Raw genomic sequence first — 72,089 nt, forward strand, 5'->3', positions numbered from 1 at the left:
TCAAATATCTGCCACAAATATTAGATTATTAAATAAAAGATGTGGAAAACTGGTCTCCCATTCCCACTGATTTTGTTTGTGCGTATTCTGGATAGTGATAGTTATGGATTAGAGACTATGATGTGATGGAAAATAATTAACTAAAAAAACAAAGAATAATCACTCGGCTCTTAAATCAGATGTATGTAGCCCAAACATTTTAGAGATCTGGTATGCAGGCTCAGACTGCAAAATAACTTTCCAGAATCACTCAGCTAGCAAGTGTCAGAAACGAAGTAAGTTCTGCCTTTAGAACCAGGAGAGAGTAAGAGTGAATCTGTTCTCTGAAGAGACCAGGCATCCTATGAAGCCTCTTCACCTCTAAAACCTCACTAACAATGGGGTGAGGAAGAGCAAGAAGGCTTGATGTCAGACAGCCTGGCTTGAATCTGCACCCTTCCACTTCTGCGAGCCACATAACCTTCACAAATGACTTTGCTTCTTTGAGCCTCAGTTTCTCCAGATGTCAACTCTGCAATATGTTGACATAGGACTTGTGAATCCCACGTCATGAAGTTGTGTGAGACTCCTCTCTCAGCTCATGCAGGTGAAGCACTAATGCCAACCCCTATTGCTCACTCATGATTGACAGGTGATCTCATTATCTGCAGAGAAGCTGGAGTGTTAACCTCTTCCCTTCCTGACTCTGTCCTGATGCTCGGGCTCCAGGACGGTCTGTTCCACACCAGGACATGGCGTCTTTATGGGTGCTCACTCTTCCAATCTCTTCTCTCTCATAGAGTGCTCTTGCGTCTTCCACTGTCCCCAGATCCCTCCAGAGATGGTGGATGGGAAAGGAATTCTAAAGTGGACCAAGGCCACACATAGGAACTGGGATTAGATCTGTCCTTTCCAGGTGCTGGCTGACCAGAGGCACAATGCTTCACCTTTCTGAGCTTTACTTACCCAGGAGTCTAAAACTGGCTTTGCCTTTCTTGCTGGACTTTCATTTAAAAAAGAATAATCAAGGGAGTAAATTATATGAATAGATATGAAAATATTAAGCAAGTTCTAGAGCAGTGGTTCTCGAACTTGAGTGAACATCAGACTCCCCTGGAGGGCTTGCTACAACACAGGTGGCTGGTCCATCCCCAGAGTTTCAGCAGGCCTGGTGTGGGGCCTAAGGATTTGCATTTCTAACAAGTTTGCAGGTGCGGATGATGGAGCTGGGCCAGGGACCACACTTTCAGAATGCTGTAATAGAGCATTCTAAGATGGATGTCCTTAATTTTTCTGTGCGCTCTGAGATGTAGAGCACGGGAGAAAATGCTAAGGAGTGAGTCTGTGTGCTATGAGAGCAGCTTGAGGAGGAGGGGCGGAAATTGGAGAGTATAAAATCAGAGGCAACGTTTGCTACGCTGCAGGTCATCTGCAGGTAACTGGAGGCAATGAAAAATCTGGCAAGCTGGGTGCCCCTGGTGCTCTGTGTGTATGGGCTGAAAGCAGGTGAGCTCGCAAGGTGGGTGAGAGAGTGGTGAAGGAGTGGACAGAGGAGGAAGAGGAGACCTAGGAGGCAGTGGTTTTGGGAGAGACAGGCAGGAAACAGATTCTATCCATTGTCCATAATATCTTTCAAACACAGCATAATGGTTGGTGCAGAATAGAGGATTTGGAGAGTCCTGGCTTCAAAACCTACTTCTTCCTCTCACTGGTTGGGTGATCATGGGCAAGTAACTGCCTCTCTTTACGCCTCAGCCTTCTCATCTAGAGAATGGTAATAATAATCTTTAAGAAAGAGAAAGCTTGGAAATCCTGCCATATGCAACAACATGGATGAACCTTGGGGAAATTATTCCCAGTGAAGTAAGCCAGTCACAGAAGGACAAATACCACGTGATTCCACCCATATGAAGTATCTAAAGTAGTCAAACTCGTAGAAACAGAGTGTAGAATAGTGGTTGCCAAGGGCTGGGGGGAGGGGAAATGGGCAGTTGTGTTCAGTGGGCATAAAGTTTCAGTCATGCAAGATGAATACGTGGTAGGGACCTGCTGTACAACATAGTGCCTGTGGTTAGCAGTACCGTATCGTGCACTTAAAAATTTGTTAAGAAGGTAGATCTCATGTAAAGTATTCTTACCACAAAAAAAAAAAAAAAGAAAGAAAAGAAAGAGGAAGCTTATTATGTATTGTTTTGGAAAGTTCTCCAAGATCTTTTGTTAAGGGAGCAAGGTTAAAATAAACAGTATGGAGGTTATGCTATCCTTTGTGTAAAAAAAGGAGTAAAACATTATTAATACATGCACTCGAATATTCATCAACTATCTCTGCAGGTTTCACAAGAATTACAACATCGGTTACCTTTGGGGAGGGGAACGGGGGGCTGGGAAGACTTTTATCAGTTCCCTTTTATAACTTGTTTGAAGTGTGAACTGTATGAATTGCCTGCCAGAAAACAAATAAATTCAATAGGGAACAAGTGATCTCTATCTCTCATAGCTGTTGTAAGGATTAAAATAGAAAAGATAGGAAAAGCCCTTGGAGATTTCACTGCCCTCCATTCAGCCCAAGCCCACCAGGATCTCACACAGGAGTTGAACAAATTGGTTTTATCACTAAAATCAGCCAGGAAGACCACACACCCTGGGGTACCATGGGGCACCTTGGGGTTCTAAACAACAGGGTGTTAGAACCTATTCTAGGGTTTGGGTTCTGGTTGGGAGATTTTAGGGGGGCTAGGTTGAGGAAGCTGGAGTTCACTCATTTGAATACTGTCAGAAATTGGGGGCAACTCTATGCCTGGGTATCTCAATAAATCTTCTTTATAGGAAGGCTAACTAGAAGGACGAGGAAGATGTAATCAGTAAAGAAGCAGCAGTCACTCATTTCAGCCAAGGGGGAGGAGGTGTTTGGTAATTTGTGGCCCAGGGAACTTGTTTTTGCCTGTGCTTGCACAAAATGCTGGAGTGGTCTTGCCTTATCACTTTCTCATGGTCTCAGAGTAACCTTGTCTGAGGTCGTTATTTCTACGACATTGTTTATGTCAGTAGGAGAATGACATGGCTAGCCGTGAGTGCCAGGACGTGGGGTGTGGGGGGCTGCCTTTTGTTTTCTCTTTCTCAGAATACACTGGGCACACTGTAAGTCCTCCACTGAAGGTCATGGTGGTGTTTCTTCATCATCATTACCTAGAGATGGAGGAGAAGGATCAAATAGTAACAACGGTAATGTCTGGCCAGAGGTACAATACGATAATAACATAAATCTCAGTGACAGAGGATCTGTAAGAATTTGGCCGTGTTCAGCGATATTAGTAGATGAAATGGCCAAGGACCATTTCTGGGGGCACCAGGGTCTGAAAGAAATAGGTTATTCCCGGAACCAGACAGAGTTGGATGTGAGTCCAGGCTGCACTCATTTTTGACTATGTGGACAAGGTTTAAGTGCAAGTATCTTTCTGCTCTTTTGTCTGTAAAATAAAGAGAAGGCTGTGGGGATTCAAGACAGTAGAGATGAAAGGTTGTAAAGATTAGCTACTGTGACTGGACAAAGCAGAAACTTCAGCCAGTGACTGCTAGCCTTTATAATGAAATATAAGTACCCATGGTTTTATCCTAAAATGACCCTACCCTGCACATGGAGGAGGTTCAGCGTTGCGGCAGCATCTCCTGAAAGAGTTTTGAGGCCAGAAACAGTGCCCCCAGCGGCAGGATTATTTTGGAGGCTCAACTTCTGGAGCCAGAATACCTGAACTACTTAGTTCTGTGGCTTTGAACAAGTGGTTTCCCTCTCTAAAGCCTCCATCTCTGTACCTACAAAATGGAGATCATCATTAATAATATATAACCTATAAATATAATATATAACAATACCAACCTTACAGGGGTGTTGCAAGCATCAGTTTCTGTGAGATAATTAGAATAAGGTGCTAAGTACAGAGGCAGGCGCCTGTATAATAAATTATATATAAAATATATAAGATATGTAAAATAATAATTTATGTAACCATGACTTCAAAAACTTTGACATCTTGTTAGCTTTCTGAAGAGCAGGACTGCTCTCAGCTAACACGGATGCACAGTCACCACACAGTAGCCCCTGAGTTAGAGTCTCATGTGAACCTATGAATTAGCATCGTTATATCAAAGATAAAGAAAGGGAGGCAACTGGGTTAAGTCACTTGCACGAGTAGATGACAATTCCAAGGTAATATCTATACTGTGTTCAGAACCCAGTCTCCGAAGTCAGACTTCTTGAGTTTGAGCCTGGTTCCCACGCATCAGTGACATAGCTGCCAATCACTCTCTGTTGCCTTTTTGCTGGTATGTAAACCTTTGGGGGACAGGGAGGAGAAGAGAGTTCTACATGATAATTTCTCCTTCACAGGGCTATTGTGAAGATCAGCTGAGGACAATGACTGGAATATAAGAATGGCCAATTAGACATTAGCTAATTGTTGGGTTAACAGGTCTTTGCATTTCCTTTCTAGTCTTTAACCAGGTCTAACCTGGCTTTGATGGTGGTGGTGCTACCGAGACACTTACTCCCTGAAACAGGCTCAGGAATGACAAAAGAGCAAAATTTTCTAAGCAGAACAAAACAGAATCACCAAGGATACTGGGGGTATTCAGCCTCTAGCACTGAAGAAAAGGTTTTCCTGAAATGTTGATGTATAGGAAAAAGCTAAAATGTTCCCTCCAACCTTCAGACTTGTGGAATTTCAGCCAGTGAGTGGACACTGAGCGACACTGGATGGGATAGATTTACTCAAAGAGAGACCCTTGGCATGGTTGGAGCTCATACGTGAATTAATGGGCTTTCTTGGGTAGATGTGAGACTCTTCCAATTGGAAGTGATCATAAGTCACCCAAAATGGGATAGTGTAGGGTTTCCCGAAGCAAGAAAGTAGTTGGCTATATGAACGTCAAGGTACTTTTAACAGCCATTAATCTAGGAATGGAATATTTTAGGAAGTAGTCTAAATTTTACTCATTTTTTTTCTCTTTCAGAATTGATTTCCCATTTACACCCTCCGGTTCCAGGTGGGGAAATGTCTCTTCATTTGTTTGCATCTCAAATGTTAGCCCCAACTCATGAAACAATATTATATTCCTGAAAGTTCCTTGCATTTTTCTGACATTTTATTCTTTCCTTTGCTATCTTTCTGGCACAAAAGGCCCCCATGATCATGGCAGCCAAATCATATATTTGAAGATCCAGTTCAGTGAGCTTTCCAAGAGTTTCTCTCCTGCCCCTCCAGAAAAGTATTCTCTTCTCCATTGGGACTAACACTAGCAATTGTGGGTTTTCTTGTTTGTTAGTTACTTTTAACAGCCTTATATGGAGAAGTATAATCTACATACCATAAAATTCTCCCATTTAAAATATACCACTTGATGATTTTTAGTAAATTTACAGAGTGGTGTAGACATCACCACAATCCAATTCTAGAACATTTCCATCACCCCAAGAAGATCCCTTGTACCCATTTGCCATCACCCCCCAATTCCCATCCCCAGGCACAGGCAACAACTAGTCTACGTTCTGTCTCTAGTGGTTGGTCTTTTCTGGACTTTTCGTACAAACCGAATCATACATGTGATATTTTGCATCTGTTTTTTAAGTTAAAAAGTTAATCATGGAACTCATTAGGGCTCACTGTAGATAACTTTGCCTCGGTGTCTCAATTCTTGGAAGAGCTGAACCATAACCACATGTAGACAGCTGGTACTCAGTTTTAACCTATAGCTCTCCTGAAATTGGGAGTTTCAAGAGAGACATAAAGATGTGGGAACACTTTGTGTGGATAGTCAAGCCAGTGAAAGAGAGACTTTGGTTACCAAAATGTTGATTGTTTTTTAAACTATTTTAATCAGCAATTATTTATTTGGGGTTGAAACAACATAGCTTGGAGTACATAGTGGGAAAACGTGGCCCATCAGCCCTTTTGGTTTTGGGCTCAGAAGCAAGCTATTTTCAGAGCAGTGAATAGCAAAGTTTCTCTGTGTACAGAAATCACGTGCTCAGGACCAAAGCTGACCTTATGGGGGAGCCTAATGACAGTACCCAGTTCATTGGAATGAGGTAAAGATATCATTAGGTGTTAGTGTCTGTAAATTGTGCACAATATGTCCAGCACAGAGTAAGCTATATAAGAGCTTATTATATAAATAATAACTAATTAATAAACAATGAACATAGTCATAACTAATGCCAAGACACAAAAACTGTCAAATAATAATTTAAAATATTAAATCATAAAATATTATAATAACACAGTTAAATCATAAAATAATAAAAATGCTAACATAATTGTTAAAAAATAAGAACATTATTATTAAATAATAAATATTAATAATGTATATCAATAAATAATGAATAATCGCTAAATAGTAAAAATAAATGAATCTCGTGTCCAAATTATTTCAGGCTTATGAAGGGGCAACCAATATTTATTAAGTTTCCATTATGTACCAGTCTCTATCAGTTGCCACCATGGGTCTAGCATTAAACAGGATACATGTGGTCATTTCTGACAAATGAGACAGACTCTGAACAAATCATTACATGTTAAATAAATACAAGAAAAGGGAATTTGTAAGGAAGTTCAGGACAAGTGGATCTAGTGTAGTCTGGACGTTCAAGACAGTTCCACGGAGATTCACATTTAGGCTGAACTTAAGAAGAGGGTAAACAGGCCAAGGGGTGTGGCATTCCCACTAAGTGCAGAAGATCACATCTGTAAATCCCCAAGGCGAGAAAGATGCTGGAACACTCAAGACACCTTACAAGGCTTGAGCAGAGAGAGCACAAGGAAGGGTGGTCCAAGGTGAGGCTGGAGGTGTATTTGGGAACCAGGTCAGGTAACGTATCATAAGCCATTTACATGCTATTTCTTATCCTAAAAGCAATGGGATATTAACAGGTTAGTGGTAGGGTCGGGTTAGTATTTAAGAATGAAAGTTCTCAGGGCAAGCTTGGTGGTGGCATAGTGGTTAAGTTTGCATGCTCCGCTTTGGCGGCCTGGGGTTCACAGGTTCAGATCCGGGGGCGGGGGGTGGGGTGAGCGATGCACTGCTTGTCAAGCCATGCTGTGGCGGCATCCCATACAAAGTAGAGGAAGATGGGCATGGATGTTAGCCAAGGGCCAATCTTCCTCGGCAAAAACAGACGGGACAAATAGGTTGGAACCTTCCAGAAAAAATTATTGCCATAGTCAAGGCAAGACACGATGCTGGAGGGTAACAAAGAGTGTGTAGGGAAGTGGATAGCTTTGAGAGATAACTTAGGGACTAACTTTGGCAGGCTAAGAAAATTATTTTTCTAGGAGAGAGGGAGAAAGGAGACTATAAGAAAGACTCCAGAATTAAGACTCGGCTTCAGAGATCGAGTGTACAGTCGCTAGAGGACTTACATGAAAAAGAAGCCAGCAACTCCAGTCTGTTTGCAGCTCTGGGTTGAAATAAGGCTTCTTTTGATATACTGTTGTATTTTGTGCCATGCACAGGGAAGGCAGTTAGCGAGACCAGCCACATGTGGATGTGGGGGAAGTAGGTGAAGAAGCATGACATTGATAATTACGATGGACATGAGAAAGTCAATTCCCTTTGTAAGCTTGCCCCATATTCAGCAATTTGTTTTTTTCCAGAGTTGGTTTCCAGTTCTTGCGTCTTTCCATTTATGTATGGTGACGTAATCCACTACAACTGTATCTCCACCCACAGCGATTATGACTGGTGTTCTCTTGATAGGAAATTCCAAGGCAGGTGGAGGTACTGCACAGGGCAAGGTGAGCATTCCCATGATGGGCTGTCTTGGGTGCCTAGGGTCCAAGAAGCAATTTATAGCAGCTGGCTACATGATTTTTGGGGTCAGATAAACCTGAGTCCAAATCTTGACTTTTCTACGTGTTTTAACTACCGCTTGGAAAACAGTTTGGTATAATAGAAAAAGCACGTGCTGTTAGTTTAGCAATGGTTAATTGTAAGACCTTCTATGTTCATATTTCTCCTTCGGCTCCTCCCTTTCTCTGCAGATCCCCCCGTGTGTATCTTCCCTTTCTCCTTCAGAAATAAACTCTTTCGCAAATGCACCAAGGAAGGCTATATTTTGAATCGGAGTTGGTGTTCTTTGACAAACGATTATGACAAAGATAGAAAATGGAAGCAATGCTCTCCTCACGAGTAAGTTGACTGGCGAAGAATGGAGTGGGGGTCTTATAGATCTCTTAAAGTGGGGACCTCTGGTTTAATGGAAAGGGAAGCTTGGGGTTTGGATTATCGACTGATGGCTTAGGTCAGGGGTCAGCAAACGTTTCCTGTAAAGGGCCCAATAGTGAGTATTTTAGGCTTTGCAAGCTATATGGTCTCTTATATACTCAACTCTTCCTTGTAGCACAAAAACAGCCACAGGCATTTAAAAAAAAAACACCAAATGCATGTGGCTGTGTTCCAATAAAACTTTATTTATAGACCCTGAAATTTGAATCTAATATAATTTAATTTTAATTAATAATAATTTGATATAATTTCCAGGTGTTACAAAATATTAGTCACCTTTCGGATTTTGGTTTTTGTCAACCATTTAAAAAGGAAGAAACCGTTAGATACAAAAAAAGATGGTAGGTTGGATTTGGCTTCTGGACTCTGGTTTCCTGGCCCTTGGTTTGGGTGGATGGTTTTCCTTGACCCCCATTGGATGAAGAAATGAGATTAGTTTCCACTGAAAAGATGTGGGAAGGAGAAAAGCATAGTCAACAGACATTGGAGAGTTCACCCATCTCTATGCTCAAATTGTAGTGAGGATTTTATTGAGTGTGCAATAGTGTCTCATATAACCTTCACAATGACCTTGGAAAGGGATTATAAGTGTCGTTATGCCCATAGAGAAATGAGGAGAATAAGACTTGGGAGGTTAGGCCATGCCCGAACCCAGTGTCAAATCCCATCATCTTAATGAAGCTTCCTGCAGAGACCACTCACTAACCGCTTCCATCACATGAGCCCTGACTATAGGCTCTATTATTAGCTTTCCACTCATTATCTATCTTCCCAACAAAACTGCCATTTTATGGATGTGAAAATGGACATTGAGATCCTGGTTGTCTAAGCCAATCAGCTAGTAAGAAATGAAGCCCCAAACCTAGCCCAGACTTTGTAGTGGCTAAAGTCGGTATTCATTTCTACCCCATGGCTCTATGCATTTGTCAAAACTCATAAAACCATTAATTTGGAAATGCTTTTGGGGTCATTGCCCACAACATCAGTGATGCATAAAGACCCATGTGGAGCATTTCATTTGAATCTAGGCTGAGTAAATTGCTTTTTCCCTATCCACATTGTAACTCTTTCTTGTTGGGCTTCCAGAAGAGTCACAGCCGTATTTGCGACCCAGACATAGCAATTGTGTTGTTTTATACATGCAAGGGGGCCCATTTTTTCCCCTAACTGACCTTTATGATCCTTGAACCTTCTGTGGAGCTCAACCAGTAGTTATTAATTCCTAAGTTGATCTGCAGATTGATTCTTGGTGAAACACCGGGAAGGATATGTGGTTTCCACACTTGGCTTTCAATTGCCTGTTACTCACCTACAGCTTTTTATTACCTTATAATAGGGTATCAGTGATGCTTAGCTATAGTCATCCAATCCGTTGTTTGTATAGTTACTGTTTCTGAGACCTCTCAATTTCCTGAAACACTGAACTAGCTAGTGTATGCCCCTTCCCTGGGATACCATCCCAATTCAATTCTAGTGCGAGTTTTTTCTTTTTCTTTTTTTTTTTATTGCAGTAACATTGGTTTATAACATTGCAAAAATTTCAGGTGTACATCATTGTACTTCTATTTCTGCATGGACTACATCATGTTCACCACCAAAATACTAATTACAACCCATCACCACACACATGTACCGAATTATCCCTTTCACCCTCCACCCTCCCCCCTTCCCCTCTGGTAACCACCAATCCAATCTCTGTGTTTTAACAATTGGACCACCACCTTGCACCAGGGGCTGTGTGTTCTTTACCTACTACCAGTGGTCCGTCGTCCTTTCCATCACAGGTAGGGAGTGATCCAGCTCCAAATTCCCATCTTATGCCTGCTTTCCTGGACCACTCCAAGTCCTGTCATAGTTTGGGTTCTCAGAAAGAGATGTTCATCTCTGTCTCCTTTCTTCCCTCCTTCCTTTTTTTTTGACTGCCTTGGTCCAGAAAGTTTAAGACAGCTAATAAAAATAACTAGCTTTACTGTAATAAGATTAATAGATTAAAAATTAAGGAGTAATAGAGCAAGAGATAAAGTTAGCACTGTACAGGCTGTATGATCAGACTGTTCAATTGGAGCTGAGCTTCCTAGCAGCCAAGTAAATAAAATACATGTTTAGTTCCACAAATGACATTGTCCATAATATTGAAAACCTACTTTCAAGAGAAGACTCTCAGAGGGGTTTATCACTCCCCTTCACAAGAGATGTTCAGTTTTTATGTGTGAAAATAAACTTTCGCTTACCCTGTCTTCCTACACCCCTACTACCTTTCTGCTTTGAGAGGCCATACTGGGCAATAGCTTAAAAATATAACCTCTGGAGCCAAAGGGCTAGTTACTAAATCATCATTTACATCACCTCTATGATCCTGCTTTCTTATCTATAAAATGGGCATTTTATAGGTAACCATTCATCACCATTTATTGTGGTTAAGAAGATGGGCATGTTAATTGGACTTACCTCGTAGGGTGGTTGTGAAGATCAAATCCATTAGATTTTATAAAACACTCAGAAAAATGCCTAATACAGAGTAAGTAGAAGACTGTGTTTGCATTTAAGGTGGAGTCCATAGCCATGTAAAATAAAAGATAATATTAATTAGAAGTAAGTGAAAAATATGAAAGGATGTTTGGGATGTAGAATGGAGACTGCCCTAAGACAGAACACAGAGGCTTCACACCTGCTACAGATGAGCCAGGGTTTGGAAATCCTGAACTATCCCTCTCCATATATAGCCATGCCCTTTGACCTAGCAGTTTCCATTCTATGGATATATTCTAAAGAAAACACTGGACAACTGCACAAATATGTACGAAAAGCGATGGTCCTCACAGTGACCAAAAACAGTTAATATAGCCATCAGTTATAATCGAATGAGGATAGGCACGGTACAATACAGTACTAAAAATAGACGTGTAGGTTGATATTTAGTGACATGAAAAATGCTCAAGATATAACCTTATATTAGAAGGTAGACAACTTTAAGAACAAAATTTTTAAAACACTCGCAAATATTTATGTTATAAATCTAGAGAGAAGGCACTAGGTTGGTATGAGGAAACATTAACAATGGTCACATTTGCACTGGATTGTTGGCAAGTTCCACACTCTTAGTATATCTTTACATACTGTCTAATATTTGTAACTGTATGCATGCACTACTTTTATTTTTTAAATATTTATTTTGATTTACACAAGTAATATGTGAATAAATGCCCATTTAAACATTGAAGCAACACATGAGTAGAGGGAGTAAAATATTATTAGTCCTTCTTCCCTTTCTTTTCTCTTCCACGGCAGAAAACACAACTAACAGTTCAGCCTGTAGTCTTCCAGGTTTATTCTATGCATTTGTACAAATATAAATTTTTTAAAGTCTTTTTAAATAAAAATGAATTCTACTATCCTCTTCGTCCTCTGGCTTGATCTTCACTTAAATGTATACATTATAGACATTTTTCCATGTTAATGCATAAATCTACCTCACCTTTCTTCGTGCTTTTACCAAATTTCCAAATATGGATATACCATTCCGTTATTAAACTATAATTTGATTGTTTTTAATATTTTGATATTACCATGACTAAATGGATACCTTCTACATTGATTTTTGAGTAAGCATGTGAGGTTTCTTATTCGTATTATTAGAAGAGCTGAGTGAAATCACTGAGTTAAAGGTTATGTACATGTGAAGTGTGTGTGTATGTGTGTGTGTTAAATTTTAAGTGATTCAAATGATCCTCAGTCAACATTATGAGACTGCCTGTTTTTAACAACTTCGTTAGCACTGAAAATTATCAATTTAATAAATTTGTTCAAATAATGGACTACATAACTTATGTTAAAATAATCAAATAAATTAAAATAATCAATTAATAAAGTAATCAATCATGGCGTAGTGAATTTGAGAGTGAGCGAACGAGTTACACCTTCCTTAGGCCACTGATGGATCTCTGATGCTCCTTTATCGTTTTCCTGTTTCACTTACGCTATTTAGTTCTTAGGGGTGGACCAGATCTTCCATCAGGGAGGAAAAAGGATTATCCCATCATGGAGGGTGACACAGACTGTAATACTGATCCCAACCTCTGTTTTCCTTCCACAGTCTTTAGATATGTCTTGGTGTTCATGAAGGGACAGGAGTTATAGGATTCACCAGCTGCCTCTCAAAATATATCCTTCACCTGATCCTTCTGACCAATAAAGATTTGAGCTCTCTTCCACGTGGATGACTCCTTTTCTTGAAAAAAAGCACAGTCAAAGTTCAGTAGTGATCAATACAATGCTGACCATGGTGGGCTGGTGAACCAGTAGGTTACTTTGGGGGAAGAACTTGCATTCAAATCAAGATGCTGATGAATTGCTAACAGTATAACCTTTGGCAAGTTAACTAAATTCTCAGAAAAACTAGGGCTTCCCCTCTCACAATCTTTAAATTTTTAAACAAGAGTATAATATACACTTTAAAATTTTTTTTGAGGTAAAATTCATGACATACAATTAACTAAGCTAAAGTGAACAGTTCAGTAGCATTTAGTACAGTCACAATGTTGTGTAACCACGGCCTCTATTTAGTTCCAAAACATTTTCATCACCCCCAAAAGGAAACCTCGCACCCATTGATCAGTCATTCCCTAATCCTTCATCTTCCCGGCCCCTGGCAACCACTAATCTTCTTTCTATCTCTATGGATTGGCTTATTCTAGATATTTCATATAAGTGGAATCAGACAATATGTGACCTTTTGTGTCTGGCTTATTTCACTCAGCATAATGTTTTCGAGGTTCATGCGTGTGCCAGTGCTTCATTTCTTTTTCATGACTGAGTAATATTCCTTTGCACGACTACACGACATTTTGTTTATCCATTAATATGTGTATTTTATAAAGTGCGTATGTTATGTCTGTAGAGCTAAGTGAATTTTCACAAACTAAACACTCTATGTAACTGAAAAACATATTAAGAAACAGTTAATTTCCAGCCCTGCTTCATGCCTCCTTCCACATACTTCCCACTAAGGTTAACCACAGGCCTGATTTCTGGCATCATAGATTAGTTTTGTCTCTTTTTGTATGTCATATAAGTTGAATCATGTCCTTGTGTCTGGCTTCTGTCACTCAATATTTTGTGGGTGTGATTCATCCATATTGTTGTGTGTAGGTGTAGACCCTTCGTTCTCATCGATGTATAACATTCCACTGTGTGAATGCACCACAAGTTATTCATCCGTGTTACTCTCGATAATCATTAGGGTGGTCTCCATGTGGGAACGTTATGGACAGCACTACTACCAATATTCTATTACATGCCTGTGGCAAATGTATATACTAAGATAAGAATTGCTGAGTCACAAAGTATAAGTATGTCTAACTGTAGTAGTGACTAACAAACCCTCAGACCATGGAACCAGGAAGATAACTGAGGATTTAGCATATTAACCTATACCCCTGGGCATGGACTCACGACCCAATCAGAGTCATGATTCTTCTAACCGGTAATGGAGGTCAGGGAAGAATTTTCTCTGTGTTAGCTAAACTGTCGGGAGGTCAAATGGAGATGCTTAAGCCTTGTTCCCTACCACGAGGCAAAAGCTTGCATGCAGTAGAAGAGAATGAAGTGGACAGTTCTTCCTCCACTTATCTGGAATTCTGCCTCTGCCTTTCCCTTGGTTTCATCATTTGAACCAATAAAGTCTCCCTTCTTGCTTAAGTTAATTCTATAAGCTACATCCGTTAATTCTATAAGTCCCATTCCAAGCCTTCTCAGGATCTTCTGCACAAATCACACTTCATATCAAGAGGCAAATTCCCGTGAATGGGCTGAAGTGAGAGATTGCAGGAGTTTACGAGCTCCAATCAGATGACCCCATTTCAGAGGACCATATTAGCATTGATCCAGTGCAACAGTTATCAACATTTGACCTGTGGATGCCTCTACAATCTTAAAAATTGTTGATGTCCCTGAAGACCTTTTTTTTTATGTGTTATATCTCTGGGTATTTACCATATTAGAAATTTAAACTGAGAAAAATTTAAAACACATTCTTATACACAGGCACATATCTTGTCAGTAATCAGAGCAATGATGTCATCACACATGTAGCCTCTGGAAAACTCCACTGCACACTTATGAGGGAATAAAACTTAAAAGGGCAAATAATGCTTAGTGTTATTATGAAAATAGTGTTGACCTTGTCGACCTCATGAAAGAGTTTCTTCAGGATCCTGGGACATAATATCTAATAAAAGATGTTTAGTCTTGAATAACAACAACTAACACTCATATTTCAACATGGCAGGTGACGTTCAAAGTGTTTTATATGGATTACCTCATTTAATCCTTTCGAAAACTTTGTGCAATAAGTACTATGATCATTCTCACTTTCTAAAAAATAAAAATAAGACATAAAGAGGTTCTAAAACTTGTTGATGATCACATAGCCAGTAATTAGTAGATCTAGGTGTATAAATCTAAGAATGAAGGTTCTAGTGCCTTAACTCTTATCTAGTACAGCATTTCCTTTCCATACTTTCTAACAGAGGATGGTATTCCCGGTTCCTGAATTTACAAGTTTAGTGGTTTCTGGCAATTTGCTTAACCTCTGGTGAGTCTTGGTTTTCTCAACTGTAAAATGGGCATACTGTCAACTTTTCAATCTTGATATAAGTAAAACACAGTGAGAAATTTGAAATTTGACTGAAGCCACACACAATAACTGTAGATAAATTTTCAAAGAAAGTATGAAAACTTTGAAAAGAACTAAATTAGAGTTAAAGGTAAATTAGAATTGTGGACTGGGGCATCAGCAAGATGGCCAAATGAGACATCTCTCACTTATATCCCTCCCTCAATAACAACAATTTGGCATCAATCCATGGACAAGTGCTTTTGTGGGAGATGTGGGACCTAGGTAGGAGTTTGTGAAACCCCAGTGCAGTCCAAGGACAAGGAGATCATTTTGAGAAGGCAGGCTCACACCCAGGAGGCTGACCCACCAACTGTGGTCCCTACTATAGACCTGGAAACAGCTCCATACCCCTGAATACTCAACTACAGCGCCCTTTGACTTCGGTTCTGTAATAACCACCGTATGCCAAGGGATGTGGGAGGAGTCTTGCCCACCCATGTGTCAACTTAAAAGCAAATTCTCCTATTATTTTATCCTCAAACTGAGTTTAATCAGGAATATCCAAAAGAATTGCAATTCAGGATGTGATGCTATGGCAAGCTGTAGTCAAATCCAGAAAACAAAGGAGGGGAGCTGCTTTTAAGGAGAAAAAGGGGGAGCAGGGAAGGACTGTTCTAAATGAAAGTCCACTGGGGGAAAGTGACAGTTCAGGGCAGCAATGGCTTCTCATTGGCTGAGCTGTGGCATTTCTCATTGGCTGAGCTGTGGTGTTTCTCATTGGCTGAGTTGCAGCATTTCTCATTGGCTGAGCTGTGGCATTTCTCATTGGCTGAGCTGCAGCCTTTCTCATTGGCTGGGCTGTTGCCTGGTGGGGAGAGAAATCTTCCTTCAGTAGTAAAGGAGTCTTACTTCCTGTCCAAGATGCCAGCATCTGTCCTTCCTGGTTGGTGTAATTGACCATGTGTGATACTGTGTGAGAGCTCCTTCTACAGGCCTTCCCGACTCCATTTTAGTTAAGATTTGTTTTACTAACTTCCACACATGTGTAGGGCAATAGGCATACAGACTTTGTTCCCTGTGTGGACCCTACAGTGTCCGGTAAACTGGCTCCAGCCCCTCTTGGCATCAGGGTCCCCTGGAAAACAGTGACTTAGACATTCACATACAAGAAATCTTTTGTGGAAGTCCAGGAGTCCAGCAGGGAAGTTCTAGCACACTGTAGGAACCAAAACAAAAAAACCACACACACAATTTGGATGCCTTGGAAAGGATAAGAGCAGTAGTTTGATGTTCCCCGCATCACCCCTTCCCTGAGGTGGCACAGCTCAGTGCCAAGAGAGACTTTCTTGGAGTGGTTTCTCCCAAGGGGGAGAGTGAAAGCATGTGAGTGAGTATCCAGCTTCCTCAGCTGTGCAGGACACTGCCAAAGAGGCCCATTATTTTCTCACCCCCTCCAGAGGACTGAATCATGGGCTGCAAGATTGGAGGAGGGCAAACAGCTGGGAGAACAGTGTCCAGGATTTGGAAAAGAAGGTATCCAAGGGATGCAGATCCCACTAACCACATCAGGGACCCATTGGGAGGCACACTGAAAGGGTGCAGAGACGGGATGGAGGCACAGGATGTGGTTATGGCAGGTAGCAGAGGATTGTGGGAAAGCCCTTGTGAGAAAGCAGAGGTCCTTGATCACTGAAAGATTCACATAGCTGCTACCCAGTGCTGCACATGGGATCTCTGTAAATTTGGTAAAACAATTACAAAATATCCTTTTGGGTCTCGAAAATCTACAGTACTCTGTGTATTGATGACAACCGCACAATGTAATTAAGGTTAATGAGGTGGGGAGCGGAGTTTGATACTTTATTCTATCTCTCAGATGCCTGAACATTCTGTTCAGAGCAGAGATGGGACTCCATCTGCAAGTAGCATTAAATGGCCCATCACTGATGCCCTGGGGGCAAAGGATGGCCTCAGGCCTTCTGTCCATTCCACCCACTCCCTGCTCAAATATTTGCACTCACCTCGACTTCTGTAAGAATATCTGCAGATTCTGGGGCTGGGGCAAGGCTGTTGGTGTGAAAAGCTATACAAATATCTCTGGATTTCTTTCAGATGCAACAGGTTTGTGTGTTAGGTTTTGTATGTGTGGTCAGAGGATCATACAGAATAGGAGAGAAATTATAAATTCTGTGTTGAGAGCTTGAATCTGTCCTCCCTTCCTGGCACCTTAAACAGCCTAGAATCCTAGACCTCCACCCAAGCCATGTGAGATTCTGAGTGGTGTTAGACAACTTTGGCCTTGCCTAATGCAAGTGATGGACATCAACTGATAGGGAAGACTCCCGTAGCTCTGGAAGGACCAGTGTAGCATGGAATCAAAGAGCACTCTATGGGTTTCCAAGGCTGCTGTAACAAATGACTACAAACTTAGTGGCTCAAAACAACAGAAAAGTATTCTTTCTCAGTTTTGGAGCCAGAAGTCCAAAATCAAGGTGTTGGCAGGAATGTGCTCCCTCTGAAAGCTCTAGAAGAGGAGCTTCCTTTCCTTTTCCTACTTTTGGTGGCTCCAGGCATTCCTTGGCTTGTTGCTGCATCACTTCAGTCTCTGTCCCCCTTTTCACATGGCCTTCTCTGTTTGTGTCTTCTCTTCTCCTGTCTCTTATAAAGACACTTGTCATTGGATTTAGGGCCCAACTGGGTAAGCCAGGAGGATTTCATCTCAAGATCTTTACCTTTATTACATCTGCAAAGACCCTTTTTTTGAATAGGGTCACATTCATAGATTCCAGAGGTCAGGACATGGATGTATCTTTTTGAGGGACACCGTTCAATCCACTGCAAGCACAAACTCTGGAAAGAAAATACCTGGGTTCCAATCCCAGCTCCAGCACTTAGCAGCTATAGGACTTGGTAAAACTCTTAACTACTCTGAATTCCCTTTTCTCTAACTCTAACATACAGGTAATGATAGTTCCTTAATACATGAAAACATTTACAAAACAGCAAACCGTGGCATTTCTTTCTTCACTCATACCTGACTTTTATACATTTGATTTTGGCTCATCCTTGAATCCATTTCTTGGACATAGTCCAATGATTTATCACATTGTTCTACGTTAGTGAACACATTTTCCTCCTGACATCACAATTTCTCAGGTCTTTTGCAGTCGCCTCTCTGCAGAATAGAGCAAACCATCTGAATCACCTTCTAGCTGGTATATCTGTCATTCTATAACTTGGACTCTAATCTACATTTCTCTTACTCAAACTCCACAGTTTTTCTCCTTCCACAGGCCACCTTTTGGGTGGCCACAGTGAATATCAAAGGCTAGTGGTTCTTGAAGGGATCAGCAGCATCAGCATCACTGGGGTATTTGATGGAAATGAAACTCTTGGGGCCCCACTTGTACCTACTGAGTTAGAAACTTGTGTTTCAGATGGAACCCAGCAACCTGTGTTTCAAGGTTGAAACACAGGTTCATTGCCCATTGTCCAAGGTTTCAACCATTGTCCAAGTTTGTTTCCATGTCTTGGCTATTGTGAATAATGCTGCAATGAACATGGGGATGCACATATCTCTTCAAGATCCTGATTTCACATCCTTTGGATAAATGCCCAGAAGATAGAGTGATGGATCATATGGTGGTTCAATTTTAATTTTTTGAGGAACATTCATATTGTTTTCCATAATGTCTGTACCAATTTATATTCCCTCCAACCGTGCACAAGGGTTTCCTTTTCTGAGGCATGCTGAAGGTTAAGAACCACTGGATTAGGAATGAGATAAAGGTCAGAGACAGGATTAGGGCTCTGATTGAGGAGATGATTCCTGTTAGGAATGTTAAGTAAGGAAAGCATTAAGAGAGTAAGGTTAGAGATCATGACAATATTAAGAGGCCCTGTTGGTTGAGCACTGAATCTCAAAAAGTGCTCATATGTTATCTCAAAAAGTGTTCATGTATGTGGTTAGAGGACTGTACAGACCTGGAGAGAAGTTTTGAATTGTGGGGGCTAGCAAGTCCAAAATCTGTAGGGCAAGGCAGAAGTTTGGAAACTCAGGTAAGATTTGATGCTGCAATCTCCAGAGAACTTGTTTTTTCTCTTAAGGCTTTCAATTGATTAGATCAGGTCCACCTAGATTATTGAGGATCATCTCCTTTACTGAAAGTCAATTGATTATAGATGTAAACCACATCTACAAAATGCCTTCACAGCAACACCCAGACTAGCATTTGATTCAATAACTGGATACTATAGCCAAGCCAAGTTAATACATAAGACTAACCATCACAGACATTGTCAGGGTCAACTGGCAGAAATTGAAGGACTTCAGTTAGGAATTCAGTAGGAACATGTAAGGCTGAATAGACATTGGGGCCTGGGGAGTGAGTTCTGGGCATTCCTGATCTTTGGCTTCACCTGCTGACTGGTCAGAGTCAGGTAAACAAACCACAGTTATTCTGTTTGTCTCACACAGTCTATGCTTTTGTGGCTTCTTGCAAGAAATCCCATAAATTAGGAACTATGGATTGAAACAGGGCAGATGGTCCCCTCCCTGAAGCCTTATGAAGGAGTAGGAGCCACCCAGGCAGTTGGAGGGATTGTGATTCCTGGGGGTGGGGGACTAAAATGGGAGTCATCAATAAAAACAACTCTTCATTATTGAGTGGTTACTAAATGCCGGGCAATACATAAGGTATTAGGGATTCAGTTCCTAACTCCTACCACTGAAGCTGTTTTCGTCTACAAAGGAATTACATGCACAAGGATCAGGAGGTAAATGAAAAATGCACCACTTTCATTGATACCAAGACCATTACTTAATAACCCACAACTGCATGACTCCTCTGGTAAATGATGCCAGAGCTCAAGGTGTAGACTTGGAATCTATGTGAAACTTCTGTTCTCTCCTACTAATCCAGATCATCAAGCATCTGGAGCAGAGAGAGAGAGAGAGAGAGAGAGAGAGAGAGAGAGAGAGAGAGAGAGAGAGAAAGACAGCAATGTCTAGGCTTGGGTTCTAGAGGCAGGTCCATATGCCCTGCCCAGGTATGGGAGCAGAAAAGACAAAGACACACAGGAAGAGAAGTAGATAACAGGAGGCCCTGAGAACAAGTCCTTATCAATCTGTGGGAAGTACAAGTAAGCATATCTGGCAGAATCCCAAATGTGCAACTGCCTGCTGCAAAGCAAACATGCCCATTTGTAGAGCTTGGACCACAAATGTCAAGTAATCCTGACCTGGGATACAGTGCAGATGGAGGTATGGGGTGAAAATCTTTGCTCCAGGGCCTGAGACTGACCCATGAGTTGTCCAAATCCAGTGGATCTGGCTAAGGCTTAGCACATCCTCCCATAATGCACACATATTATCCAGAGTAAATATTTCTTTCTCTACATATCTATCAACTCCTCACTCCATGTGGAATTCAATATTAAGCATCCAGAAATATATCAAATAACCACTATCTTTACAGGCAAGTGAATTTTTATCAATAATATCCTATTCAGATTTCCAGAGTGACCTGTTTGCCTAAGGGAAGGTAAAAAACCTTCTTATATGAACAATGATCATATAAAGGTATATATTTCTGTCCTGGCCATGTTATATGAGTTTGTGTGATGTTCATTGGGCCATGAGAATGTTAACATCTGAAAGTCAGCAAGTTATCTGAAAAAGCAAAGAGGTAGCTTGTTGCCAAAGCTGGCGCCCAAAGAACCAAACATCCCAGTATTTTTTCTCTTGTGGAGTCCCTTCCCCTTGAGTCCATGCTGGACCTGTGACTAGGTTTTAATTAATAGAATAAGGGAGAAGAGACACTTGGGATTTCTGAGGTCATATCATAAGAGGCATTGAAAGTTTCACCTGAGTTTCTTGGAACATCCTCCCTGGGTAAGGTCAGTCACTGTCTAACAGGTCTGACTGCCCAAGAGACTGCCATGCTGTGAGGAAGCCCAAGCTAGCCATATGGAGAGACATCTTTGAGGGAGAGGTGCCCAACCAGCCACAAGCTATTCCAGACACCTGAACCCAGGTGCTAGGCATGTGAGTGAAGAAGCTTTCAGACAGCTCTAGCCTCAAGTGACATCTGGCTGCAGCCTCATGACAGATTCCAAATGAGAACCACTCAGTTGATCCCAGTGTACCCCTAGAACCGTGGGATTGTGTTTGAAGCCAAGGGTCACAATTTACCTCTTTTTATATTGTGTATGCATTAACAAACTATTATAGCTATAGCTATTTGTAATACTTTTTTCCTTTACCCTTTATACTAGCATTAAGTGTATAACACACCACAATATCACAGTTTTAGAATTTTCTGAATCTGACTATATGCTTACTTTTATCAATGTGTTGTATATTTTCATGTTACTAATTAGTATCCTTTTGTTTCAGCTTGAATAACTCCTTTCAGCATTTCTTGTAGGCAGGTTTAGTGGTGATAAATTCCCTCAGCTTTTGTCTGTCTGGGAAAGTCTTTAACTCTCCTTGACTTCTTTTTTTTTTTTTTTTTAATTTTTTGTTTATTGCAGTAACATTGATTTACAACATTGTATAAATTTCAGGTGTACATCATTATACTTCTATTTCTGCATAGATTACATCATGTTCACCACCCAAATACTACTTACAACCCATCACCACACACCTGTGCCGAATTATCCCTTTCGCCCTCCTCCCTCTGCCCTTCCACTCTGGTAACCACCAATCCAATCTCCGTCTCTATGTGTTTGTTTATTGTTGTTGTTATCTACGACTTAATGAAGGAAATCATACGATATTTGACCTTCTCCCTCTGACTTATTTCACTTTGCATAATACCCTCAATGTCCATCCATGTTGTCACAAATGGCTGGATTTCATCATTTCTTATGGCTGAGTAGTATTCCATTGTGTATATATACCACATCTTCTTTATCCATTCGTTCCTTGTTGGGCACTTAGGTTGCTTCCAAGTCTTGGCTATTGTGAATAACGCTGCAATGAACACAGGGGTGCATGTATCTTTATGCATTGGTGTTTTCAAGATCTTTGGATAAATACCCAGCAGTGGAATAGCTGGATCATATGGTAGTTCTCTCCTTGATTTTTTGAGGAATCTCCATACTGTTTTCCATAGTGGCTGCACCAGTTTGCACTCCCACCAGCAGTGTATGAGAGTTCCCTTCTCTCCACATCCTCTCCAACACATGTTGTTTCCTGTCTTGTTAATTATAGCCATTCTGACGGGTGTGAGGAGATATCTCATTGTAGTTTTGATTTGCATTTCCCTGATAGTCAGTGATGTTGAACATCTTTTCACGTGCCTGTTGGCCATCTATATATCTTCTTTGGAGAAATGTCTGTTCAGGTCTTTTGCCCATTTTTTAATTGGGTTGTTAGTTTTTTTGTTGTTGACATGCATCAGTTCTCTGTATATTTTGGATATTAAGCCCTTATCAGATGTATGGTTTGCAAATATCTTCTCCGAATTGTTAGGTTGTCTTTTCGTTTTTTTGACGGTTTCCTTTGCTGTGCAGAAGCTTTTTAGTTTGATGTAGTCCCATTGTTTATTTTTTCTATTGTTTCTCTTGCCCGGTCAGACACGGTGCTTGAAAATATGTTGCTAAGAACGATGTAGAAGAGTGTACTGCCTATGTTTTCTTCTAGAAGTTTCATAGTTTCAGGTCTTACATTCAAGTCTTTAATCCATTTTGAGTTAATTTTTGTGTATGGTGTAAGGTAAGGATCTACTTTCATTTTTTTGCATGTGGCTGTCCAGTTTTCCCAACACCATTTGTTGAAGAGACTTTCTTTTCTCCATTGTATGTTCTTGGCTCCTTTGTCAAAGATTAGCTGTCCATAGATGTGTGGGTTTATTTCTGGGCTTTCAATTCTGTTCCATTTATCTGTGTGTCTGTTTTTGTGCGACTACCATGCTGTTTTGGTTACTATAGCTTTGCAGTATATTTTGAAATCAGGGGGTGTGATACCTCCAGCTTTGTTCTTTTTTCTCAGGATTGCTTCAGCTATTCGGGGTCTTTTGTCGTTCCAAATAAATTTTAGGATTCTTTGTTCTATTTCTGTGAAAAATGTTGTTGGAACTTTGATAGGGATTGCATTGAATCTGTAGATTGCTTTAGGAAGTATGGACATCTTAACTATGTTAATTCTTCCAATCCAAGAGCACGGAATATCTTTCCATTTCTTTGTGTCTTCTTCAATTTCTTTCAGCAATGTTTTATAGTTTTCCATGTACAGCACTTTCACCTCTTTGGTTAAGTTTATTCCTAAGTATTTTATTCTTTTTGTTGCAATTGTAAATGGGATGGTATTCTTAATTTCTCTTTCTGCTACTTTGTTGTTAGTGTATAGAAATGCAACTGATTTTTTATGTTGATTTTGTATCCTGCAACTTTACCATATTCGTTTATTACTTCTAAAAGTTTTCTGGTGGATTCTTTAGGGTTTTCTATATATAAAATCATGTCATCTGCAAATAGTGAGAGTGTCACTTCTTCCTTTCCAATTTGGATCCCGTTTATTTCTTTCCCTTGCCTGATTGTTCTGGCTAGGACTTCCAGTACTGTGTTAAATAGGAGTGGTGACAGTGCACATCCTTGTCTGGTTCCTGTTCTTAGGGGGATAGCTTTCAGTTTTTCACCATTGAGGATGATATTAGCTGTGGGTTGGTCATATATGGTCTTTATTATGTTGAGGTACTTTCCTTCTATACCCATTTTATTCAGAGTTTTTATCATAAATGGATGCTGTATCTTGTCAAATGCTTTCTCTGCATCTATTGAGATGATCATGTGATTTTTATTCTTCATTTTATTAATGTGGTGTATCATGTTGATTGATTTGCGAATGTTAAACCATCCCTGCATACCTGGAATAAATCCCACTTGATCCTGGCGTATAATCTTTTTAACGCATTGTTGTATGCGATTTGCTAGCATTTTGTTGAGGATTTTTACATCGATGTTCATCAGTGATATTGGCCTGTAGTTTTCTTTTTTTGTGTTGTCCTTGTCCGGTGTTGGTATCAGGGTAATGTCGGCTTCATAGAATGAGTTAGGGGGCTTCCCCCCTCCTCAATTTTTTGGAAGAGTTTGAGAAGGATAGGTATTAAGTCTTCTTTGAATGTTTGGTAGAATTCACCAGGGAAGCCATCTGGTCCTGGACTTTTATTTTTGGGGAGGTATTTGATTACTGTTTAAATCTCCTTACTGGTGATTGGTCTATTCATATTCTCTACTTCTTCTTGATCCAGTTTTGGAAGGTTGTATGATTCTAAGAATTTATCCATTTCTTCCAGATTGTCGAATTGGTTGGCATATAGCTTTTCATAGTATTCTCTTATAATCTTTTGTATTTCTGAGGTGTCCATCGTAATTTCTCCTCTTTCATTTCTGATTTTACTTATTTGTGCCTTCTCTCTTTTTTTCTTGGTGAGTCTCGCTAAAGGTTTGTCAATTTTGTTGATCTTCTCAAAGAACCAGCTCTTGGTTTTATTAATTTTTTCTAGTGTTTTTTTAGTCTCTATTTCATTTATTTCTGCTCTGATTTTTATTATTTCCCTTCTTCTACTGATTTTGGGCTTAGTTTTTTCTTCTTTTTCCAGTTCCTTTAGGTGCATTGTTAGAGTGTTTGAGATTTTTCTTGTTTGTTGAGATAGGCCTGTATTGCTATAAACTTCCTTCTTAGAACCCCTTTTGCTGTATCCCATAAATTCTGGCATGTCGTATTTTCATTTTCATTTGTCTCCAGGTATTTTCTGATTTCGTCTTTGATTTCTTCGTTGACCCAGTCATTGTTCAGTAGCATTTTGTTTAATCTCCATGTATTTGTGGCTTTTCTGATTTTCTTCCTATAGTTGATTTCTAGTTTCATACTGTTGTGGTCAGAAAAGATGCTTGGTATTATTTCAGTGTTCTTAAATTTATGGAGATTTGTTTTGTGGCCTAATATGTGATCAATCCTGGAGAATGTTCCATGTGCATTTGAAAAGAACGTGTATTCTTTGGTTTTTGGATGGAATGCTCTGTGTGTATCTACTAGGTCCATCTGTTCTGGTGTATCATTTAAGGCCAATATTTCCTTATTGATCTTCTGTTTGGATGATCTATCCGTTGGTGTAAGTGGAGTGTTAAAGTCCCCTACTATTATTGTGTTACTGTCTATTTCTGTTTTTATGTCTGTCAATAATTGCTTTATATATTTAGGTGCACCTACATTGGGTGCATAGATATTTACAAGTGTTATATCCTTTTGTGGGATTGTTCCCTTGATCATTATGTAATGACCTTCTTTGTCTCTTTTTACAGTTTTTGTTTTAAAGTCTATTTTGTCTGATATGAGTACTGCTACCCCAGCTTTCTTTTCATTGCCATTTGCATGGAGTATCTTTTTCCATCCCTTCACTTTCTGTTTGTGAGTGTCTTTAGGTCTGAAGTGTGTCTCTTGTATGCAGCATATATATGGGTCTTGTTTTTGTATCCAATCAGCCACCCTATGCCTTTTACTTGGAGCATTTAGTCCATTGACTAAATGGACTAAAAGTAGCTATTGATAAGTATGTACTTACTGCCATTTTTTAATTTTCTTTTTTCTCAGTGTTTTAGTAGTCCTTCTCTGTTCCTTCCTTCTTCTATTCAGTATTGATGTTCTCTTTAGTTTGACCTCTGTCTGAAAGCTCTACTCTTTAACTGCCCTCCTCTCTCATTTTATGTTTTTGATATCATATCTAACCTCTTTTTTGTGCATTTGTATCCATTACATTCTTATCATGGAAATAGATAATTTTTCCTATTTGTGGTCTTCTCTTTTCCCCTTAAATCAGTCCCTTTAACATTTCTTGTAGCACTGGCTTCTTGGTGACAAACTCCTTTAATTTTTGCTTGTCTGGGAAATTTTTGATCTCTCCTTCCATTTTGAATGATAACCTTGCTGGGTAGAGTATTCTTGGCTGTAAGTTTTTTCCTTTTAGCACTTTAAATATATCATGCCATTCTCTTCTAGCCTGTAAGGTTTCTGCTGGGAAGTCAGCTGATAGCCTTATGGGGTTTCCTTTGTATGTAACTTGACTTTCTCTTGCAGCTTTTAGGAATCTCTCTTTATCTTTAATTCTGGACGTTTTGATTATGATGTGTCTTGGTGTGGGCCTCTTTGGGTTTATCCTGTTTGGGGCTCTCTGTGCTTCCTGTACCTGGATGTCTGTTTCCTTCCTTAGGTTAGGGAAGTTTTCATCTATTATTTCTTAAAATAGATTCTCTGCCCCTTTGTCTCACTCTTCTCCTTCCGGGACACCTATAACACGGATGTTAGTGTGCTTGATGTTGTCCCAGATGTCCCTTAGACTGTCCTCAGTCTTTTTAATTCTTTTCTCTTTTACCTGTTCACCTTGGGTAATTTCTTCTAGTCTTTCGTCCAGCTCACAGATCCGTTCTTCTGTATCCTCTACTCTGCTTTTGAGTCCTTCTACTGAATTTTTCATTTCCGGTATTGTATTCTTCATTTCTGATTTGTTCTTTTTTATATCTTCCATTTCTTTGTTGACATTCTCACTGAGTTCATCTATTCTTCTCCCCAGATCAACAAGCATCCCTAACACTCTTTGTTTGAACTCTCTGTCGGGTAGGTTGCTCATTTCTGTTTCACTTAGTTCCTTTTCTGGGGTTTTGTCCTGTTCCCTTACTTGGAATGTATTCCTTTGCCTCCTCATTTTGCCTCTTTCCCTGTGCTTGTGACTATGTATTAGGTAGGTCAGCCACGTCTCCTGCTCTTGGATAGGTGACCTTATGTAATTGATAGCTTAGGAGGCCTGCCATGTGCTTCCCTCAGTTCTCAATGTTCCAGGGGTGACCCCTATGTGGGCTATGTGTTTCCTTCTGTTGTGGCCTGTTTGCCCTCCCAGTAGGCGCCCGGGGAGGCCGAGTTATGCTCCTGGCCAGCTGCTGTAATGTTCAGCTGCTTGTAGTTGATGTGGGCCCTTCAGTCTCTTTATCAGGTGTGGGGAGCCCCAGCACAGTTGGCTACAAGTTCTAATACCACATTTGTGTTGCAGTATTTCTTTTAAGTGAGTAGGCCCCCAGCGTGGCAGGTTGTTAGGCTCAGTGCCTTATAATTGCTGTAAGCCTCTGGCCTTTAGGTCTCTTGTCAGCTCTCTGAGGATTGCAGCTGCATGGGGCTGGCCTCAGGCACGGGAGCACCCAATTGTTTCAGGCTTTGGAAGGTGGGGCAAACCCCCTATGTGGGTCTTTGAGAAGCACAAGTCTTCTGCTGCTGACAAGCCCTGCTGCCCACAGGTCCACACACACAATCAACACAGTCCTACCCCGTGTGCATGCCCTGACCTCCCGAAGTGGACCCAGTCTCTCCACTGCAGGAGCCCCACACATTCCACCACCGCGCCACACTCTCCACCCTCTCCTTGTGCATGCCCTGCCCCACTGAAGTGGGCTCAGTTGCCAGGCTGCAGAGAATCCAGTCACTAATCTATGCAGACCCACAAGTTGCCTAAGGGCTTGTTGTTGGGTGGGGCCAGTCTCTAGGGTGGGCTGCCTGCCCTGGCTGAGCTGGATTAAATCAGTGCTCTAGCGAGTGGGGCAGACCCTGGGCTAGCAGGCCCAAGGGAGAACTCCAATGGTGTCTGTGTCAGCACGCCCACACCAGGTCACAACAATGGCCGCCGCCAATGTCCCAGTCCCTGGAGAGATCTCACCTCTCACCGAGATGCACACAGGGCCTATTAGGTGAGTCTCTTTTCACCAAAGCACTGTGCACCTTTCTTTCTGGTGATTTTAGGTTTCTTTCTGAAACAGGTGAGTTTGCACGTGGGCCCTATAAGAGCCGGTTTTAAGGTCTTTGTGAACCAGCTTTTCTGGGGGTATTCCCCAATGTTTTAGTAGCAGGCAAAGTCAGATATTACGCCACTCATCTCAATTGTGCTGGGTCCACAAAATGCCCACAGCGGGGGCGCTCCTGGCTCAGGGCCCCGCGGCTTGTGAAGGCTGCGTTTTTCCTCTCCAGAAGGGAGTTTCTGCCTCTTCTACCTCAGTGAGGATTGTCCTTTGTTGCAGAAATTCCTCTTATTCAGTTTTCAGTTCTGTCTCAGGGGTAATTTTTCCACGAGTAGTTGTAAATTGGCTGTGTCAGTGGGAGGAAGTGAGTTCAGAGTCTGCCTACGCCGCCATCTTGACTTCTCCCCTCTCCTTCACTTCTAAAGGATAACTTTGCCAGATAGAATATTATTGGCTGGCAGTTTTTTCCTTTCAGCACTTTGAATAGATCAAACCACTCTCTCTTGGCCTGTAAGGTTTCTTCTGAGAAATCCACTGATAGCTTTACTGGGGTTCCCTTATAACTTACAAGCCTCTTCTTCTTTTTTTTTTTTTTTTTTTTGTGAGCAAGATCAGCCCTGAGCTAACATCCATGCTAATCCTCCTCTTTTTGCTGAGGAAGACTGGCCCTGGGCTAACATCCACTACCAATCCTCCTCCTTTTTTTCCCCAAAGCCCCAGTAGATAGTTGTATGTCATAGTTGCACATCCTTCTAGTTGCTGTATGTGGGACGCTGCCTCAGCATGGCCAGAGCAGCGGTGCATCCGTGCGCGCCCAGGATCCAAACCCGGGCCACCAGTAGCGGAGCACGCACACTTAACCGCTAAGCCACGGGGCCGGCCCACAAGCTTCTTTTCTCTTGCTGCCTTTAAGATTCTCTCTTTGTCTTTGATATTTGATAGTTTTATTATAATGTGTCTTGGAAAAGATCTCTTTAAGTTGGGATTTTTGGGGGTCTATGAGCTTCATGAACTTAGATATCGAAGCCTCTCCCCAGATTTGGGAAGTTCTCAGCTGTTATTTCTTTAAATATGATTTCTGCTCCCTTCTCTCTCTCTTCTCCTTCTGGGATTCCAATAATTTGTAGACTATTTTTCTTTGTGGTGACTCGTAGATTGTGTAGGCTTTCTTTACTCTTTTTCATTCTTTTTGCTTTTTTAACCTCTTACTGGTTAATTTCACAGTTCCTGTCTTCTAACTCATGGATTCTTTCCTCTGCTTTATCCATTCTGATGTTAATACTCTCTATTGAAATTTTTTCATTTCTTTCACTGTATTCTTCATGTGTAGAATTTCTGTCTGGTTCTTTTTTATGATTTCTATCTCTTTGTTAAACTTCTCATTTTGTTCATGTATTGTTTTTTCTGATTTCATTGAATTTTCTTTCTGTGTTTTCTTTTAGCTCACTGTTTCCTCAAAACAGCTATTTGGAATTCTTTATCAGTAAATCACTGGTCTCCATATCTTTGGATGTCACCCAGTGATAACTGTAGTACAGTACAGAGTGTATACTCAGGTGTGACCTGGGGATAACTGTAGTTTAGCACAGAACATATTCTGGAGTCTAAGGGGCTGGGTGTAAGTCTCACTCAACCACTTACTAGCTATATCATTCCAATAAAGTTAATAATTTTATCCAATTTCTTAGTGTCCCATGAAGTGTGGAGTGGGAGAAGAATATAACTTCTTCATATGATCAGTTTTGTGATTAAAGTATGATTTATGAATGTGTAAAGTTATCAGAATATTACTGATGTGTCCTAGCTCTCAATAATTATTGGCCATTCACAGTATCATTATGATTACTATCAGTATCTACAGGTATTTGGCAATTATAAGGAATGAAATTAGAACGAATGAAAACATAATGAAATAGGTAACTATTTGGTAAAAAATGTAACTATTTGATCTTTATTCTCTCTGCCTAAAACACATATACACTTCCATTTCTTCTCTTGGTTAAGTTCCACTCAATTTTGAGATAACAGTTTAAATATTGCCTCCTTTTGGAACTTCATCTGTCTCCTAAACTTTAGCGAGGTGCCCCCCCCAACGTGTTTTCATAGGTCCCTTTCCTTTCATCTTCATGGCACTTATTAAACTGTTAAACATGGTCTGGGTTCTTGTATTTCTCCTTCAAAAACACAAGAATGTCAACAACTGAGTCCGATTTAAAACTATGGATTATCAACACATGGTTTAACACAAAAGTGCTCAATTCAATCTATTCATTGAGGCCAGGAATGAATGGGAAAAAGAGTTGGTGATTCTTTCCTTGATTATCAAATATTTTAATGTAAACATTGTTGCCTTCAAATTTGAATTTTAGGTCATTCATTAGATGGTCTTAATTTTAGCAGACTGAAGCCCACAGGGACACAGTGGAAACCTAGATGTTTCTTTAAGTTCTCCTAGAGTCAAGAGTCCATACATTCGGTGTGCTCTCTGCCTTTTGCTTGTCTTGTGAACATGTGAAGCCATTGGTCTTAGAGTCGTTGACTGGGAAATAGAAGGGTGGGGCCAATGAAATAATAATTGCTATTCTGGATTTTCCATGTGGTGGATTTGATAATTCTCTTATCCCAGTCCCTAAAACACGAAAGCATTTAATAAGTTTTCAGTATGTTAATGATTAAACAGCAAATGAGAAATGGATCCTGTAGTCTAGTTATAGTTTAATATAAATTCAGCCCCACATCTGTGTGAGTCTAAAGCAAGTTCTTGACCTTTGGTTCAAATAAAGAGAGATTGCAGTCCATGGTTTCGCAATTTTCCTTTCAGCTTACTATCACTATACCTATTTATTTAGTTTTAACTTTTATTTTGAATTATCATAAAACTTTGAGAAATCTTGCAAAAAATGCACAGAGAATTCTTATATGCAATTCTGTATGCAATTGCATTCTTATATGCAATGCAACCAATGGTGACGTTTTGCAACATTTGCCAGGTCATTTTCTTTCTTTTTCTCTCACATATAATATTAATTTTCTCTTAGCCATTTGAGAGTAAGTTGCAGATCTCATTTCCCTTTATCCCTCAAAACTTCTGTTTATATTTTCTAAGAACAAAGATATTTACCATATAAACACAGTAAAATTATAGAAATCGGGGAATTTAGCATTTATACAATATTATTATCTAATCCACAGTGCAAATTCAAACATAGCCAACTGTCTCAATAATGACAGCATTTTTTTGTTGTCCAGGATCCAGTCTGGGATTTAGTTGACATGTTTCTTAACCTGGAAGATAGCCTCAGCTTTTCTTTGTTTTCATAACAATTTGACAATTTGACTAGTACCTGCCAATTATTTTGTAGAATATCCCTCAGTTGGAGTTTATACAATGTGCACTCATGAATGCATTCAGGCACAGAGATCGTGTTTTAAATAAGCCCACATAGAAAGGGGGGAGAGAAAATTTACAGTAGAGAAGCTTGACAAATATCACCTCAGCCACGTGACCAAGGTCAACATCAACAGTGATAGTCACGTCGATAGTAAGTTCCCCTGAAATGTTGTGGCTATAATGGTTTTTTACCTCCATGATCTTCTCCAAAACCCATAAGCTCAGTTTAATGATGAGAAAACATGTGGCAAACCCCAATAGAGGTACTTCAAAATACGTGACCAGTGCCCCTCAAAACTGTCAACATCATCAAAAACACAGAGAGTCTAAGAAAATGTCACAGCCAAGAGGAGCCTGAGAAGACACGATGACTCAATGTGATGTGGTGTCTGGATGGATCCTGGAACAGAGAAAGGACATGAGGGAAAAACTAAGGAAATCTGAAGAAAGAATGAACTCTGAGAGCTCTCTACACTATCTTCACATTTTTTCTACACATATAAAACCGTCCTAAAAAATAAAGCTTGCTGAAACCATTTTTTAAATTTGTCCACATTCTACATGCTTGGGATTGTTATTGAATTCTTGGTTCCCTTTGATGAATTCAAACTCAGATTACCCCAAAATGTTCTCTGAAAGACTTGATGGTTGCTCAATATCATCAACCTTGGGATCCTCTATCAATATCCACTTTTCTTTATCAGCAAACAAACTCCTCAATAAACCAGGAGAGATTAATAATTGTTTTAGCTTTAGTATAAAAACTGATCTCCCAGCAGCTGCCACAACCTCCAACAGTGGCTACAGCTGAGATTCTAACACCAGGTACAAACAGCTCATCATAATGTCAGGTGGGTATATTTGGTTTGAAGGGATACCGCTCCCTGACACGACTGTTGTACCTGAAGTCCTGAGAGAAGCACTGGAGAGTTTTGTGTTTAAGGATGAAGATGTTGTAATAGTGACTTACCCCAAATCAGGTAAGGAAACAGGATCAGATCCTTAGGCATAGTCAGGTGTTTGCATGGAGTAGTGGAGGAGGGTGACAAGTGAAGTCCTTATAGAAGAAATAGAAAAAAAGAGTTAATTATGTGAGATTATGGATACATTAATTAGCTTAATAATGGTCATCATTTCACAATGTATATACATATAAAATCATCACACTGTACCCCTTAAATTGATGCAATTTTTCTTTGCCAGTTACACCTCAATAAACCTGGGAAGGGATGAATAAACACAACTATAACAGCCACAAAAAAAAAGTAGAAGGAACAGCATCTAAATTGAGATGAAAGAATGAATGTGAAACTATTTAGTGAAAAGGGATATTTTCAGCTAAAGGTGTCAGCATGGACAATGGCCAGAAATTAGAAAAGAGCAAATTCAAGGGACTGAGAGGATGTGGATCATATTTCTATCAGGGGAGGGCATAGAGGGACAGTAAATTGGGCAAGGACTGAGGCTGAAAATGTTGGAAGTGGCGAGGTGGTAAAAAGCTAAGGGCAGTGGGAACATGTTAAAAGGATTTAAGCAAATAGTCAAAGGGTGGAAGCAACCCAAATGCCCATTGACAGATGAATGGATAAACAAAATGTAGTATATAAACATAATGGATTATTATTCAGCCTTAAAAAATGAATGAAATTCTCACACACACAGCACAATGTGGGTGAACAGTGAGGACAACATGCTGAGTGATAAGCCAGTCACAGAATGACAAATATGACATAATTCCACTTAGATGAGGTATATAGAGTAATCAAACTCCTTAAGACAGAAAGTAGAATGGTAGTTGCCCACGATTGGCAGGGATTGAAGGGAGGGTAAAATGGAGAGTTGTTGTTTAATGGGTACAGACTGTTAGTCTTGCAAGATGGTTGCACAACAGTGTGAATATACTTAATACTACTGAACTGTGCACTTGAAAATGCTTAAGATGGTACATTTATGTTATGTGTGTTTTATCACAATTTTTTAAAAAGTCAGATTAAAATGAGTGACCATCATTTTTCCTTCTTTCTCCAGGAACAAACTGGTTGATTGAAATTCTCTGCCTGATTTCCTCCAAGGGGGATCCCAAGTGGATCCAATCTGTGCCCATTTGGGACCGCTCACCCTGGATAGAGAATGAGTATGGTTATAATTTACTAAAGGATAAGGAAGGCCCACTCCTCATCACCTCCCACCTCCCCATCCAACTCATCCCCAAGTCTCTCTTCAGTTCCAAGGCCAAGGTCAGTGCTCAATAATCAAGATGTTTGGTCAATGCTTTCTACACTCTAATGTGCCTGGGAGTCCCCTGGAGATCTGGTTGAAATACAGCCTCATCCAGTAGGTCTGGGGTGGGCCTCAGACTCTGCATTGGTGATGCCAGGGGCCATACTTGAGTACAAGGGTGTAGACCCCTCCACAAGTTGTACCAGCCAGATGTAGACCGGATGTAAAGTGAAACGATAACACCAGAATCTTAGAAACCCATATTTTAAACCAAATTAGAATATGTTATTCTTTTATATACTAGATAAGCCCCCTCTGTTGCTCTAAAAAAATAATTAGCCAATCTTGATTAGGTAAATGCCTCCTGCCACTTAGGTAGAAGTATAAGACATAGAGTTGCCCATACGGAAGCAGCTCATTCATAAATCAATGCCTAAATCCAGCGAGATTGCTCTGGCACCATGGCTGGTTTTTCTAACTACTACGTCTTCCTATGTGTAGCTGTCTATTGAGCTCAGCAGACACAGGAATCTCTCATGGGGCTGACAGATGATCCCCAGGAGGGGCCACGGGTATCCAGGGTCTACCATATCTCAGATTGTTTTTAGAAACATACTTTGCTGGAAGGTGCTCATTGGTTTGTGATTTTTAAAAAATGTTTTATGCTTAAATTGGATTGTGAAGTTTAGAATAATATCTCCTTTCTTGGAAATTTCACAGTGTGTTGTGGTATGATTAAGTTTTGTTTTTCTTTAACCCATCACTTCCCGGGCTGATTTATAACACATTCATTTACGTGTGTCTTATTGGTGTTTGTTAAATCCCCTTGTGGAGAACATGAGGCATAGAGAGAGTTGGGGCCTAGGATAATGTCACAAAGAAAGTTGGTGCAGAACTCAGAGTATAAGTCAGATGTTCAAATGCCAAGTGTTCTTGCATGTGTGTGTCTGTATGTGTGCACTAATCTTAAGTATCAGCTTGTTGAATCTTTACATATGTACACAACCGGGTTAACTCCTTGCTGGACATTTGGTCCTGTCCAAAACATCCTTAAACATTTGGTCCACACCAAAAGGTCATTGATATTCGGTCTTGTTCAAAACATCCATAGGACATTTGGTCCACACCAAAAGGTCATTGATATTTGGTCTTGTTCAAAACATCCATAGGACATTTGGTCCACACCAAAAAGTCATTGATATTCGGTCTTGTTCAAAACAGCCGTAGGACATTTGGTCCATGCCAAAAGGTCTGTGACATGTAGTCCCCTCCAAAGCATCCATGAGCATATTTCTTCTATGCCAAATGCTTTTTGATCATATATCAAGGACCTTTTGGTGTGTGGACCCAATGTCTTCACAGACATTTTGGACAGGACCAAATATCAAAGTCCTTTCGGCATGAACACATGTCTTATGGACCAAATGTCTTATGGACATTCTGCATAGGACCAAATATCTGCTAATTGGGTAAATACCTTCCAGATCCAGATTTAGAACATTTCTACTCCCCTAGAAAACTCCCTCATGTGCCTCCCCAATCAATTCCCACCCACAGAGGTGATCAGTCTCCTGACTTCTCACTCTATAGATTAATTTGCTTGTTCTTGAACTTCATATACATAGACTTATACCATCTGAATGTCTGCTGTGTATCTATGAATATAGCACTGTTTATTAATCCATTCTCCTCGTAGTAATCTTTAAACTATGCTACACAAATATACTACCACACGCCTTTTCAAACCTTTGGTTGCTTCCCATTCTGAGCAGACTATGATACCCCAGAGGGAAAGGACAATGCGTTCCTCTTCTATTGTTGTATTCTTAGTATGACCCCAGTGACTGGTTCATAGGAACTTAAAAATATATATTTGGTTAATGAATGCAATAACTAATTTTTAAAAGAATCCATTGGTATTTAATAGGCATTTTCTAGGAATTGGCTCTTTCTATATTTATATGAAGATAAAGAAGGATGAGAAATGACTGTATTGATTTTTTGTTATCTCATTTTTCTCTTTAAGGTGATTTATCTTATCAGAAATCCCAGAGATATTCTTGTGTCTGGTTATTTTTTCTATAGCATTTCGAATTTTATTAAAAAACCAGAGTCACTGGAACAATATTTTGAATGGTTCATCCAAGGAAATGGTGAGTGAACATAAAATATGGAAGCTGGGGGATTGTCAGAGGCCTTTATCAGACCTCATCTTACACCCAACCTGAGATCTCTACATCTCACCCTCCTGGGGGTATTGGGCTCCATGACCACTGCCACCCAAATTTTTGAAGTCCATATTCTCTCCTGCAGAGCAGCAGAACCCCAGCCAGCCTTTCAGGTTCCATATCATAAACCATCCTAGCTATGTTCCGAGTCTCCTGTTCCTGTCTAAACTAACACAGAATGCTAGTATTCTTCTCTTCTCTCTTCATTTGTGGCTGTCTGAAAATCAACTTTTCATTGGCTTCCAGGACAATACAATCCTGACTTTCCAGCCTTTTTGAGATGTGTCTTTATAAAACTCCCTTAATCCTCTTGTGCTGTCTCAGAAATGTAAGCATTATCCATTGCCAATCTTCCTCCTTTTTACTTCCTTCCCCCACCCCCAAACTCCTGGTACATACTTGTGTATAGATGTAAGTTATTCTGGTTCTTCTATGTGAGTGGCCACCACAACATGGCTACTGACAGACGAGTGGTGTGGTTCTGTGTGTGGGAACCAAACCTGGGTGGCTGAAGTGGAGCAGGCAGAAGTTTAAACTCTAGGCCATCAGAACTGTCTTGGATCTCTATACTTTTAATTATGAATAATTTCCAGGCTTTCTTGGATATAGAAATTTTGCAATTTTTCTCACAACTATATGATAAGTCACATATCTCAGTTGTAACATGTCTTCCTAGCTTCAGATCTGATTCTCTAACAGTCCATAGATGTCTTCAATGGAGAGGGCCACAGACACCTCTAATTCAATACATTCAAAACTGAGCACATTTCCCCCCATATCCCAAAATGCTCCCACTGCAGGTTGATCTTATTAAATAAATAGAACCACTCCTTACCCAAGCTTAGCATGATTCTGACATCTCACAAGTGCCATCTGTTTCCCATCCCACTCCCATGCCCGTCAGCATTTTCCTTTGTCTACTTATTATTAGAGACCCATGACCTTGATTCATATCTTCATTCTGGTATCTGTTACACTGTCTCTGTACTTAAGGAAGTCTTCATTTTCTGTACTATATAGAATACCATCTTTCCCCATCTCTACAGTTTTAACTTTTTTTAACCTTAGTATTCATCACCAATGAGTATGTATTCTATTTATTTTTTTATTGCATGTGTCTCCCCACTAGAATATAAGCTCCTTGTGTTGTTCATTCTTGACCCTAGGTCCTAGAGTAGTGCTTGCCACATACTAAGCAGCTAATACACCTTTGTTAAATAGTGAATATTTGTTTGTCACCCCTTCCATTGGTGCTTTATTATCAGAGCCACTGTTAATTCTCATCTAGATTCACAAGACACACTCATTATTGGCGTCCTCACCTCATGCTCTTTGGCCTTTATAGGCTATGTTGCAATCATCTGTTAAATATTGAACAGTTCACATTTCCTGAATTGTTTGCTCTCAGCATAAAGTCCAATCTTCAAAGCAGGCAGTCGTGTTTCTTATTGAGCTGATCTTGGCTGACCTCTTCAGTCCCATCTTCTGCTTTCCTTTAGGTTACTCTTTAAGAAAAAAGGCAACCTTGAAACCCTAATGGAAGCCCAGACATGAAGAATACACCTCCCTCATCAGTGCTATATTTGATCTTGCCGTTTGGTGCACAAAGCATTCTGAATTGTGCTTCAGGTCTTCCTAGGAATCCAGGAAAGTCCGATCAATAGTGGCGAATGATGAAGACATATCCTGTAAACTTCACCACTATCCCAATATCTTGCTTATCTGTCCCTTAAAACTCACACACAGGCCTCTTTCTTATCCAGTCAAGAACCACCAACACCAAAATCTTTCTTGTTATGAATTAATATCAATATCCTGAGTTGTCTGCAGCCCTGTAGAATGTCAGTTCAAATCCTTTCCCCCATAGCAGTGAAGAAAACTTGGGAATTTAAGTCCTAGGGAATATTGTCCTGAGATCCAGGCAACAGGAGTCCCTGCTCTGGATCCTGAGTCTGAGAGCAGAGCTCTGGATCATACATGATAACAAAGTCTTAGGAGGTCCCCTGCTGTGGACACATTTCCTCCCCAGTGAGGTAAAGAGTCTATAGGACTCCTCGAGTTTGCAACCCTTTCATCACCCATGCTCTGGGAACCTTGAATCATACGATTCCCTATGCAAAGGATCCCAAGCACGTTTTCATGGCCTGTGTGGTCTTCTACTCTGGATCCCACCTCCCAAGGCTGACCATACCAGCACCGTGAGCCCTGCTAGGTTAGGTTTAGCCAAGAGGAGTATCAAAATGAATGAACCGTAATTGCTGTTTGCAAGCATCATTGAAGGCATTAGTTTTGCCCCAGTGCTTCTCCCAACACTTTGTATGCCCAAAGTTAGAAATTAAATGAGGTGCTTCAACTTTAAGGCTCTTCAGAATAATGCTTCTCTGGTGTACATGTGCTTGACTTTCTTTCTGGTTTATACACCTAATTGTAGAACTGCTAAGGCATAGCAAATATGAATTTTCAATTTTAAAAGATAATATCTATTTTCCTGCATGGTTATGTCAGTTTATATTCCCACAAATAGCATATGACAGTTCCTGTTACTCCATATCCTCAGTGACACTCCTTATTTTCAGTATTTTTATGATTGTCATTATAGTAGTTTTACAGAAAATTAGTGGATAATTGGCATATTTATTTTAGTTTATCTCTTCTTTTATAGACATTGTTTATCTCTCCTTTTATCTAAAGCATTTTTAATATCTTACACGGTCCTTTAGGATTTTTTTTTCTATAAATGGTTGCAACAGTTTTTTAGATGCATTTCATTCCTTCTAGATTAATAACATCTTAAAATTACATTATCCAGTTACTTGGCCCTGATTTGTGTATGTAACTGATTTTGAATATTAATTGGGTCTTCAACAATCTGAATGAACTCTTTTCTTAACTCTCATTGTTTTCCTGTAGGTTCTCTTTGATTTTCAATGAAGTATAAATATAACCTTTAAGTAATGATATCACCTTCATTTCTATTAAACATATGTCATCTTTATTATTTCTTCTCTTATCTCATTGGCCAGGGCTCTGGGACAATGTTGAATAGAAGTGATGATAGTGGTAATACTTGTCTTTTTCTTAATTTTGAAGGTAATTATTCAAAAATGTTATGTTTTAACTTTATTGATAAATAATTGACAAATATAATTGTATATATTTAAACATGATTATTTGATATAGCTATACATTGTATAATGATTACCAAGATCAAGATAATTATCACATCTTTGTGCGTGTTGTTTGTGTGTGGTTAGACTGCTTAAGATCTACTCTCAGCAATTTTCAAGTACATAACACCAAATTATTAACTATAGGTTACTATGCTGTATGTGGGATCCTCAGAACTTATTCTTCTCATAACTGAAAATTTATACCCTTGCACCTATATCTCCCCATGTTTTCTCTGCACATCCCCTCGCCACCACCATTTTATTCTCTGTTTCTATGAAATGTGCTTTTTTTTTGTATTCCACTGTAAGTAATACCATATGGTATTTGTCTTTCTCTGTCTGATTTATCTCACTTAGCCTAATGCCCCCGAGGTTCATCCCTGTTGCCGCAAATAGCAAGATTTCTTTCTTTTTTATAGACGAATAGTATTCCATTATAAATATATGGAATATATATAAATAAAAAATGTAAATATAAAATATACATAAATATAAAAAATATATAAATAGAAAATAATATTCCATTATATATTAAATATAAAATAGAAAATAAAATATAAAAATATAAAATATGTGTATGTATATATACTACATTTTCTTTATCCGTTCATCCATCAAAGGACATTTATGTTGTTTCTATATCTTAGCTATTGTAAATAATGCTGAAATAATACTGAAATGAACATGAGTATGCAGATATCTCTTCAAGATACTGATTTCAATTCTTTCAGATATATACCCAGGAGAGGGATTGCTGGGTGATATGGTAGTTCTATTTTTTAAATTTTTAGGAACTGCCATACTGTTTTTCATAATGGCTACGCCAGACTACATTCCCACCACCACTGTGTAAAGGATTTCCTTTTCTCCACGTCCTCACCAACATTTGTTATCTCTTTATTTTTTGATAACAGCCCTCCTAACATGTATGATGTGATAGCTCATTGTGTCTTTGATTTGTATTTCCTTGATGATTAGTGCTGTTGAGCACCTTTTCATACACCTACTGGTCATTCGTATGTCTTCTTTGGAAAAATATCTATTCAGGTCCTTTGCCCATTTTTAAATTGGATTATTTGCTTTTTTTTTTTTTTGTTTTTCAGTTGTATGAGTTCTTTATATATTTGGGATATTAACACCTTATCATATATAGGTTGGTAAATATATTTTCCCATTCTGTAGGTAGCTTTTTCAAATTGTTGATTGTTTCCATTTCTGTGCAGAAGCTTTTTAGTTTTACTTGTTTATTTTCGCTTTTGTTGCCTGTGTTTTTGGTGTCTTATCCAAGAAATCATTGCGAATCTAATCAAGGAAATTTTCCCCAATTTTTCTTCCAGGATTTTTATGGTTTCAGCACTTATATTTGAGACTCTGATCCATTTTGAATTAATTTTTGTGAGTGGTGTAATATACGGGTGCAGTTTCATTCTTTTTCATCTAGATATCCAGTTTTCCCAAAAATCTTTATTGAGGAGACCATCCTCTCCCCATTGTGTGTTCTTAGTGCCCTAGTCAAAAATTACTTGGCCATATATGTGTGGATTTATATCTGGACTCTCTATTCTCTTCCGCTGGTCTGTATGCCTATTTTTATGCTAGTGTCACACTGTTTTGATTACTATAGCTTTGTAATAACACTTGAAATCTGGAAGTGTGATGCCTCCAGCTTCGTTCTTTCTCAAGATTGCCTTGTCTATTCGGGTTATTTTGTAATTTCATGCAAATTTTAGGATTCTTTTCTACTTCTGTGAAAGATGCCATTGGAATTTTGATAAGGATTGCATTGAATGTGTAGATTGCTTTGGATAGTAAGGACATTTTCACAACATTAATACTTCCAACCCAAGAACATATAATATCTTCCCATTTATTTGTGTCTTCTCAATCTCTTTCATCAAAGACTTATAGTTTTCAGTATACAAGTCTTTCTCCTCTTTGTTTAAATTTATTTCTAAGTATTTTATTGTTTTTGATGCTATTTTAGATGGAATTGCTTTCTTAATTTCTCTTTTAAATAGTTCATTGTTAGTGTGTAGAAACAACTGTTTTCTGTATGTTGATTTTGTATCCTGGAAATTTATTAAATTTGACTATTAATTCTACCAGGTTTTTGATAGAGTCTAGGGTTTTTTTTATATATAAGATCATGTCATCTGAAAATAAAGATAAGTTTACTTCTTCCTTTTTGATTTGGATATTTTTCTTGCCTAATTGCTGTGGCTAGAACTTCTAAACTATGTTGAATAGAATGGTGAGAGTAGTCATCCTTGTCTTTTTCTTCATCTTAGAGGGAAGGCTTTTAACTTTTCACCATTGAGTATAGTGTTAGCTGTGGTTTTGTCACATATGACCTTTATAATGATGAAGAACGTTCCTTTTATACATAACTTGTGTTTTTATCATGCAAATATTGGGTCAAATGTTTTTTCTCCATCTTCTAAAATGATCATATGATTTTTATTCTTCATTCTGCAATGTAGTGTATCACATTAATGATTTGCATGTGTTGGACCATCCTTGCATCCCATGGTATATGATCATTTTAATGTGCTATTGAGTTCAGGTTGCTAATATTTTGCTGAGGATATTTTCATCTATATTCATCAGGAATATTGGTCTGTACTTTTCTTTTCTTATAGTGTCCTTATCTGGCTTTGGTATCAGAGCAATGCTGGCCTCACAAAATGACTTTAGGAGTATTGCCTCCTCTTCAATTTTTTTGAAATTTGATGGAATTGGTATTAATTCTTCCTTAAATATTTGCAAGAGTTTATCGGGAAACTATCTGGTCCTGGGCTTTTCTTTGTTGGGAGATTTTTGATTACTGATTCAATCTCATTACTTGTTATTGGACTATTGGGATTTTCTATTTCTTCATGATTTAATCTTGTGGGTTGTATGTTTCTAGGAATTTACCCATTACTTCTATGTTATCCAATTTGTTAGCATATAATTTTTCATAGTTTCTTATGATCATTTGTATTTATGTGGCATCAGTTATAATGGCTCCTCTTCCATATTTTATTTATTTCAGTCTGCTCTTTTTTTTTTTTAGTCTAGCTAAAGATTTGTCAATTTTTTTTTGTTTTTCTTTTTAAAAAGCTCCTATTTTAGTTAATATATTCTACTGTTTTATGGTCTTTTTTTCATTTTTTTTCCTGCTCTGATCTTTGTTATTTCCTTCCTTCTGATAACTTTGGGTTTAGTTTGTTCTTCTCTCTCCAGATCCTTGACGTGTAAAGTTAAATTGCTTATTTGAGATTTTTTTCCTTATTGTAGGCATTTATAGCTATAAAATACCTTTTTTAGAACTCCTATTGCTGCATCCCTTAAGTTTTGACATACTGTGCTTCCATTTTTGTTTGTTTCACGATTTTTTAAATTTCTCTTTTGATTTCTTCTTTGAATCATTGGATGTTCCTTTCTCTTGGATTCACTTTATATTTAGTCTATTTAGTCTATAACTTACACTAGTTGTCTCATAACAAAAGTTGTGAATTCTTTCAGTATTTGGCCTGAAAATTTCTTTATTTTATGCTCATTCTTGAATGATAATTTAACTAAGTAAAATTCTCATTTTATATTTAATTTCCCACTACATTTTGGAGTTAAGAAGTGCTCGTGCATGGTAGACAGCATACAAAATATCAAATAGTTGAGATATGGAGGATGAAGTGAGAAGATTTAGCTCTGTAGAATACAATATAAAATATAGGAAAAGGCAGTTTTTAAGGCAACATGCCTGAGAATTTCCTGCATTGATGAAATCTCAGTTTGAAGAACCACACTGAGCCTCAAAAAGAATTATTACAAAAAAAATCCTCACTTAGTCTCTAGGAAACCTTTCATAGAAAAAAGGAAAGAAAATCTTAAACCAGAGGAAAGACAGATAATTTCCAAAGAAACAATAATTACGATAACAACAATGAAGGCAAGAAGAAGCAAAAATATCTTCAAGGGCTGTGGGAATGACCTATCAACCAAAATTTCTAAACACTGAACATATATGAGGCAGCAAGAATACCATTCCTCAGGCCACATGGCTCTCTGGACAGGATATCATTAGAGACCATTCAAAACTGGGTACAGAGCCGGCTCCAAATAAACGAGGCTCATTACAAGGTAAATGCATGATGTTAGATAGTATTTCTTCATCTTTACTCTCATTCATTCAGCAGCTAGTTAGGACAAGTTTAAATGTGCCAGACATTGTGCTATTAATGGTGCCCACAAGAGTGAACATAATAGATGGATCCCTGCTTTCATAGCCTTGGTAATCTACCCCCTCTTTCTGCACCTTCCCCCAATATGCAGTGCCATATGGATCCTGGTTTGACCACATTCATGGCTGGATGTCCATGAAAGGGAAGGAGAACTTCCTGATACTGAGTTATGAAGAGCTGAGACGGGTAACTATGGTTCTTATGGTTAGCACACACCCTCTCACCACCATCTTCACTCCCTCTAGCTTTCCTCCATTCCTCTGTGTCTCTATTCCACCTTCTCAGTCAAAGTTTAGCCGTGTGATGGGTCATTAGGAGTGAGAATAGATGCCTGGTCTTAATTGCCTTACTTCTGGGTGACACCGCCCAACTTCATGCTCTTTTTCTTCATGTTCTCTTCTTTGTTCCATCTTAAAATATCTAAAGGGTTTTTTTTTTAATGCACTGAGAGAGAATAAAATGGCTTTGGCTCACACTGGCAATGGTTCTAAAATTTCTAGAGGTAGGGCACATGATGCTGCTGATAACCTAGTGGTGGGAAGGGACTGAGGAAGAAGACGCATTGCATAGAAACAAGTTTGGTTACAGAGGTCTCTCTGACTGCTTGACACCCCAGATTGAATGAGGGAAGAAAGATAAAGTCATGAAATCAGTCTGTGTAATTATTCTGACAGGCCAAGGACTAGAGTGAACAGTAATAGGCAGGAAAGGCTGTCATATGGTGATCAAAACCAGTAAGGTGATTAAACCATTGGAAGATGAACTTTGCCCATTAGTGGTACCCTGGAGAAAAGAGAAAGTAACATAAACACAGGCTTTTGCTTGTGAGAAACATTACTTCCCATCATCTTCCACTGGCTACTTTTGTCCAATCCTCTATGACCTCTATATGAATTTCATTTTCACCAAGACTTTTGTAACAAGTTTAGCTGCTTCAGGTACATACTCCCATACCTTCCAGTAATTATGCTTTAAAGCCACAAAATGAACATTTATTGAAGGAACTTCTATAGTTACATGTTTTCTGGTTAGATTATAATGAGGGCTCATGGGATAAAGAAATGTTTTAAAGCATTATAGCTCTAAGAGGAAGGTATATGATTCAAACCAAAGTCTTTCTGATTATAAAATCAATTTTTTATAATAATACCCCAGGATCATATGCCAAGGACTAATTATTGAGACAATATATAAGAAGATATTATGAAACTATGTATGTTGTCCAAATGTTAATTATGGAAAACAGTATTAACTGATGGTACCTCCAGGATTTGAAACCAATCCCTACGATCTTTGTCAAGTTATCCCTGAACATTTCTTTCCTTAATCCTGATAATAATTATCTAGAAGACTTTCTAAAAGTGTCTTTAGAAAACACAAAATCTTCTTTGTCATCTTCTTTCTTGTTTTTTCTTCTTCTAGGACACAAGAAGCACAGTACAGAAGATCTGCCAATTCCTGGGCAAGAAGTTAGAACCAGAAGAACTGAACTCTCTCCTCAAGAATAGCTCCTTCAAGGTCATGAAAGAAAACAAGATGTCCAATTTTACCCTCCTGCATGCTTATCATTTACTTGAGGAGAATGGATCACTTATGAGGAAAGGTAAAAGAAAATGGAGCTCTGCCTTCAAAATATGTCAGAATATGTGGAGGGCATTCTGGGCTTACAGTAGGGCACTAATACTTGGGACTAGGGAGTGTTTGAGTTTATCAACTCTATTTATTCATCACCCAGAGAACTTCTCAGGTGCCCTTATCAGGGAGTCTCTTTTCATAGTACTGATGTGGGCTCTGGCACTTGGAGGAAGTTGATTAGGACTGCAATGGTCATCTGACTCATGGGAGGTCATTCAGATTCTCTCTCCTCAGGATTTGACATGGTGCATATCCATTCTACAAACACTGATCAGGTTAATTCACTACTGCTGCCAACCTGCCAGCTGGGATTGACCTGGGAAATGAGGACAGGATTGGGGATGGTCATGTTGTGCTACCCCTCTGGTGATTTAGCATGGAGAACTATCCTGAACAAAGAAACATATAAAGAATGACTCAACTGGAAACAGGAGAGAGGAGAGACTTTTCACTTAGCTGAGAGCCTGTCTTGTTATCAGACATTGTAAGGCCCTCTACGATGAAAGATTAGTTGTGTCCATATCCTTGGGCACGAGATGAATGAAAAGTGTCTACAGTCTGAAGTAGGAGCTAATTTGCTCACAAGTCCAGAGTTAAATATGTCCAGGATGGTGATCCATAAAAAGAAGAAATTAAGTGGTTCAAAAGACCTCAAGCAGGTTGCAGCTGCCATTCAGGGCAGAGGGGGAGGCAGCCACCACCCTAGTAGGCCAGGAGGTTAGAGCATCAAGACAAAGAAGCTCATTCTTGAGCCTTAAAATCTCATGGAATTTGTCCTGCTAGGTTTTGCACTTGCTTGGGACCTGTGATCCCTTTCTACTTTCTGAGTTCTACCTTTTGAAATGGGAATATCTATCCTATGCCTTTCCTACGATTGTATTTTGGAAGTAGATAAGTTGTTTGGTTTCACAGGTTCACAGCTGGAGAGGAATCTTGCCTCAGGATTAATTCTACCTCAAGGCTCACTTATGCCTTTATTACATGGTATTTAAATTAAATTTGGGGGAACCCTTGGAGGGGCGGAGTCAAGATGGCGGTGTAGGCAGACTCTGAACTCACCTCCTCCCGTGGACACAGCCAATTTACAACTACTCGTGGAAAAATTACCCCTGAGACAGAACTGAAAACTGGATAAGAGGAACACCTGCAACAACGGACAATCCTAACTGGGGTAGAAGAGGCAGAGACTCCCTTCTGGGGAGGAAAAACGCCGCCTTCACAAGCCACCAGCTTCACGGCCGCCGGGAGCAGCTCACTGGTACGCACCCTCCCTGGAGGCGCGGGGTCCAGAGCCGGGGAGCGCACCCGCTGTGGGCATTTTGTGGACCCAGCACAATCGAGACCAGCGGCATAATATCTGACTTTGCCTGCTACTAAAGCATTGGGGAGCACCCCCAGAAAACCCGGTTCACAAAGAAACTAAAACTGGCTCTTAAAGGGCCCATGCACAAACTCACCCGTTCCAGAAAGCATCCTAAAATCACCAGAAAGAAAGGTGCACAGTGCTTTGGTGAAAAGAGACTCACCTAATAGGCCCTGAGTGCATCTTGGTGAGGGGTGAGACCTCTCCAGGGACTGGGACATTGGCGGCGGCCATTGTTGTGGCCTGGTGTGGGCGTGCTGACACAGACGCCATTGGAGTTCTCCCTGAGGCCTGCTAGCCCAGGGTCTGCTCCACTCGCTAGAGCACCAATTTAATCCAGCTCAGCCAGGGCAGGCAGCCCACCCTAGAGACTGGCCCCACCCAACAACAAGCCCTCAGACAACTTGTGGGCCTGCATAGATTGGTGACTGGATTCTCTGCAGCCTGGCAACTGAGCCGACTTGAGCGGGGCAGGGTGTGCACAAGGAGTGGGTGGAGAGTGTGGGGCGGTGGCGGAGTGTGTGGGGCTCCCACAGTGGAGAGACTGGGTCCGCTTAGGGAGGTCGGGGCGCTCACATGGGGCAGGACTGTGTTGACTGTGTGTGTGGACCTGTGGGCAACAGGACTTGTCAGCTGCAGAAGACTTGTGCTTCTCAAAGACCCACATAGGAGGTTTGCCCCACCTTCCAAAGCCTGAAACAATTGGGTGCTCCTGTGCCTGAGGCCAGCCCCACCCAGCTGCAATCCTCAGAGAGCTGACAAGAGACCTAATAGGCTAGAGGCTTACAGCAGTTGTAAGGCCCTGAGCCTAACAACCTGCCACACTGGGGGCCTACTCAGTTAAAAGAAATACTGCAACATAAATGTGGTATTAGAGCTCACAGCCAACTGTGCTGGAGCTCCCCACACCTGATAAAGAGACTGAAGGGCCCACAACAACTACAAGCAGCTGAGCATTACAACAGCTGGCCAGGAGCATAACTCAGCCTCCCTGGGCGCCTACAGGGAGAGCAAATAGGCCACAATAGAAGGACACACGTAGCCCACATAGGGGTCACCCCTGGAACATTGAGAACTGAGGGAAGCACACTGGAAGCCTCCTAAGGCATCACTTACATAAGGTCACCTATCCAAGAGCAGGAGACATAGCTGACCTACCTAATACGTAGACACAAGCACAGGGAAAGAGGCAAAATGAGGAGACAAAGGAATACATTCCAAGTAAGAGAACAGGACAAAACCCCAGAAAAGGAACTAAGTGAAACAGAAATGAGCAACCTACCCGACAGAGAGTTCAAACTAAGAGTGTTAAGGATGTTCACTGATCTGGGGAGAAGAATAGATGACCTCAGTGAGAATGTCAACAAAGAAATGGAAGATATAAAAAAGAACCAATCAGAAATGAAGAATACAATACTGGAAATGAAAAATTCATTAGAGGGACTCAAAAGCAGAGTAGAGGATACAGAAGAATGGATCTGTCAGCTGGGAGAAAGACTAGAAGAAATTACCCAAGGTGAACAGGTAAAAGAGAAAAGAATTAAAAAGAGTGAGGACAGTCTAAGGGACCTCTGGGACAACGTCAAGCACACTAACATCCGTGTTATATGTGTCCCGGAAGGAGAAGAGCGAGACAAGGGGTCAGAGAACCTATTTCAAGAAATAATAGATGAAAACTTCCCTAACCTAAGGAAGGAAACAGACATCCAGGTACAGGAAGCTCAGAGAGCCCCAAACAAGATAAACCCAAAGAGGCCCACACCAAGACACATCATAATCAAAATGTCCAGAATTAAAGATAAAGAGAGAATCCTATAAGCCGCAAGAGAATGTCAAGTTACATACAAAGGAAACCCCATAAGGCTATCAGCTGACTTCTCAGCAGAAACCTTACAGGCTAGAAGAGAATGGCACGATATATTTAAAGTGCTAAAAGGAAAAAAATTACAGCCAAGAATACTCTACCCAGCAAGGTTATCATTCAAAATGGAAGGAGAGATCAAAATTTTCCCAGATAAGCAAAAATTAAAGGAGTTTGTCACCAAGAAACCAGTGCTACAAGAAATGTTAAAGGGACTGATTTAAGGGGAAAAGAGAAGACCACAAATAGGAAAAATTATCTATTTCCATTATAAGAGGGCAATGGATGCAAATGCACAAAAAAGAGGTTAGATATGATATCAAAAACATAAAAGGAGGGAGGAGGGGAGTTAAAGAGTACATCTTTCAGACAGAGGTCAAACTAAAGTGACCATCAATTCTGTATAGAAGAAGTAAGGAACAGAGAAGGACTACTAAAACACTGAGAAAAAAAAAAGTTAAAAAATGGCAGTAAGTACATACTTATCAATAGTTACTTTAAACGTCAATGGACTAAATGCTCCAATTAAAAGGCATAGGGTGGCTGACTGGATAAAAAAAGACCCATATATATGCTGCATACAAGAGACACACTTCAGACCTAAAGACACTCACAAACTGAAAGTGAAGGGATGGAAAAAGATACTCCACGCAAATGGCAATGAAAAGAAAGCTGGGGTAGCAGTACTCATATCAGACAAAATAGACTTTAAAACAAAAACTGTAAAAAGAGACAAAGAAGGTCATTACATAATGATCAACGGAACAATCCAACAAGAGGATATAACACTTGTAAATATCTATGCACCCAATGTAGGTGCACCTAAATATATAAAGCAATTATTCACAGACATAAAAACAGAAATAGACAGTAACACAATAATAGTAGGGGACTTTAACACTCCACTTACACCAACGGATAGATCATCCAAACAGAAGATCAATAAGGAAACATTGGCCTTAAACGACACACTAGAACAGATGGACCTAGTAGATACATACAGAGCATTCCATCCAAAAACCGAAGAATACACATTCTTTTCAAATGCACATGAAACATTCTCCAGGATTGATCACATATTAGGCCACAAAACAAGTCTCCATAAATTTAAGAAGATTGAAGTAATACCAAGCATCTTTTCTGACCACAACGGTATGAAGCTAGAAATCAACTATAGGAAGAAAATCAGAAAAGCCACAAATACATGGAGATTAAACAAAATGCTACTGAACAACGACTGGGTTAACGAAGAAATCAAAGAAGAAATCAAAAAATACCTGGAGCCAAATGAAAATGAAAATACGACATGCCAGAATTTATGGGATACAGCAAAAGCGGTTCTAAGAGGGAAGTTTATAGCGATACAGGCCTATCTCAACAAACAAGAAAAATCCCAAATAAACAATCTAACAATGCACCTAAAGGAACTAGAAAAAGAAGAACAAACAAAGCCCAAAATCAGTAGAAGAAGGGAAATAATAAAAATCAGAGCAGAAATAAATGAAATAGAGACCAAAAAAACAATAGAAAAAATTAATAAAACCAAGAGCTGGTTCTTTGAAAAGATCAACAAAATAGACAAACCTTTAGCTAGACTCACCAAGAAAAAAAGAGAGAAGGCACAAATAAGTAAAATCAGAAATGAAAGAGGAGAGGTTACAACAGACACCTCAGAAATACAAAAGATTATAAGAGAATACTATGAAAAGCTATATGCCAACCAATTCGACAATCTGGAAGAAATGGATAAATTCTTAGAATCATACAACCTTCCAAAACTGGATCAAGAAGAAGTAGAGAATTTGAATAGACCAATCACCAGTAATGAGATCAAAACAGTCATCAAAAACCTCCCCAAAAATAAAAGTCCAGGACCAGATGGCTTCCCTGGTGAATTCTACCAAACATTCAAAGAAGACTTAATACCTATCCTTCTCAAACTCTTCCAAAAAATTGAGGAGGGGGAGAAGCTCCCTAACTCATTCTATGAAGCTGACATTACCCTGATACCAAAACCAGACAAGGACAACACAAAAAAAGAAAATTACAGGCCAATATCACTGATGAACATCGATGCGAAAATCCTCAACAAAATACTAGCAAATCGCATACAACAATACGTTAAAAAGATTATACACCATGATCAAGTGGGATTTATTCCAGGGATGCAGGGATGGTTTAACATTCGCAAATCAATCAACGTAATACACCACATTAATAAAATGAAGAATAAAAATCACATGATCATCTCAATAGATGCAGAGAAAGCATTTGACAAGATACAGCATCCATTTATGATAAAAACTCTGAATAAAATGGGTATAGAAGGAAAGTACCTCAACATAATAAAGACCATATATGAGAAACCCACAGCTAATATCATCCTCAATGGTGAAAAACTGAAAGCTATCCCTCTAAGAACAGGAACCAGACAAGGATGTGCACTGTCACCACTCCTATTTAACATAGTATTGGAAGTCCTAGCCAGAGCAATCAGGCAAGAGAAAGAAATAAAAGGGATCCAAATTGGAAAGGAAGAAGTGAAACTCTCACTATTTGCAGATGACATGATTTTGTATATAGAAAACCCTAAAGAATCCACCAGAAAACTTTTAGAAGTAATAAACGAATATGGTAAAGTTGCAGGATACAAAATCAACATACAAAAATCAGTTGCATTTCTGTACACTAACAACGAAGTAGCAGAAAGAGAAATTAAGAATACCATCCCATTTACAATTGCAACAAAAAGAATCAAATACCTAGGAATAAACTTAACCAAAGAGGTGAAAGATCTGTACACCGAAAACTATAAAACATTTCTGAAAGAAATTGAAGAAGACACAAAGAAATGGAAAGATATTCCGTGCTCTTGGATTGGAAGAATTAACATAGTTAAGATGTCCATACTTCCTAAAGCCATCTATAGATTCAATGCAATCCCTATCAAAGTTCCAACAACATTTTTCACAGAAATAGAACAAAGAATCCTAAAATTTATATGGAACAACAGAAGACCCCGAATAGCTGAAGCAATCCTGAGAAAAAAGAACAAAGCTGGAGGTATCACACTCCCTGATTTCAAAATATACTACAAAGCTGTAGTAACCAAAACAGCATGGTAGTCGCACAAAAACAGACACACAGATCAATGGAATAGAATCGAAAGCCCTGAAATAAACCCACACATCTATGGACAGCTAATCTTTGACAAAGGAGCCAAGAACATACAATGGGGAAAAGAAAGTCTCTTCAACAAATGGTGTTGGGAAAACTGGATAGCCACATGCAAAAAAATGCAAGTAGACCCTTACCTTACACCATACACAAAAATTAACTCCAAATGGATTAAAGACTTGAATGTAAGACCTGAAACTATGAAACTTCTAGAAGAAAACATAGGCAGTTCGCTCTTCCACATCGGTCTTAGCAACATCTTTTCAAACACCACATCTGACCAGGCAAGAGAAACAATAGAAAAAATAAACAAATGGGACTACATCAAACTAAAAACTTCTGCACAGCAAAGGAAACCATCAACAAAACGAAAAGACAACCTAACAATTCGGAGAAGATATTTGCAAACCATACATCTGATAAGGGCTTAATCTCCAAAATATATAAAGAACTCATGCATCTCAACAACAAAAAAACTAACAACCCAATTAAAAAATGGGCAAAAGACCTGAACAGACATTTCTCCAAAGAAGATATACAGATGGCTAACAGACACATGAAAAGATGTTCAGGGCCAGGCCCGTGGCTTAGCGGTTAAGTGCGTGTGCTCCGCTGCTGGCGGCCCGGGTTCGGATCCCGGGCGCGCACCGACACACTTCTTCTCTGGCCATGCTGAGGCTGTGTCCCACATACAGCAACTAAAAAAAAGGATGTGCAGCTATGACATACAACTATGTACTGGGGCTTTGGGGGAAAAATAAATAAATTAATTAAAAAAAAAAAAGTTGTTCAAAATCACTAACTATCAGGGAAATGCAAATCAAAACTACAATGAGATATCACCTCATGCCCGTCAGAATGGCTATAATTAAAAAGACAGGAAGCAATATGTGTTGGAGAGGATGTGGAGAAAAGGGAACTCTCATACACTGCTGGTGGGAGTGCAAACTGGTGCAGCCACTGTGGAAAACAGTATGGAGATTCTTCAAAAAATCAAGGATAGAACTACCATATGATCCAGCTATTCCACTGCTGGGTATTTATCCAAAGAACTTGAAAACACCAATTTGTAAAGATACATGCACCCCTGTGTTCATTGCAGCGTTATTCACAATAGCCAAGACTTGGAAGCAACCTAAGTGCTCATCAAGGGACGAATGGATAAAGAAGCTGTGGTATATATACACAATGGAATACTACTCAGCCATAAGAAACGATGAAATCCAGCCCTTTGTGACAACATGGATGGACATTGAGGGTATAATGCAAAGTGAAATAAGTCAGAGGGAGAAGGTCAAATACCGTATGATTTCCTTCATTAAGTAGTAGATAATAACAACAATAAACAAACACATAGGGACAGAGACTGGATTGGTGGTTACCAGAGGGGAAGGGGGGAGAGAGGAGGGTGAAAGGGATAATTCGGCACATGTGTGTGGTGATGGGTTGTAATTAGTATTTTGGTGGTGAACATGATGTAGTCCATGCAGAAATAGAAGTACAATGATGTACACCTGAAATTTTTACAATGTTATAAACCAATGTTACTGCAATAAACAAAAAATTTAAAAAAAAATTAAATTTTGGACTTAGAGTTGTAAAGGGTTTAGACTTCTGGGCAGTTGGGATGGGGTGAATGTATTGTGTGTGTGAGAATAACATGAACTGGGGGTGTGGAGGCCAGAAGGAGGAGTGTATAGGTTGAATTCTGTCTTCTCTAAATTCATATGTTGAATTACTAACCCCCAGTACCTCATAATGTAACTGTATTTGGAGATAAGGTCTTTAAAGAGGTAATTAAGTCAAAATGAGATCTTTAGGCTCAGCCCCAATTCATATTGTGGTGTTCTTACAAGAAGAGGAAATACAGACACAGGCATATGTACAAACCAAGAGAAGATCAATGAAGACGGCCATGTACACACCAAGTAGAGAAACCTCAAGAAGAAACCAACCCTGCTGAAACCTTGATCTTGGACTTCTAGCTTCCAGGATGTGATAAAAAATATTTCTGTTGTTTTAAAAAAAAGACCTGTAGCAATCCCACACTTTGACACTTTACTAAAATAGAAGTAAAGGGAATACCTAGCAGAGAGAGATTGTCCATTCTTAGATTTCCTTTCATGTATTAGGGTTTGGCAGAGTTTAAAATGGTATATTTATGTACAATGCTTGTGTGAAATGGCTAAAAGGACAAAAGATGATTGCTTAGGAGAGAAAGGCAATGAGAATTAACAACCCAGATTTTTGGCAGGGACAAAATAGAGTGGAATCAAATTTGGTGCATAATTCAATGACTATACCCACTCTTTCTTCTTGTCTAGGATGACTCCTCCAGAAGGCAACCATATTGGATTTCAACCTTTTCCGATTACTCATAGGATTTGTTATATAGTGTAGATAGTTGAGAGGGATAGATATAATACTGATAATAATAGTTATCAACAAACCATCTGATTATTATTGCTAAGCTGATGATCTAACTCCATATGTAGTTTGCAATTGAATCATCACAACAATCTGATTGGGTACTATTTTCCTCAGAAAAGTGTGATACCTGATGCAGCTAGTAAGACACAAGTCCCTTTGAAAACCTGGTCTCTGATGCTCGAGACTAAATTTATAACCCTCATGCTTTGCAACTTCACTATTCTAGGACAGAGTAAACTAAGCATTTGGGGTATTTGTGGGTAACAAAGAAAGAAAGAGAGAAAGAAGGGAAGAAATGAAAAGGATTAATATCCTGTGTCTCTACCCAGGTCTGATCTGTGTCCTTTCTTTTATCTGGGAGGCACATACAGATCCAAGATTAATTTTAAAATTAATTATATCAATTATAGTTAGACAACTAGTTGTATAAATCATGATGTACTGAAAAGCTGCATGAAATGTTGGTTGTTCTATGCCAAGGGCTGTTTTTTTCAGCTACTTCCATGATGACTGGGGACCTTTTCTGATCAGGACACAAGAAAAATACTTTTTATTGCCTCTCGTGGTCTACACATACCAACTTTACTTAGAACAAGCCTGGCTGTTAGATTGTCCGTTACTGGTGACCTGTCTGATTTTCAGATAAAAGAGATCGTTTTCTCTAACCGATTGTTGTTGTTAGTACCCTTGATTATTTTTATTCTACAGGATAGTGTCTGGCATGGAATAGAAATTCTATGACTTTTGTTGAATAAACAGAATGAACAAAAACATAATATATTAATTTATTAAAGAAATTTGGTTTAAAGTATAATCAACAAGCTATATGATCATTTTAGTTGCATTACAAACTATAAATTAATATGTTACAATATAATACAAATATATTGGATTATAAACTACATATGGAGTTGGTAAAGTATAATAATTAACAAGCTATTTGTCCACCCTATTATGACATATATAAATATATTACACATCAGAATATCAAAATCGTTGAAGTATAGCTGTTAACACTAGATCAGTAAATATTGTATGACCTGACGCTTTAATAAACTTCATCCAAAACTTCACTCATTCCGCCATTATTATATGTTACTGCTTGACAGAATTTTTTTAAAGGTGTATGCATATCCAAGATGTTATGGGCTGAATTTTGTCCACCTAAAAATCCATATGTTGAAGCCCTAACATCTAGTACTTCAGAATGTGACCATATTTGGAGAGAGGGTCTTCACAGAGGTAATTAAGTTAAAATGAGGTCATTAGAGTGGGTTGTAATCTAATAATACTGGTGTCCCTAAAGGAAGAGGAAATTTGGACACAGACACGTACAGAGGAAAGAAGATATGAGGACATAGGAGGAAGAGGGCCATTTATAAACCAAGAAGAGAGGCCTAGAACAGATCTTTCCCTCACAGCCTCAGAAGGAAGCAACGACATCTGTCAACACCTTGATCTCTGACTCCTGGCCTCCAGAACTCTGAGAAAATACATTTCTGTTGTTAAGCCTCCAGTATGAGGTGCCTGGTTACAGCAGCCTTAGCAAACTAATACACAAGAGTTTGGGGAGATTTTTAAGAGACAAAAACTAAGGAAACTAGTAGAAATAGAAATTTACATCAGAAGGATTTGTAGGATTTTGAAGATGGGGACAATTTAGAACTTGAGGCTCCTGCACAAAAACATTGGATTCTCTCATCTGGACTGAAGTTTAATAGGGGGTTGCCATATTGAATTTACAGAGACTCTGGTGCCTCAAGAGCTCTTTCTGTCTTCTCATAAGTCCAGTGTGTTACAGATGATACATGAGCCTCAGAAATCAATAACGGTGAAAATTGTTCTAATAATGAAGAAAATGATGAGCATGAGAGTAACAGTGGATGTTTCTAGGGCACCAATTATTTATTAGATGTTCTGTTATATTACTTTTATGCATATAGTTTGAGTATATAATTTATATTTCTATGTATTAATTTATATAAAATTATAATTATGTTGCTATGTATTCATTTAATTAATTCATTAATTTAGTTGTATTAATATAATACATAAGTATTAATTTATATAATATAGAAATAATAATATCATCATATAATTAAGAGTATTGCTTCTGGTGTAAAAATCTTTGGCTTCAAATCCACATCCATCACTATCTACGTAACCTCTCCAAGTCTTTTTTTAATCATCTAAAATGGAGGTAATAATAGTACATTCCTCATCCTTTTAGTCATCCTTTCAACAAACATTTGAGTACACAGTGTCTATGACTCTTTGAAACACTAAGTCTTTGTCAATTAAAAAGAAAAGTTTGTGGGGCCAGCCTGGTGGCATAGTGGTTAAGTTCAGGCACTCCACTTTGGCAGCCTGGGGCTCATGGGTACGGGTCCAAGGCGTGGACCTGCACACCACTCATCAAGCCATGCTGTAGCAGCATCCCACATACAAAATAGAGGAAGATTGGCACAGATGTTACCTCAGGGACAATCTTCCTCAAGCAAAAAGAGGAAGATTGGCAACAGATGTTAGCTCATGGCTAATCTTCCTCATCAAAAAAAAGAAAAGAAAAGTTTATGATTTTCTAACACTTACATATATTGGAGATACATATGACAAACACACACATACAAAGGAAATACATATAGCATATCATATGTGATAAGTGTTATGAAGTAAAATACAGCAAGGATGGAGATTTACAATTTTAAACTGGGTGGTGGGAGAGAGCCTCACTGAGAAGTTACATTGGAGTAAAGACATCAATGAAGCAAATCAGCAAGACATAGATGTATCTGAGAGAACAACATTCCAGGAAGAAGGAACAGGAAATGCAAATAGCCTGAGAAGGGTGAATGTTTGAGGCAGAATAAGAATACTCAGTGTGAGGGAGCAGAGTGAGCAAATGGGTGGTCACAGGAGGTGAAGTCAGAGAAAGCACAGGGACCAAATCACCTGAAGCCATAAGCACTTTCAGAGTGAAACCAGAAGTCTTTGGAGAATTTGAGCAGGAAGAGACATGATCTGGCTTAGCTTCTCAAGGAATCAAGATGGCTGCCATTCTGAGAATAACTTATAATGGAGAAGGATCGAAAACAGAGAGACTAGTTAGAAGTCTAATACAATAATCCAGGTGAGACATGATGTTGGCTTCTGCCAAGGTGGTAGAAATAGAGGTGGTGAGAAGTGGCCAGATTCTGGATGTATCAGAACACATAGCTGCAGTATTGCTGATGAATTGTATGCAGTATGGGTTGGGAGAGAGGAGAATATAGTAAATTGTTTCCGGATATGTGGAAGTGTAAATAGCTATGATTGCCAGGAAGTATAGAGACCCACCAATGAGCCATTGGTCATTCTGCTCTACTAGCTACAATTACCATGTGAAGTGGACAGAAGGAAAAGATCCAGAAGGAGATGGGTTGGGAACTTAAGACCTACCCCTCGATCTGATCTGAGTCTCTATTTCATGTTTGTCAGGCATCTCTGGGGACTGGAAAAATTACTTCACAGTGGCCCAAGCTGAAGCCTTTGATAAAATATTCCAGGAGAAGATGGCGGATGTTCCTCGAGAGCTGTTCCCATGGGAATAATGTTCAAAAACTTCTGGATCTACTATGAATATTGATATTGGTTTTCCTGTCCTTGGACATGTTCATGACTGAGGGTAATTGCGTAAAACTTGTATTTCATCCTGGAGCCTCAAATTATCCAATCTTTGCATCTTTGAGGACTTGATTATTAAAAATTACTATGGTACACCTAATTCACTTTGGGGCATTCAGCTTTTTAAAAATGTTTCATATATACAGAATGATTCAGAAACAATATGATTATTACCCAAAACTATGTCAGAATTTTTTAATAAAAATGAGAAATAAAATTACGGAGCAGTTAAGCCTCCTTTTCTTTCCACTGCTTGTATCTCACAATTTATTATTATTCTGACCTTCTGTTATATAGTTCCCAACCTACTATTGTTCTCTTACTATGTACTGTTTGACCATAAACAATATATGGTATTTGTGAAGGCATTTAAAACTTAGGCACACTGCATAATGCATTCATCGTCTTACATTTCCACTCAGTATTTTATATTTGAGTTTCATCCATGTTGATTACATAACTAGTTAAGTATTAAGTATTGAGACTTATAATTTAGTTACCAATTCTCCTGTGGATAATTTGAGTTTATTCCCCACCAGTTTTTCCATATTTAAATAACTTCCCTGGCCTAACATGACAGTTTCTGGAGAATGTTCCACGTGCATTTGAGAAGAATGTGTATTTTGCTGCTTTGGGATGGAATATTCTGTAAATATCTGTTAAGTCCATCTGGTATAATATGTAGTGTAAGTCCAACATTTGCTTGTTAATTTTCTGTCTGTTTGATCAAACCATTGTTGAAAGTGGGCTATTGAAGTCCTGCATTATTATGGTATTGCTGTCTATTTCTCCCTTCAGATCTGTTAATATTTGCTTTATATATTTAAGTGCTCCTATGTTTGGTGAAAAAATATTTACAAATGTTATATCCTTTTGTTGGATTGACCCTGTTATCATTATATAATGACCTTCTTTGTCTCTCCTTACAGTGTGTCTTAAAGTCTGTTGTGTTTAATATAATTAGATTTGCCCCTGCTTTCTTTTGGTTTCCATTTACATTAAAACAAGTCTTCATAAATTTAAGAAGATTTAAATCACATCAAGTATCTTTTCCAAACACAGTGGCATGAAACTAGAAAACAATTACATGAGGAAAACTAGAAACTTTACAAATATGTGGAGATTAGACAATATGCTTCTCAACAAACAGTAGGTCAAAGAAGAAATCAAAAGAGAAATAAAAAAATATCTACAGGAAATTAAAGGAAATCCAACATACCAAAACTTATGGGATGCAGCAAAAATGGTTCTAAGAAGGAAGTTTATAGCAACAAATGCCTACATTAAAAAATAAGAAATATCTCAAATAACATAAATCTACATCTCAAGGAAGTAAACAAACTGAGCCAAAAGTTAATAGAAGGAAAGAAACAACAAAGATCAGAGTGGATAAATGAAATAGAGACTAAAAAGACAATAGAAAATATCAATGAGGGCCGGCCCCATGGCTTAGCGGTTAAGTGCGCATGTTCCATTACTGGCAGCCCGGGTTTGGATCCTGGGCACGCACCAATGCACCCGTTCTCTGGCCATGCTGAAGCCACATCCCACATACAGCAACTAGAAGGATGTGCAACTATGACACACAACTATCTACTGGGGCTTGTGGGGGGGAAAGGGGAGGATTGGCAATAGATGTTAGCTCAGAGCCGGTCTTCCTCAGCAAAAAAAAAAAGAGGCGGATTAGCATGGATGTTAGCTCAGGGCCGATCTTCCTCACACACACACACAAAAAAAAGAAAATATCAATGAAACTGAAAGCTTGTTTTTTGCAATATAAACGCAATAGACAAATCTTTAGCTAGACTCAATATGAACAAAAAAACAGAGGACTCAAATCAATAAAATTAGAAATGAAAGAAGAGACAATACAACTGATACCAAAGAAATACAAAGTATCAAAGAAACTACTATGAACATGAAATGCTACCAAATTGGACAAGCTAGAAGAAATGGAAAATTCCTAAAAACATACAACCCACCAAGATTGAATCATGAGGAAATACATAATTTGAACAGACTAATTAGTAGTAAAGAGATTAAATCAGTAATCAAAATCTCCCCACAAACAAAAGTCGAGGACTGGATGGCTTCACTGGTAAGATCTACCAAACTTTGAAAAAATAATTAATAGCAATCCAACTCAAACTCATCCAAAAAACTGAAGAGTGGCCAACACTCCTAAACTCATTTGATGAGGCCAGCATTATCCTGATACTACAACAAGACAAGGACATGTCAAGAAAAGAAAATTACAGGCCAGTATCCCTGATGAACATAGATGCAAAAATCCTCAAAAAAATATTAACAAACCAAATTCAACAGTGCTATAAAAGGCTCATACACCATGATTGTGTGATTTATTCCAGGAATGCAAATATGGTTCAACATCCACAAATCAATCAATGTGATACATCACATCAACAAAATGAAGGATAAAAATCATATGATCATCATGGGGCTGGCGCAGTGGCATAGTGGTTAAGTGCACACACTCCACTTCGGTGGCCCAGGGTTTGTGGGGTCAGATCCCGGGTGCGCACCGATGCACCGCTTGTGAAGCCATGCTGTGGTGTTGTCCCATTATAAAGTAGAGGAAGATGGGCACAGATGTTAGCTCAGGGCCAAGCTTCCTCAGCAAAAAGAGGAGGATTGTCATCGGATGTTAGCTCAGGGCTAATGTTCCTCATACACACAAAAAAAATCATATGATCATCAATAGATGCAGCAAGCATTTGACAAAATTCAACATTGATTCATGATAAAAATTCTCCACAAACTGGGAACAGATTGAACATACCTCAATACAATAAAGACAATATATGACAAGCTCACAGCTAACATCATATTCAACAGTGAAAAGCTGAAATCATTTCCTCTAAGATCATGAACAAGACAAGGATGCCCACTCTCACCACTTTTATTCAACATAGTATTAAAAGTCCTAGCGACAACAAATGAGACAAGAAAAAGAAATAAAAGGCATCCAAACTGTAAAGGAAGAAGTAAAACTGTCTTTATTTGCAGATGACATGATATTATATATAGAAAACCCTAAAGATTCAACCAAAAAACTGTTAGAACTAATCAACAAATTCAGTAAAGTTGCAGGATGCAAAATCAATATACAAAATCAGTTGCATTTCTATACACTAACAATGAACTGTCAGAAAGAGAAATTAAGCAAACAATCCCATGTACATTGGCATAAAAGAATGAAATACCGAGGAAGAAATTTAACCAAGGACGTGAAAGATCTGTACACTGAAAGCTATAAGACATCGAGGAAATAAAACAGAAGACACGAATAAGTGGAAAGGTATTCCATACTCATGGACTGGAAGAGTTAATACTGTTAAAATGTCCATACTAACCTAAGAAATCTACAGATTCAATGCCATCTCCATCAAAATTTGAATGGCATTTTTCACAGAAATAAGAAAAACAATTCTAAAATCAGTATGGAACCTCAAAAGACCCTCAAAAGACCCAAGATTGCCAAAGCAATCTTGAGAAAGAAGAACAAAGCTGGGGATATCACACTTCTTGATTTCAAGCTATATTACAAAGCTATAGTAATCACAACAGTATGGTATTGGCGTAAAAACAGACAATCCAGAAATAAACCCACACATAGATGGTTAATTAATTTACAACAAAGTAGTCAAGACTATACAAAAAGGAAAGGGTAGTCTCTTCAACATATGATGTCGGGAAAACTGGACAGCCACATGCAAAAGAATTAAACTGGACCCCTCTCTTACACCATACAGAAAATTTAACTCATAATGGACTAAAGACTTGACTGTAATGCCTGAAAACATAAAACTCCAAGAAGAGAACATGGAGGAAAAGATCTTTAACATCGGTCTTGTCAATGATTGTTTGGATTTGACACCAAAAGCAAAGGCAACTAAAACAGCAATACACAAGTAGGATTAATTCAAACTAAAAGCTTATGCACAACAAATGAGAGCATCAGCAAAATGAAAAGGCAACCACTGGAATGGGAGAAATATTTGAAAATCATACATCTAAAAGGGGTTAATATTGAAAATATATAAAGAACTCATACAACCTAAAAACAAACAAACAATCTGATTAAAAAATGGGCAGAGGATCTAAATAGATATTTTCCAAAGAAGATATACAAATGTTCGACAGATACATCCAAAGGTGCTCAACATCGCTAATTATCAGGGAAATGCAAATCAAAACCACAATAAGCTATCACCTCAAACCTGTTAGAGTGCTTATTACCAAAAAAACTTAACATATAACAAATGTTTGTGAGGATGTGCAGGAATTGGAACCTTTGTACACTGTTGGTGAGAATGTAACTTGGTGCAGCCACTATGGAAAACAGTTCAGAGGTTCCTCAAAAATTAAAAATAGAACTACTATATGATCCAGCAATTTCACTCCTGAGTATATATCCAAAAGAAGCAAAATCATGAACTCAAAGAGATATCTGCACTCCCACGTTCAATGCAGTATTATTCACAATAGCCAAGACATGGAGACAACCTAAATGTCCATTGACAAATGAGTGGATAGAGAAATTGTGATATATAAGTATAATAGAATATTACTAAGACTTAAAGCAGAAGGAAATTCTGCCATTTGCAACAACATGAATGAACCTGGAGGACATTATGCTACGTGAAATATGCCAGACACGGAAGGATAAATACTGCATGATTCCACTTATATGAGGTATCTAAAATAGTAAAAAGCATTGAAAGAGAGAGTAGAATGGTAGTTGCCAGGTATCAGGGGGAGAGAGAAATGAGAAGTTGCCATTCAATGGGTGTAAAGATTCAGTTATACAACATGAATAAGTTCTAGAGATTTGCTGTACAATATTGTGCCTGTTATAGTTAACAATACTGTGTCATGCATTAAAAAATTTGTGGACGATAGATCTCACGTTAAGTGTTCATACCACAATAGAAAATTAATTAATTAAAATCACTAGTATTTTCCCTTTCTAAAAAAGAATGAAAAAAGAAAAGTCTCAAATCAATGATCAAAACTTCTACCTCAAGAAGATGTAAAAAGAAGGGAAAAATAAACCCAAAGCAAGAAGAAGGAAAGAAATAATAAAGATAAGAGCAGAAATCAATGAAATTGAAAACAGAAAAGCAATAAGGAAATCAATGAAACAACAGGTGGTATTTTGAAAAATAATAAACTTGATAAAACTCTATCAAGACTTATTGACAGAGCGAAAAGACACAGTTATCAACATTAGGAATGTAACAGGAGCTATGACCAGACCCCACAGATATTTAAAAAATAATAAGGGAGTGCAATGAACAATTATGTACATAAATTCAATAATGTATATTAAATGGACCAATTCCTCAAAAAACACAAACTACCAAAAGTCACCCAAGATGAAACAGATAACATGAATAGTCCTATAAGTAATAAAGAAATTGGATTCATAGTTTAACACCTTCTGAAAAAGAAATCTCCAGGTCTAGGCGATTTTATCAGTGAATACTACCAAGTACTTAAGGAAAAATAATACCAATTCTACACATTTTGTTCCACAATAGAGAAGGGGAATAAACAACTCTCAACTCATTTTCTGAGACCAGCATCATCCTGACACAAACAACAGAAGACACTGCAAAGAAAGAAAACTACAGACCAGTATTTTTTATAAACACTAACGCAGAAATTCTCAACAAAATATTAGAAAATTGAATCCAGCAGCATACACAAAGAATAATAAATCACAACTAAGTGGGATTTCTCCAGAGAGTGCAAGGCTGATGCAACATCCAAAAATCAATCAATGTAATCCACCACACCAGCTGACTAATGTAGAAAAATCATTTAAACTTATCAACTGATGCGGAAAAGTCATTTAACCAAATCCAAAGTACATTCCTGATAAAAACTTGCAGCAAGCTAAGAATAGAAGGAACTTCCTGTCCCTAATAAAGGCATCTACAAACACCTATGACTAACGTCCTACTTCATAGTGACAGACTGAAGGCTTCCTCCCCAAGATTGGAAAGCAGGCAAGGATGTTGATGATCACCACTCCTATTCACCCACATCCTGGAAGTCTGTGTCAATGCAATAAGGCAGGAGAAGGAAAGAAGATGACACAACTTGGAAGAGTAGAACTACAACTGTCTCCATTTGCAGATGTCATAGAATCTACAAAAACAAAAAATAAAACAACTCCTAGAGCTACCATGTCAATTTAGCAAGGTTGTAGGATACAAGATAAACATGTTAAAATTAACTGTATTTCAATAGAGTAGCAAAGTATAATTGGAAACTGAAAATTTTAAATATAATTTATTATAGGTCCTCATAGAAAACTTAGGCATAAATAAAATATGGACAAGATAAGTATCCTTATAAGTACAAAGTGCTGATGAAAAAAGTCAAAGAAGTTCTAAAAATATGAAGAAACATACTATGTTTATGGTTTGGAAGGCTCAACGTAGTAAAGATGTCAGTTCTCCCAAAATTCAGCTAAAGATTTAACCAAACTGCAACCAAAAACCCAACAGGATTTTTTGAAACTTCTTATAGTACTTTTTATAGATATAGAAAAGATGATTGTAAAATTTGCATGGAAAGGCAAAGGAACTAAAATAGCTTAAACAATACTGAAAAAGAATAAATTTGGAGTTGTACTCTCCATGTTTAAGACTTACTGTGAAGCTACAGTAATCAATATGATGTGATAGAAAGATCAATGGGAGAAAATAGAGTCCAGAAATAGCGCCATGCAAATATGATCAATTGATTTCGAGCAAAGGTTCAAAACCAATTAAATGCAGAAAGGATATTCCTTTCTTCATGACCCTGGGATAGGATACAAGTTCTTAGATAATGACATCAAAAGCATGACCCATAAAAGAAAAGTAAGAAATCAGACTAAATAAAAAAAATGTTTAAAGCGTTGCTCTATGAAAGACCCTGTTGGGAAAGTGAAATGACAAACTACAGATGGGAAAAATATTTGTAAATAACATATCTGGCAACAGACTTGTTCCATATATATTGGAATATACAAAAACCTCTGAAAACTAAGCAGTAAGAAAACAACAAATATTTTTTTTTAATGAACAAAAGATTTAAACAAACACTTCACCAAAGAAAATATAAAGATGGCAAAGAAGCACATGAGAAGATGTTTAGCGTCATTAGCCCTTAGGGAAATAAAAAATTAAAACAACAGTAAGACACCAGGGCATACCTATGAGAATGGCTAAAAGAAAAAATACTCCCATGACCTAGTGCTGGCAGGGATGGAAACAGCTGAACCTCTTATGCACTGCTGGTGTCTTAGTGTGTCTGAGCTGCTATAAGAAAACACCATAGCTGAAAGACAGCGGAATCACAGCTACAAAACACTCAAGGAACTAAACGAGATCCAAAGATTCGATACCCAGATAAAAGTTGTTCAAGGATAAAGACAACAAACAGATGTGAACACGAAACAACACAGGCATTGTTTTTTCCTGTCACCCTCTCGAGGTGTCTATTAGAACAAAGGTTTGCAAACTATGGCCCATGGACCAAATCCAGACAGTTGCCTGTTTTTTAAAATAAAGTTTTGTTGGAATGCAAAAAAAAAAAAAAAAAAAAAAAAAAAGAAAACACCATAGACGGGGTGGCTTATAAACAGCGGAAATTTATTTCTCACAGTTCTGGAGGCTGGAAGTCTGCGGTCTGGTCCCCGCGTGGTTGGTGAGGTCCCTCTTCTGGGTGGCAGACTTCTGCTTGTATCTGAACAGGGTGGAAGGGGGATGCTAACTCCCTGGGGTCTCTTTGATCAGGGCACTAATCCTATTCATGAAGGCTTCCCCTCACTCTCATGACCTAATCACCTCCCAAAGGCCCACCTCCTAATGCCGTCCCCTTGGGCATTAGGTTTTCAACATAAGAATTTAGTGGGACACAGACATTCAGACCATAGGAAGAGTAGAAATGTAAAACTGTCAGTCGCTCTGGAAAACACTTAGGCAGTTTCTTATGAAGTTGTGTCCTCTTTATAAATCAAGTCACAGCAACATTTTTGTGTCTGGCTTCCTTTACTCACCACTATGCTCATGAGATTCATACTCATGTTTAGTATTTCGTTGGGCAAAGGTACCAAAACATTTTATCCACGATGTTGTTGATGGGTGTTTGGGAAGTTTGTAGCTTGGGCTTATGATCCTGGATGCACCTGTGGATGTGTCTTTTTGTGTGTCTCTTGGTGAACATTTCTGTCGTGTAACCACCCAGGACTGGAATTGCCGGATCATGAAATGCGTGTGCGTTAGGATTTAGTAGCTTCTGCCAACTGTTTTCCAATGTGGTTGTTTCCAATATAAATTCTCGCTAGCCATGGTTCCAAATCTTTGCAAAATTAGCATTTTCTAGCTGTTTGGCTTTAGCCTTAAATTACACTAATGGAAACAAATATACTATTGCCTCAATGTCTTTTCCCTGCTTTTCTCCCATTGAATGTGGAGCATCTCTCCCATCCACCCAAGGGACCGAGCTCTAGAGCTGTTTTGTGTTGGTGCCCCCTGGTGGCCCTGATCCATCACAACAGGTATGCGGATGTCGGGGGAAGAGAGAGAATCTCCCTCTGCCCTTTCCCTTAAGGTTCTTTTGGCTGGCCAAATAATCAACAGGACAGGTTAGCAGGAGAAAATAATATCAAGTTTAATAACATGTATACATGGGAGAAAGCAGGGACACTGCGTTTCTCAACACAACAGCAGAAATTCTCGTCTTAAATATCATTTTTAGCCAATGACAAAGGAGGATTTTGGGGGTGGGGGGAGTCAGTTACAGGAGATTACCACTAAAGCACAGTAAACAAGAGTAAGGTTTATTATGTAGCTCAAGGCCTCACCTTCCACATTGATAAGTCACTAGAAATGAGCTCATCCTCCTCTCTTCTCCAAACAGAGAGGGAGCTACCTTTACAAATGGAGATTTCCCTTATAAATGTAAATGATTGTCTGGCAACTCTTCGCAGGGTCATCCAGAGAATGTGGCCAGAGAGACAGAACTTCTGATAAGAGGGGCTTGTTGGTGCCTTTCCTATTGTAACATTTACCCTACGTTATCTTTACAGCCATCATGATAGATCTGTTCCAGGAAGGAGCCACCATGTCAAATTCTTTAGGCAGTTAGTGGGGGAGGTCAAATGTCCCTAGAGAAAACAACCAAGGTAAAGAGATAGATTTCAGGGTGGCCAAATCTTGATCTCCCACACGGATTTCCTGTCTCTCTAGTACATGGGTGCCCCTGAATGAACCATATCTTTGATCTGACCCAACTGTGTCTCTAGACACATTGTTTACTGTAACAACAATTTTAAAACTGCACTAGAGTTTTTTCTTGTTAGGCATTTTATTTAGAGGAATTTCAGGTAATGGGTCAAATAAAAAAAAAATTTTCTTTTACAAGTAAAATTACTGGCAGATACTGTATTCAATTAGTATAAAAACAAATATGAGGGGCCGGCCTGGTAGCATAGTGGTTAAGTTCATGCGCTCTGCTCCAGCAGCCCGGGGTTTGCAGGTTCAGATCCTGGGTGCAGACCTACACACCGCTTATCAAGCCATGCTGTGGTGGCGTCCCACATATAAAGTAGAGGAAGATGGGCACGGATGTTAGCCCAGGGCCAATCTTCCTCAGCAGAAAGAGGAGGATTGGCAACAGATGTTACCTCAGGGCTGATCTTCCTCACCGAAAAAACAACCAAAAAGCAAACAAAAAAAAAGACAAAAACAATGATGACCATTAAAAATCTTTCTTTCTGTACAACTTGATTTATTTAGATGGATTTCTGCAAAAGGGACACTCAAATACAGCGATGTTGAATTTTCTTTTAGTGAAGTAAAGGCTTGGTATGGTCTTAATAGTGACAGCAATATATTACTCTCTGAGTTCATCCACTCCTCAGCAGAGATTTGACTGAGAGCAGTTCTCAAGCTTTGCACTTTGGAATCTCCTGGGAGCTTGAAAACATACTGATCCCCAGGTCCCACTCAGAAAGACACTACTTAATTGGCCTGGGGAATAGGAATGTTAAAACTCCCAGAGGATCTAACTGGTGGCAATGTTTGAGAACTGTGATTTAGCGCAGTGGTTCCTACAGTGTGCTTCCCAGACCAGCGGCGTCAGCATCAATGGGAACTGAGAAATGTAAAGTCTCAGGCCCCACTCAGGTGTTCTGCATCAGAAACCAGGCATCTAGAATGATACAAGGTGTCAAAACCTAGACGCCTCCCTGAGGTGAGCATCCTGCAGGGACCCAAGAGGCCCTGGAAGACTTGGAGTTTGGGGAGCGAGGTAACTTGTCTGGTTGGATGGAGGCTCCTGTCAGCAGACTCCAGGTTAAGACAGGTGACGTGTCATACGCCCCACCTTCCCTCTAGCCAGGCTGAGGAGCCAGCACACCTGAGTCTCAGTGATGATTCTGTCCAACTCACACAGTGCTCCATCCTCTGCACCCCTCAGACACTCAGTTTGTCACTGCTAGAAAATCAGTTACCTCTTCTATTTCCTCCAATTCCCACGTTTTCAGTCGTAGAAGTGGAGCTCTGTAGAAACTAAAACTAGAAACCGTGATCACCCCTCTTCCTATTCCTCCAGAGCCCTGGACAATGGTTGGATTCATTATATCTTTTGTTCCACACTTGATTCCTCCTGGACAGGGGAACGTCCTGTGTCTCTGAGTCAGAATATATCCCACGCTGTTCCCTGGATATCTCAAATGGGTTTCCTCTTCACTTGTTGATTCAGGGACCCCATCAGTCCCTTCTGGCAAATGGGCCTCAATCCTGGTCATTCCTGGTTTCTGTTTGACTTCCTTCTCTCCTCTCTCCAGTCTTCACAAGGCAAAGACACTCCTACCCACACCACCTCCATCTCCATCCCAGAGCACCCAGAACAGAATTAAGCTTGAACATTACCCATTTCTTGAATGTTCAATCAATGAACTCTTTTCATATACATATCCTGCGTCCTTTTCCTACATGTGCTGTGGCTGAGCCTAAAAGCTTCACCCTCTCTAGAGTAAAACACTTAGTAGCTTCTCATCCTTGCCATGATCCCGTGGATACCAATGGACCTACAAAGATCGCCATGGAAAACACCAAAGATGGATCACTATGGATCATAGGGATCACCATGGCTCCAAACAGATCACCAGTACTGACTACAGCCATGTGACTGATGATGCATTTGTTTTTGTTTTGCCACCTGTAGGAAAACAAACAGAAATTCTTGCTCTGGCACTGCCCTGGGGGACACAGATGTGGGGACGTTCCTAGACCTGCTCTCAGGAAGTCCCCACCTCCCTCCTTCATGAGCTGAGCAGGAAGTCCAGATGCTGCCACTGGGGATGGTCAGGACACAGCCTGGGATTGTGAGGAGAGGTGGGTAGAGCTTCCTGGGTGATGGTGAAGATTCCCGATTCAGAAGGAGGTGGGGGGTGCTGGAACTGCTTGGGTAAGAGGAGAAATGGAATAAGAAGATGAGGAGGGAGGAATCCTGTGCTACCTAATCCATCACTTTCTATTCAGACAGTCAGGGCAAATGCAAACTGTCTCCATTCAGTTATCAAATAATCCATTTTCCATTCACTGATGGCCATTTTGTGCCTGGAGCACCAGGAGCACAACACTTCCTCCTCGCTGCCCAGGGTCTGAGTCTGAATCTTACCTCCCCCTCACTCCAAAGATACCCTTGCGGCTTCCCCCAACCTCAGATCCCTCTCCTAGAATAGACAGAAAATTAGATTCCTCCCGGCCCTCCCCTCAGTGTCAGCGTCTGACTGGGGTGGGGATCCAGAGTTTTTGTGTGCGTCCATCCCTACCTGTCAGATAAGTAGGAAGGGCTTTCATTATATCCTGGCAGTCTGTCTACACCTTTGCCCCCAGCACTCCCCTCCAGAGCCTGTTACATGAGTGACCACCTCCCAAATCTGATCTAATTCTCTCTCTGCTCTGCTGAGGTTGGCCTGGTCTAAGAGGATTGGAGCGTTTGCTAAATGGGACCAGGACAGGGTCAGAGAACCCGCTGTGGGGACACCAAGGGTCCAATAAGCCCACAAGGGAGCAGCAGAAAAAGCAGGAGACTGGAGACAGAAGGACAGAGAGAAGGGGTGAGGGGTCTCTTACAGTGTTGGGGGGGTGTGGATACCAAAGGAGGGGATGCACTCACTGGCTTTGAGGAAACAGTGTTTGCAAGATGACCATGAACTTAACTAGTGTTCAAATTATCAAGCCCAAAACAATGTCCAGATAAATTATTAGAATTAAAAATAATTGAGCCAGGTCCCTGGATACAAAGTAATACATTGACTAAATACTATACACAAGACAAACAGATTTTTTTTGAATTAAAAATACCATCTAAAATGTCAGGCAACAATAAAGACGAATTACTTGAACTAAACCTACAAAAAGATATACAGACAACCTCTGTGGTTAAATCATAACATTTCCTAGGGAGTCTTTGTTAATGACCAAATGAATGAACACATAAATAGTAAACTTAGATTGGAAAGCTCAGTGTTGTACGGATGTCACTTAATCCCAAACCAGTTATGGATTTAATGCAAATCCAAGAAAATTCCCAACGAGGCTGGTCAATGTTCTTTAGGAAGCTATCGGGAGCATCTGCAAAGGGAAAACACACCACGAGCAGCAATTCCAGTGCTAGACCAGGAACCCACAGAAGTGCCCATGTGCTACCTAAATAATGCGGTAGGAACATTCAGAGCAGTGCAACATGTGATGGCCAGACAGTGAACAAGCAAATGCCCACCTCCACAGGTTATATAAAAGGAGGTGAGTCCACACTGCAGAGGAGTAACCAGCTGCACAGACCAACACACCACCACTTCCCACACCTGTGTGGGTGCCACATGCAAGCCAATGACACCTGAGTCCCTGCAGCATCTACAGGACATTTTGGGGACAGAATCCTCTATAAATCCTGTAATGTCCCAGGGCCCAAGTCCTTCTTATCAGCAGAATCATCCTCCTCTTGGTACCCAGACATGGAGGAGGGAGCAGTTCCCTTGCGGGGGTCTTATGGTGAGAGCACCACTGTGAAATAGGAGATTACAACCGGGTCTGGTGAGAAGTCCAAGGTGTAGGGTTTGGGGGGGCCTGGGTGAGGCCAGGGCTGGTGAAACTGGGATCATGTCCTTGGACCCCTGCAAGCGGCCCACCAGGCCTGGCTGGTGCTGAAGACACTGGGTTCTGCTGCTGGGAAGATTCTTACAGTGCTGGTGTAAACACAGGACCACTGTAATCTGACCCTATCTTATCAAAAGCATTTTAAAAGTTGTTTTTCAGGGACAGTGAGCCATAAAACTGCAAGTCATGGAGGCAGAACACGTGCAGAGGAGAAATCTTCACCTGAAATAACACCCAGAATCAAAGATTGTCCACCTATGGAACCAAAGGACTGAGACATGACCGGAACTTGAAAGCCTGACTCTCCTCAGAAGTGAGGGTCTGTTGTCTAGGAAGATCTGGTGTTAAAACCCCTTTACACAACTTACCATAAATGTTAAAATCCCTCCGGTTGAAATTTGCCCTGCCAGCCTGTTATCCCTCTTAAATTTCACTCCAAATCCTGAATCGGGAAGACAGATTTGACAGCCTTGCCTCCTTTCTCCTTGCCTGTCAACTTCACAATGAAGCCTTTTCTTTTCTCAAAAGCTGGTACCCTAGTTATTGTCTTTCTATGAACATTGAGTAGTGAGCCATTGCTCTGGTAATAATTTCTGGTGACCACAAAGGGAACAAGGTCTTCTGACTGCATGCCCAGGACACTGCAGTCCTTGGTGGGGTGTGGGACCTCCTCATCGGCCTTCAGTCGATGGTTGGACTGAAGCCACCTAAACTGAATTTATCTAGAGCCTTGGCAGTCAGGTTCCTGCTCCCCAGTCATGGCACTCCAGGCCCCTTGATGCTTTTTTTAACTTTTGTGGAAAGAAACTGCTTCTGGATCAAGATGTCTCTGGACTCTGGCTGAGTAACTTTAAGAAAGCAATTGTCTCGTACCTTGTCTCTCTAGTTTGATCCTGTGGAAATATAATTTAGGCTTGTATTCTGGGAAATCCTGGTGGACTGAGTCCCAAATCTTGGGACTGAACCACTCAAGATAATTAGACAGAGGATAAAAGGTTCACTCATGAGTTACTCTTGGTAATCTGCTTCTGAGTTACTCCTGGTGATATGGTGCTGAGTTACTTTTGGTAATCTGGTTCTGAGTTACTCCTGGTAATCTGCCTAGGATTAAATCTATGTTATATGTAGAATTGTATTGTGTGTTAATGTTTGTCTAAAATGAGTTTGCTGTTTGGGGACCGAGTTTCTTGGTGACCATAATAAACTCCTTTTAGAAATTAACATTATGAGGGTTTTCTGACTCTGAAGAAAAGAGGCACTATTCCTGCCAGTCCCTCAGGCCATTCCCAGGTGACTAGGGATTTTATAGAAGTGTCGGGTCATCTGCCTGTGATGTGCAATGGCCTCATAGATGTCCTTTTGAAGAACATATGTTATTGGGCCATTTTTGTTCATGGTGAAGCAGTTGGCAGTGGTAGCTTGTCTGGGACTTACTTGTCTGAACTTCGTGGGTGCCAAAACACCTAAGGGAGAAAGATGACCTCTTGGTTATTTTTTGGGAGCTTTTCCCACAAGCACACACTATCAGACCCTAAACACCATCCCTTAGAAAGACCTTGTGTGTTGCAGCCACCTTGGAAAAAGCACACCTGTGAATATTAGATTCTAGTTCTGTTAATTGTCTTTGAGGTTTTTGTTTTCTATCTATAAAATGGACTGAGTTCTGAATTCTTGTAGTCTTTTCAAATACCTGGCTTCAAATCTGCAAACTGACATTTTCAATTTTTTCCACCATTTTTGTTTGGAATCATTGAGAACTGAAACCACCCTTTTTCCTGAAGCCCTGAAAACTGAAGCTGTAAGAGAGATCACAACAATAGCCCATGTTTAGACAATCTTCATGCCTATTGCTGTGAAAACCACTCAAAAGATACCTGACC

General features: G+C 39.4%; 2 protein-coding genes and 1 pseudogene across 3 annotated transcripts; all 3 read left to right on the forward strand.

Annotated features, from left to right (window-relative positions):
• The first annotated feature begins 1,358 nt into the window (after window positions 1–1,358).
• LOC147912831 (binder of sperm protein homolog 2-like) lies at window positions 1,359–8,326 on the forward strand. The gene is made up of 4 exons (XM_087422277.1): window positions 1,359–1,485; window positions 4,987–5,019; window positions 7,626–7,766; window positions 8,013–8,326. Exons 1-4 carry the CDS (start codon window positions 1,428–1,430, stop codon window positions 8,162–8,164), a joined length of 384 nt encoding a protein of 127 aa, XP_087278403.1. The 5' UTR covers window positions 1,359–1,427; the 3' UTR covers window positions 8,165–8,326.
• A 23,567-nt stretch (window positions 8,327–31,893) lies between these two features.
• On the forward strand, window positions 31,894–56,946 carry LOC101388623 (sulfotransferase 2A1-like). Of its 2 annotated transcripts, none has more exons than XM_087422278.1 (6): window positions 31,894–32,029; window positions 33,078–33,286; window positions 35,296–35,422; window positions 42,982–43,094; window positions 44,313–44,493; window positions 56,834–56,946. In XM_087422278.1, exons 1-6 carry the CDS (start codon window positions 31,894–31,896, stop codon window positions 56,944–56,946), a joined length of 879 nt encoding a protein of 292 aa, XP_087278404.1. The 2 variants fall into 2 exon arrangements, with proteins under 2 accessions (XP_087278404.1, XP_004440265.1); XM_004440208.3 differs by having other exon boundaries at window positions 42,982–43,076.
• An 11,200-nt stretch (window positions 56,947–68,146) lies between these two features.
• LOC101396850 (sulfotransferase 2A1-like) overlaps window positions 68,147–72,089 on the forward strand; it is a 25,020-nt pseudogene continuing 21,077 nt past the window's right edge.

The sequence above is a fragment of the Ceratotherium simum genome, chromosome 33 (genome assembly GCF_057802395.1).
Source record: "Ceratotherium simum simum isolate JZ-2026a chromosome 33, ASM5780239v1, whole genome shotgun sequence".
NCBI lineage: Eukaryota > Metazoa > Chordata > Mammalia > Perissodactyla > Rhinocerotidae > Ceratotherium > Ceratotherium simum.

What these genes read in the sequence shown, in the direction of transcription:
- LOC101388623 (XM_087422278.1), top strand. Translation starts at nt 31,894, where the DNA reads ATGTCAGGTGGGTATATTTGGTTTGAAGGGATACCGCTCCCTGACACG. An exon ending in TCTTCAGTTCCAAGGCCAAG is followed by an intron (nt 33,287 to 35,295) that starts GTCAGTGCTCAA and finishes TTTCTCTTTAAG; the next exon opens with GTGATTTATCTTATCAGAAA. An exon ending in TGGATCACTTATGAGGAAAG is followed by an intron (nt 44,494 to 56,833) that starts GTAAAAGAAAAT and finishes CATGTTTGTCAG; the next exon opens with GCATCTCTGGGGACTGGAAA.
- LOC147912831 (XM_087422277.1), top strand. Translation starts at nt 1,428, where the DNA reads ATGAAAAATCTGGCAAGCTGGGTGCCCCTGGTGCTCTGTGTGTATGGG. An exon ending in TTTACACCCTCCGGTTCCAG is followed by an intron (nt 5,020 to 7,625) that starts GTGGGGAAATGT and finishes GTTTTTTTCCAG; the next exon opens with AGTTGGTTTCCAGTTCTTGC. An exon ending in GAGGTACTGCACAGGGCAAG is followed by an intron (nt 7,767 to 8,012) that starts GTGAGCATTCCC and finishes CTTTCTCTGCAG; the next exon opens with ATCCCCCCGTGTGTATCTTC.